This window comes from Phocoena sinus, chromosome 8, assembly GCF_008692025.1.
Source record: "Phocoena sinus isolate mPhoSin1 chromosome 8, mPhoSin1.pri, whole genome shotgun sequence".
NCBI lineage: Eukaryota > Metazoa > Chordata > Mammalia > Artiodactyla > Phocoenidae > Phocoena > Phocoena sinus.
The window spans coordinates 10,779,074-10,851,162 of NC_045770.1; the positions used below are offsets into that span (position 1 = coordinate 10,779,074).

Sequence of the window (72,089 nt, forward strand, 5' to 3'; positions counted from 1 at the left end):
GGACCTTGTTGTTTATCCATCCTGTGTGTAACAGTTTGCTTCTGCTAACCCCAAACTCCCTGTCCATCTCTTCCCCAACCCCCTCCCCCTTGGCAACCAACAAGTCTGTTCCCTGTGCCTGTGAGTCTGCCTCTGTTTCCTAGATAGGTTCATTTGTGTCACAATCCACTTATTTCACTAGGTATCTTTATTCACTTAAAGTGAAGAATCAGATTGTGATTGTGTTGTAAATAAGTCAGCTCTTTCCTTCACTTTCATGGAAAAACTGTGGATGCTGAAAAAGAATGGAAAGAAATAAAAATTTGGCTAGTCTCTTATGAACTCAGCCATTAGAGTAAGTAGAGCTAACTCTGAGGGGAAAAAAAGAAGAAAATGGAAAAGGTGTTTTTAGAACTTTTAATTGAAGCCCCCCAGTGTCCCCCTTCTCTGTTTCTTTCTACTGCCTTTACCCCACCCCTGTCCCACAGTCAGAATCCAGGGCACAGGCCAGCTCAGAAGCTGAAAGGAGAATAAGAGGCAGGCTCTGGATTATCCTTCCCCAGTAATCTTGAAAGATGGAGGCCAAAAGACTCTGCCTGGAGGAACTCCTCTTTACATTTCTAAAACTGCATCAGGGAAACTTCTAAATTGCATCAACGATCCTAAAATCTTTATAAGTAAAGAATTTTCTACATTTACAAAACTTAATCTTGTTGGGATCTTTTGCGGTAGAACATTATGAGGAGAGGTAAACATCCCCTATATTCTGCTGTATTGGGCATGCTCTTTGAAACGCTGGAGGGACTGTTTGCCAGAAAGTCTTGGCAGTTTTCAAAGATGGCTGGCCAAGTCATAAGAGAATGAGGAGAAGAAGAGGTTTATGTAGAACTGAGTCCAGCATTGTGTGTAAAACACAGGTTTCAGTGTAAAGAAATCTGTTGCCTAAAAACCTTGGGAAATATATCATCCTGACTTGTCTTTACTACATAGATACCGCACACAAGTAGCCTGTTCTTTAAAAAAAATTTTTTTTAGAAGATAAGAAGATAACGATGGTCCTAAAGAAACAAATCTCTTTATTTTAATTTTCCTTTCCTTTTCCTTTTACATTTAAGAGTTAAGACAACATTTCAGCAGAGAAATGTGGAGAAGGGTAAAGGGAAATCAATAAAGTTATTCTGTGACTTTTCCAGGAGGGAGGTGTGTTAATTGAGAATGGCTTGCTTGGCTATATATCAAGTCCAAGGAGAGCAGGAGTTGATTTTGAAACAGATTTCCAAGCTAGACTGAAAAAAAAAAAAAAAAAAAAAAAAAAAAAAAATATATATACACACACACACACACATAAATATGTATATATGCATATGTATGTATATATGTATATATACACATGTACATACATATATACATACACAGATACATAATTCTATAAGAATGGTGTATTGTGTGTGTTAATACTATCATATATATTTTAATATATATTTAAAATGTGTGTGTAAGTATGCACACATTTAAAATATATATGTGTTTGTGTGTATATGTATATATACACACACACATTTAAAAAGTAGATAAGGGTAGTTTCTTTAGATAACTAGTAATACCAGACAAAAAATTCTTCTCATGATGTTTTATATACATTGATTTGGGTCATTTTACACTTTATAAGTTTCTCTTATAAGTCTTTTGACTCCTAAGGAAGGCAGTTGGTTACAAGATCCTAAAATGAGAGAAAAAGGAATGTAAACCAGATTTCCTAACCCCAGGCCAGTGGAAGTGTCTGTGACCACAAGAAATCTTCTGAAGAGTATCTCTATCACTTGTGTGGTCACTCTCTGTAGTGACCACATTACAGAAATTTTTAGCAGGTGTGATTTTAGCATGAAAGTCAAGGTGGCCAGGAGACAGTTCTGCTGGGCTGGGGCGCCATGTTCTCATGTTTTATCAGAAGCAGTGGTGGTTTCTTCATGGACAACGTAATTGGGTGGAGACAGGTTACCTGGGAGTCAGGTGTGACTTCACCTTCACAGTGCGTTCTTGAGTGAGTTATGCATCCTTTCTGAACTTCAGTTTCTTTGACTATGAAATGGAATGGATACTGATTCTTGCCCCTTTCCAACAACATGCTTTCTTATTGCCCAAGAATCTTGTCAAAATTTATTTGTTCCACTCAATGATCAGGAGATTTTGGAGACAAGTCAATGGGCATCCCCTTCTCTCGACCCAGTCTAGTATGGTGAATCCCCCCATACTGAGACTCTTAACATTTTTCTTCTCTTGTTTTGTATATTCAGACTTTAAATTGTTTTTAACATCAGCTAAGATATTCCCTTTCTTTTCTAAATCCAAATCCCATGTATATCATAACCATTAAGACAATATTCTTGTAAGGTAATAGAATCTAGACAGATAGAGGGACTAGGCAATTCTAGAATTTCCCTGGAGGGAACTTCAGAATTCATCTAATCCAATCCTCTCATTTTATAGTTGTGGGAGCTAATGATCTGAGAGGTGAAATGTCTTGTCCGAGGTGACTGTGACAAAGGTAAGCAGAGAACTCATGTGTCTTTAACTTTCAATTCTGTATTCTTTCCATTGGTTCAACTGTCTCAGGACCACTATAACCAGAAATAGAACCTGAAGTTCAAGAAAGCAGACCAGACAAGGGTGTGTAAGTCTTTGATTTTCCCCAGGGCCAGATTCCAACTCTGTGTGCACATCTTGGCCAGCAGGGCTTTAATATTCTCACGGAGGATGGAGGATTCATGGTTGCCGGAGCCTCTTCTTTGCCTCTTCTTGCCCCATAAGACCCAGCCCAGAAACTGGATCCAATTGAACTCCCGCCTTTCCGTGTTTATTATGGACGTGGTCGCATGTACACCTTGTCCTATAGTTCTTAAACTTTCCCTTCTAGCTGACCTTCCTCATTTTATATACAGCACTTACTGAGAGTTTGCCTTGTGACAGTCATGGTACAGTGGGATAGATACCCACAGCATGCACCACGATCACGGTGCAACAGGTCCTGAGTAAGCCCTTCTCACAGTGCTGGGGGCCACTGGGGAAAGAGAGACTGAAGTCATCCAAAAGAGTCAAGGAAGACAGCAGAGGGGGTGTTAATTCTCCTTTCTCATCAGCACAGAAAAGTTCATTCTCTGCAGTAGTATTTTCCAGACTAATCTCTCCCTTGTTTTCAATAGAAGAGGAGGAATATGTGGGATTTTTCCCCCACCTTCAGGTCCACTCAGGTCTTACCTTGCTTGTTCTCTGTGAATTGTCTGAACAGAGCTGTTTCCTATTTCCTGATCCTTCAATCATTTCTTACTGCACAGTCAAAAATAGTCATCAGGGCTCCGAGATTTTATATATATATATATATATATATATATATATATATATATATATATATATAGAGAGAGAGAGAGAGAGAGAGAGAGAGAGAGAGAGAGAGAGAGAGATGGTATATGGTTGGAGGGAAGATACTGTTCACCAAGTATGTCTTCCCCTACTTTAGTTTTCTGATCTGTTTTCTCTGTTTACTTTGCTTTTAAAAAGACATTGACAACTAGCTACCTAGACGTTTCTGAGAAACATCCAAAGCATTATTAACATTTTAAATAGCATCTAAACACCAGCCAGATTTTTTGTTTAATTTTTGAAATTCTTTTTCTCCTTCCTTACCTTAGAACGTTTTTCTCTTTTCCATACATTTTAAGATATGGATTTTGAGTCACTAAGCTCATGGCAGGAGAGGAAAATCATCAACTAGAGGTTGCTTGTCTTGTATCACCAGTTGATAGGTCTGTGTTATATGACGTTATGGCCCTAGACTACATTAAATTCCCAGAAACGTACAGAATGAGCGGTAATTTGTAAAGCACCTATTACATGGCAGGCAGAGTTCTAAGCATAGCAGAAACAAAATCAGCACATGTGCAGGTAAATCCCTTGCAGAGCCGGGCATATAGACCCCAAGGCCCATAAACTGAACAGTCCAGCAGTCTTGGGGTAGATAGTCAAAATATCACAGTGAATCTTTAAAGACCTAGGAAGGCCGAAAGAATTTACTCAAACTCCCCTAGTTTGGGAATGCAGGTTGGCCTCAAATTGTAGTTGGTTTGCTCTGGGCCAGCCTGCGTTGGAACGCACCATCCAACATTCCTGGAGGGCGAAGCATCAGACCGCAGAAGGCGAGCCGGCTCCCTCTGACTTCGTTCTCTGTGGTCCTCATGTCATTGCTCATTGTAGCATGGAGAGACTCCTTGAGAAGTGTTGGACGTGCCAAGTTTAAAATCTCTGAGGTAGCAGTTTCCACCCTTAAATTATTCCTCGGCTTCTTCCCAGAGCACTTCCCTATTCATCGCTCTCTGTTTTCTTCTCAGCAGAAATTCTGATACTGCCGCTGCCCCTCAGTCCCCAAAACGTGTTTCAAAGTGTTTCTGTATTCTTTTAGTTTTACTAATTCTGCACGCTCAGTGCTTTTGAAACTCATCTATTTTACAAATGCTCAAGTAGACATAATCGTATCTTTTGGAAGCCCTTCCCGACTGCGCTGTCGTTAGTTAATAATGGGGGAAACCAAGGTGCACAGGGCATGATAATTCTTAACAATACCTTGGATTTACACAAACTCACTCTGACTGAACTTGCGGTGGTTCATTCTCAACAGCTGGGTTGAGAGGCCTAGATTCTATTCTTGGTGCTCTGAGCACCTTCTTGGGGAAATGTACTGAGCCACGAATGGCCTTGGTTCCCAACTATGAAAGGGGAATAATGACATGAGGATATTTGCTTTCCCCTCTCCTTGTCCTAAATCTTTAGAACTTAAACAGCTTTAAAAGATCCGAAAAGTCTGAACGTGAAGGAGGAGTGTGTCTTAACTTTATGACTATTAATGGAAAGGTGAGGGCCAGTATTAGGAACTTGACTGGAAACCTTGAAATCTGAATCATAGTTCAATCTCTTCCTGATGATGGGTCATTGCCCTGGATGGATACCTCTCTCCTTCATAGGGAGAAAGTACTGTATAGTACGAAATAGTATACTAGAAAGTGCTCAGAGATCCAGAATACAATAAAAGGGGCCCAGTCTTCTAAAGAGTATGACTTTGGTCAGCAAAGATGCCTCTAAGAACCATGGCATCCATAGGACCGAATGTGAGATAAGAACTCTTGGCTTCCAAAGCTTTACCCTTCTCCCACCTCTCTCCTTTCCCTCACAACCTCCAGGCTTTGTAGCAGTTTCAAAAAAATATGCAAACTCAAGACCAAGTCCCTAGCCTGTATCCTTGGTTGCATATCATCTCTAGACTCTCAGCCTAGCAATCTCAATCTTCCAAAGTCTCAGCGGGTGGAAATATGCCTCTTTTCTTGCCAGCCTAAACCTAATGACTGAATAGCAGGAAGCCTAGACCAAAATAGAACTTGGCTCTTAGATGACACACATAAGCCAAGAATAATGATCTTTATAATGTTGGGTTCAGTTCTCTTGGTGCACAGGTAATAGGGATCTCACCTTTTAGAAGGGTCTTGATCCTCTCCCTCTCTCTCTTTCTCAGTTTATCCACTATTAACAGGCATGAAAGATTTTTCTCTTTTATTTTTCTAGACCCTAAGGACTATTGAAACGTACTTCCTACAAATTGGGAGAGTCGGGCCACAAGGCAATGGACAGTAGCTTACCTTTCAGAGAACTTCACAAACCACGTGGGTCCATCAGATAAACTCCCTTCTGTGGAGTTAAGCTAGAAACCTGGAAAAGTCCTCTGAAACTCACCTGATGAGGCATAAGGAGACAAAAGAATTATTTTATATATTTATATCAAACAATGTTGGTAAATATATATACTGAAGGATTATCTCACCATTGATTTTCCCTAATATCCTAAAAGGCTAAAGGAAAGCAAAAAAAAAAAATTTTTTTTCACTGAGCCCAAATCCAACTATTTAGCTTGACATTACTCAGTCTGAGACCCTTGGAGCTGGTGTGGGTTTAAGGTATAAAATCTGCCAGATGACTCCTTTTGAGACCACGTGAACTACAGATTGCCTGTACCAGATACTGCTCCCTACCAGTTCAAAGTGTCATTGCTTTAGGAAAAGGGCATTGCTAACCAAACAGTGCATAACTAAGCTTCCTCTTCCTCACCTTCCTAGGAGGAACAGTAAGGAGTGTTTTTGTCAATTGACGAGGGACTCTTGCCAACAGAAGTTAGATAGTTCACATCTAAAGCACATTTAGAGTTTATGGGCTGGAGTACACAAACTCCATCCGGCTCTCCCGTGAGAGGTGCCTCCAGCCCCCAAGGATGCATCTTTAGAAACTGTGTTCTGGGTTAATATAATGGAAATTACCCCAGCCTAGTGAAGATTGTAACTGAATCAGTGGTGCCTAAACCCTGAGCATGCATGGATGCCTGTCGAAGGACAGATTGAACGCCATCCTATTCCCCTTGCCCTCTATTCAGAGACAGGGATTCCTCACAGATGGAGACCAGCAGAGAAGCTAGCCTGCCTGGGATACCACTTATACATACTTAAATGTTCTCTCCTTAGGCAAAAGAAGGAATTGTCGAATCTTTTTTGTCAGAAGACACATTATGCAAAACCCTGGAGCCTTTAGGTCCAATGGTCATGAACCACTTCGAGCTTCTCAACCTCTTTTTCTGAAATGAGGGCATCTGAACTGGGTTGCCAGTCTCAGATCTAGACTCACCCACACCCTCTGAAGTGTAAGAGATGTCTCTCTGCACGTAGCTCAGAAGAGTCCTTTACGACCATGTCATCCAGGATGCTTTATCAGTTGATGCTACCTCCTAATCCCCAGAGCAGTGAGATTTCAGGCAAAGTACATCTGGCTTCCAACAGCACACCTTTGGAACTTTTAGAATAGATGAAACAGACCAATTTGCTCTTTTTCGGAAACACAAACATGAGTATAGCTGGGACCTCTGCCAGAGTATCGTCATGGACAATAAGGCTGCAATTCACCATTTATTAAACGCTACTTTTCTGTAGCATTTTACTAAGCATTATTCCCAGGGTTATTCAGACATGAATCCCCCCCTCCAAAAGTTACAACCAAAATCACATTTACGTGAGTGTGGAAGTTTACTCAAAAACTGGCGAGCTCCTGCTGTGTGCCAGGTGCTGTATACTGGGAATACAAATGTGACCATGTCACAGCCCCTGTCTTCATTCACCTTCGAGTTCGGAGGTGGAGATAGCATAGTATTTAGGCAGTGCCAATACCACAGCATCTTCTTCTCTCCTCTAGCTAAGGAAACCACACTGCCCAGCACAGGGCCTGACATATAGTCAAGTCAATAAATATTTATTGAATAAAATGAACTGAATGAAAAAGAATGAATAAATGCTAAGATAAAGTGTAGGGTGCTATGCAAACTACATAGAAGGAGAAACTAGGCTAGTTTGAGAGGGTTACCTGCAGAAAGTGTCACCTACTCTGAGACAGGCAATAAAAGAGTGTACTGATGCAAAGGAAAAGATCATGCTTATGGAGTTAGACCTGGGTTCAAATCCTAGGGGCAATTCCGAACCTTACCCTTTGCATCTGTAAAACACTGGTGATGGCTTTCAAGGCCGTTTTGAGGATTAAATGAGATACTAGTTACCCGTGAGTGTCTGGCCCATCGAAGAACCCCAATAACAGCTTAGAGGGGTCACAGAGCACAGAATTGCAACAGTAAAGCAAAAGTATCTAAGTAGTAAGGTTAAGAGCACAAGTATTTTGAGGGTCAGAGAGCAATACTAAGCTTAAAATCATGGTGGAAGCAAGGGAGAGGTGCTACCTCTTTTAGCCTCCCAGCCCACGCAAGGGTGGAGGGGGCAGGTGACTTGTAGAGGTTTGTCTTCCTCCTCAGAGCCATCCCAGAAGGCTTTCATGTTCAGCTTTTAGCTACAGGACCAGGTATCACCTTCCTGTCGCTGTTCACAGTATGGTAAATACCCTTGCAGGTAAATCACATGGTCTTAGGAGATTGTGATGTGTGGAAGCAATTTGTGTGTGTGTGCACACACATGCATACATACATAAAACTATAATTTTTACCTTATGTTCTCATAATAATTAGCTTCTGTTGCTTTTATCCTCAATATCACAAATATACCAGACTCCCTTCCTCTGTTCTTCCCTCCACCCATGTCCATCAGACCCTTTCCGCTACATTCATGTAGTTAGATCAGTTAACACACACGCACACACACACACACACACACACACACACACACACACACACCCTATTCTCTACTGGCTTCAGCTCTTTTTAGGTGACCTTTTGGGAAGTGCCCTGAGATGCGTTGGCTTGCTGGCTATGTTAATGTGGTTGGGGAAAGACTGGGTTGGGGGAGATGCCAGCAGCCGACTTGTGGTTTGAGTTTTCAGTCCAAGACATGAGATAGGACTGAATTTTAATATGACAAAAAAAAAAGTCCGACAAGAGAGTGAGAGAGGCCAAAGAAAGGAAATGGTGGTGGCCAGAGATGAAAGAAACTCTAAGACATAAAAAGATTTTAGACCTAGAAATTTGGGGAGGGGAGAAGTAGAAGTGTTTAAAATGATGATGGGGGAGGGGAGGCAGTTGATTGGGCCTTTGAAACCATGCCAGGAACCAAGAGCCAGGGGCAGTGGCAGAGGAGAAGGCCAGGTAGGACAATTAAAGTGGAAATCTGGCTCCCTACAGGGCAGCATGGAGCAGGGCTACAGAATTTGCTGCAGTGGGAGGTGGGGCCAGTCTGGCACAGTCTGTGGGTTTGAAAGGAGCTGGGCGGGTTGGAGAATGCCAGTCGGCCTTTGTAGTTCTGAGCTCAGGGAGGGGGTGACAAATGCTGGGCTTCAGGTCAGAAGCCTGGCTTGGGTGGCTTCTGGAGAAATTTCCCCTCCGCTCCCAAACTCTTCAAATGAGCTCATCACACCACTGGCTTCCAATCACAGCATAAACACGTGTCCTGGAGGCCATCCTCCAAGCAGAGATTTCAGCAGTGGTACCTGTTGGCCGACTAATGGGGCCCTTTCCCTCTCCTATTCTCTAAAGACCGTAAACTGGGCTGAAGACAATATCCTTGCATATTTCCCATCACCCTCCCAACGTGCCTCACATCTCCCAGACTCCTAGGGTTAATCCCCAAGACAACCTTGCTTTGAAAGAAAAAATGTGGTGAGCCTACTTGAAGATTTGGATCCCAGAGGCCTCTTGTCTGTCCTGCCTCAGCCAGACACCGGGCTCAAGGAGATGGACGTTTACAGAGAAAGAAGCAGTAAGTTCTTGTTGTTTGTTTTCAAGGCTTGATTGCTCTCCAGATTTAGGGTCCCTGAAAGCAATGGGTTTTTCTTTTTTTCTTTTCCTTTCCTCTTCATTTGTTTTTCTTCCTTTCTCTGCAGAAATTAATAACATCCTATCCTGCAGACGATTCATAAAAGCAGTTGCATTAGAAAGCGCTTCTTCATTGCTGTTTGTAGCTCGGGTTAAAGATACCTAAAGTTGGTCTGTGTGTGCCTGTTCTCAGCACTCTAATATTTGGAACTATATCTGCATTTGTGAAAATAATCTGCACTGCTGGTTCTTCTCCAGAATAAATACTACATAACCGGCTGATTGATTGTAATTGTGATGAATTTGTCCCAGGACTGGCATGGACGTCTTCTTTGGGGATTTTTGTGCCTCTTTGCTGCTCATCAAAAGGGACGGCTAGACAGAATTTGGAGCGAGGGTGTGGTCCGGCTGATTCAGCTTCCTTCCCGGCCCATCTCTGAGTCCTGCCTTCTGCCCCTCCCCTCCCAGCCTGGCTCCTCCGATCCAAATGAAATGGCAGGGACTTCCCTGGTGGTCCAGTGGTGAAGACTTCGCCTTCCAATGCGGGGGGGTGTGGGTTCGAGCCCTGGTCAGGGAGCTCAGGTCCCACATGCCTCCGGCCAAAAAACCAAAATATAAAACAAATGAAATGACATCTACCTTTCTTTTCTCTTACCGCCTGTGTTCCACTCGGTCAGGTCGGAGACCACTCCCCATTATCAAACTCATCACGTTTGTGATCTCAGCATATTTTCAATCCAGTTGAAATCTACTCCCTCAGCTTCTCCCATCCTGGGATTATTCATCAACATAGTAAGAGCGATAATAAGAAGTTCCTAAGCACATTGCATCTCTGAGAGTCTTACAGATGTTATCTAATTAATCTTCACAACACCCTATACAGGAGCAGTAAATATTATTAACCGTAACAGTATACACATACACGCACACACACACACACACACTCAATGTGCTAAGAACAGCAAAATAGTTCACTTATTTATCATGGCTCACTTGATATAGTAACTGGTATTTTTGAAACACCCATCATAGATACAATAATTAGAAATGTGCTTTTGTTAACAAAACCACTACCCACTTCTAGCATACCCTTGGGTACTAAATAATTACCCACTTTGTGTGGTTATCTAGCTCACTAATTACCCACAGAAATTGGGGTCAGGTGTTAACTGCTTGAAATAAGTATCCTCCAAAGACATGGCTGAGTTGTATAGAGAAAATGATGTGTTCATAGCAAAACTTTTATAAGTTACATATTTGTATATCTTGATAACCTGAGTGAATACAAACAGGGACAGATTAGCTCAGCGCGTGAAAATCATGCTGAACCATTGTTGCAAATATCTAGAGGTTTCAGAGAATCTCAGGAAATGTCATTCTCCGTCTATTTTTCCTTCTTGAAGATGAGTACAACCATGATTCCCATAATCTGGACTTCATATACAAGGACACTGAGACAATTGATGATTCTCCTCAGGAACGATTCATCTTGGCGTTACAGGGAGGCACCCAGTGAGTCAAAGATTTTTTTTTTGACAGCTCCACCCTTTATGATTATTCTAGCATGTTTCTTTTTCTCCATCAGTCTAGTGCAAACACCCTTTTAGCCAAATCTGAAAAAGATTCTAACCCAGTCTCCAACCCCTGCCAACCATCTCTTTCTCCTTCCCAATAATGAGAAAGAGAAAAAAAAAGGTATTAAAGGAAACCCAACACCATGATTGTAGGTCTTTCTCTTTTTGCCTCAATTTGTTCTCCTTTCCTCTCTCCTCCTCTCCTCCCTCTCCCTTGTTCTTCTCTCTGCGTCTCCTTCTCGTTTGTGCTTTTTCTTCTCCTTTTCCTTGGCATCCAGCCGTGCTTCTGCAGGTCTCACAGTCAGAGACAAAGCACAATATCTGAGTTGAGCACAAAGAAACTACCTTTTAAAAACATCGACTTGGAAGAAACCTGCATGCTCAGCTACCTCCCTCCCTTCCTTGCTCTTTACAGAGCCCAGCATTATATTTAACACAGCACTGCCTGTTGTCTGCATGATTCTAGCCACGAAAATTGGGTGAAGATGGCAGTATACCCACTGTGTGTACAGATAGGTAGAGACCCTCATTTTCGAGAGCTACCTGCTTTACAAAATCCTCCTGTAGCCGAGCTTCTAAGATGTGTACCCACAGAAATGGTAGGATATGCTCCCTTGGTCAATTCAGGATGTATTTCATTTTCTTTCTTGTGCCACTTTTTTTTTTCTTTTTTTTGTCATCTGAATGATTACTTATCATGATCAAGGGACTTTAGGCTGGTCAATGAAGTGTGCACAGAACTGATGGACGTTCGAGGAGAGATGCTTCAGGGATAAGGAAAAATGTCTGCAGTAGAAGCGAAGGGTTAGGATGAGCTACAGTCACTGATAAGTTCATTTCCAAATCCAAGGGAATGTAAGTGGTAAATTAGTACACATGGCAAACGGAGTCAATGCGTAAAACCCAGCCATTGAAAAGAAAGAGATTTTTAGCATTGTAGTCATCACATGCCTTAATAGAGTGTCTGCATACTTTAAATATAGATTTGAATCACTGCTCTTTTATCCCTCTAAATGCCGATTTCAAAGAAGTCTTTGGGCATTGTTGACTTTCTGTCCATAAAGAAAACCCACCCAGCTTCCCCAAGTACATCACCTGCACTCACGCATGCATGCGTGTTTTAAATGCCCAGGGGATGTGGAACAATTAGGCAGAGATCTGCACTGTGGTCTCTCGTTTTCACTCCACCCCACCCACCCCCTTTTTTCTTCCCTTTTAGAAAATGTGATACCTGATCTCTGGGTCTAGCAGGGCTGAGGATTTTTTTTTGTATTTGTATAACACAGTGTCTGGCCTTCCCCCTGACCTGCTGGTGTATTTTTGGTCTCATTAGTAGTCAGGCAGAAGCCTTAGTGCATCCGGTGCTGGGAGTCAGGGATGAGACACACGACAGCAGAGAGAAGGAGCGGGCGAGAGGATATTAGAAGAGAGGCTTGCCTCCAAGATATGGAAGGAAGTGAGAAATGACAGGACGACGGCAAGCTTTGTATGGAGGAGCCTGGCAGGGCGGGGGAGCCGTGAGGAGCGCGAAGTGGGTTCTCAGAAGCCCTAGAAGAGCTAAAGGTGATTAGAGGGGGATATTGATTCCTTACTCTGCCAGAGATTTAAGCAGGCATGCGAGGAATCTGCACCATGGTTGGCAAAAGGAGACCCATTGCCTCCTGTAACCAGACACTCGGGCTTTCCAGGAGCCCAGGGAGAGAACCGAGAAGAAAGGGGGCAGTGTGGTCTAGGAAAATTCAACTTGTCGCTGATTTGTGCCTGATGCTTGCTGTCCGTCAGCAGCCTCCCTTACAATCTTTTTTTCCTCTCTCTCCCTTTTTTTCTTGCCTTCTCCTTCTTCACTGAAGCCTAGGGGAGCCAGTAAAGATTAAATGTGCTTTCTCAAAGGCAGACACTTCATGCTGCTATGTCGAAAGGGCCATTATTATTATGTTTTTAACAGTAAAAGAAAAAGGGAGAGAGGTTGAGAGAGAGGGAGAGAGAGAGAGAGAGAGAGAGAGAGAGAGAGAGAGAGAGAGAGAGAGAGAGAGAGAGACTCTAGGTAGGAGGATGACGGACTAGCTTTTCTGAGAGGAAAAGGAAAAGGGAAGGGAGAGAAAAAGGAGAGACCCTGAACTGAACAGAGGATTGTGCCCGCGAAGAACCTACAGAGGTGAGAAAAAAAAGTTGTCTTGAAGATGGGGTGGAGGGGGGGTGGGATGTTGAATAACCCTGTACAGAGGGAAAAGAGACATAATATAGCTGTCTTGCTCCTATGATTCTATTTTGCAAGGTGGGGGGAGGGGGCAGAGGGGGGTAGATCCTGGAACTTTAATGGTTTTTAGTTGCATATGGAAATATATACAAAATATTTAGCATTTTTCCTAAGTGCCCGAGGCCCCCTCCAGTGCCTTCCTTCGCAGGGGCTGCTTTGTCATTCTCTTTGACTAGCCATCCATCCACCTTGCTCAGGCTGGAATAAAAGAAGAAAAAGAAGGAGGAAAGGAAAGGAAACAGAAGGCAAGAAAAAAAGGGGAAGAAAAAATTTTTAAAGAGTCATCTTCCCACCCACTTCCCCTCCCTTTCGTTTCATTTTTGGAGGCGGCACTAGGAGCCATCTCCGCAGAGGAAAGCCCAGCTTCCAGGCAGACGCGGGGAAGCGACGATCTATCAGGTACAGAGCCCGTAGCTGTCTGCGAAGATGGAGGGGAATTGTGCTTCGGATTCCTCCGAAATATTGGCAAACGGCTTCAAAGGATCCGCGGCGGGAGTGGGGCGGGGGAGATGCGCCTCCCCGGCTCGCGCCCACCCCTTCCCACTCGCCTCGACCAAGTGACAGCCTGGTGCTGGCTCGGGGTGATTTGGCCTTGGCTTCAGCCAAGCAGCTGATGCACAGGAGGCCCTTCGCAGGACTGGCAAAATGCACACGCTAAAGAAAGAAGGAGGAAATTTTGAAAAGCAGCCCTGGGGAGGGTTCTCATTCTTCGAAAAACATTTTTTTTTTTAAATTTTTAACCGAATATTCTCAAAATTTGATCAGCCCCATTCCCTCCCTCCACTCCCACCGAATCGCCCTCTTTGCCCCCCTCTCTCGTCAAAGCATAAACTACAGAGTTACAGTCTCTAGATTTGGTGTATCGCTTCCTGCCCCCGCCTCCCCCTCCCTGCCCAGCTCTCAGTCCTCTATTGAAACACCTCGCCCAGGCAAGCGCCCTGCAGCTCACATTTCCCCCCCTGGCCCGGACGGTGCTACTGGAGGCTGCAGCCCGACTCCACTTCCAATGGGTGAGTTTCAAGCGCTCTTCGTATGTATACTTTCCAAGCCTCCAAATCCTACTGCTTGGTCTCCTTCTCGAAACCTGATTTGGATGGTTTTGCATGCGGCATGCTCGCCCAGGGGGGAAGAGATGCCTCGGATTTTCTGTACCGTCATTGGTGCTAGTTGTAAATTAAAGCTTTGACGTTTAATCTTGACTGTAGACCGTGGTTTGAAAAACGTGGGCATTTCTGAGTCTATTCATATTGTTTTCCATTTTAGTAAACTCTTTTGCCCAAAGCTTCAAAGAGTTTTCTCTGATAGACTGGCGATTGTATGTTCAGGTATGTATATGCGCCCACAGACGCTGCGTACGTTTGTATGTATCTACTATACTTACGTGGAATCCAAATTTTGTGAAGGAAGGCAGTTTAGAGAGCGAGGGAATATCCTGCCACCTGTTTGTTGTCTTTTAGTCGTGAACCTCGAACAGAAATCGCTTGTCATTCCTGTTTTGCTTTGTTTTGTCTCAAGAAAGAACAATTTAGCGCGCTCCTCTCAATCCCTGAGACCCTAACTTGTGATGTTTACCGTTTCAATCCACGGGTTAGGCTCTTGGGAGCTGCGAGCCGTGCCTTTGCATCCTGGAAATTTGGTGGAACTTTTTTTTCTCTGAAGCAAAAACAAAAGAAAAGAAAGTTTGTCTGAAGTGCTTGAGTGCACCTCTGAGGTTTTCATTGTTAGGTGGGATCAGGTGACCAGAAAAGTGGCAGCTCCTGGATTTCTGTTAAAGTAGGTATATATTGTGTGATAATGGCGTGTTGGCTGCGACGTGTACGCATGTTTATTATTGATGCCCGAGGCTTGTGGAACTCACCTACCCTGGTCTATTCCTTGAGAGCAACACGCAGTACTATCCGAGCGTAACAAGAACAGCTCAGTACCTGGTGGTTGACCTCAGAACATATCAGCTGAAGTCCCAGCATGCCCCATGCCTCCAACTTTTCAACTCAACAGTTAATCTTAAAATTGTGCCCAATTAAAATGGGCATGTGGGTAGAGTATATATTCAATGCCCACATATGTGTATCATATATGGCTGGACAGTGAACACACAGACACAAATAGGGACGAGCCAGTAGTGTGAGCTAAAATATCAGTAGGCTAAAAATTCCACTCTTGCTAGACTCACAAGAAGGATGGAATTTATGGTGTTAACAAAGATTAAATTTGTATTACTTGGCAAGACTTTAAAAAATAAAATAAAAGGAGAGGTTATAGCTTCCTTGCCTGACATCTATTTTAAAATGTTATACACAATGAGTTTAAAAGTAATAAGGATTGGAAATGTATTTTCTAAACATGTAAAAGGAAAGAAGTAAAAGGAAACATATATATTTTTAAACATATAAAAGGAAACAGCGCACGCACACAATTATCGTATCACGTAGAAGTTATCAATACCTATTTTTTATTTAAAAATTGGAAAAGATTGATCAGGATTTATATAATCCAACGAAGTTATTTATAACGCCAAACTGTACAGTTAAAATAATCTTCTCTTAAGGTAATGGTTAGTATTACCTAGTTTGCAGTTTTCTAAAAAATGTAACTTTTGATACCACAAGAATCTCGGTGATTTAGATCTATCTCATAGTTAGAGAAGAGAAACAGTAACTTACCTTTTCTTTGTTGTGAAAAATTCCAGTATACAATTTCATCTAAACCACTTTAGTCTTCTTGAGCCAACATTTATCTTCTATTTTTGGAAAACACCTAAGTCAACCCTGACTTCAAATGCTTTCTTCTTTTAAAGACTTTATGTCGGTTATAACCTTGTTTTATATGTTGCCGAAGGTTAAGGAAACTGTTCTTTTCCTGCTTTTCTTTTTTTAAGTGTTTATTGCCATTTTAGTCATTGACTCCAAATCGTAGTCAAGAAACCATTTTGTATCAGAAAACTGAATTGAGAAAATGAATTGTGCAACAATTGCATTGTGCTTTTTGTCGAAACGTCCTAGTAGTTGTAATGTTTAAATATTACTTTCAAGCCTTTGATAGCCTGAATATGCGTCAGAGAAAAGAGCTATTTGATTTTCAAGTTATCTTTTGGTTTCTATACAATGGATTAATGATTTTCCCCCATCTTAGCTGATGTGCATGCATAGGCATTTGGAAATTATGCAAAGGCATATATTTAACTTATGGATATATAATTACCACTTGATTCATATCAAGTATTTGCCAAACATTTGGTGCTTTTTGAGGTCAAAATATAGCTGCATCTTATTCTATGAAACTGTATGCAGGGATCAATAAAAGCATGCTGGATGTAATTCTTCTGTGATTTTTAAATGATAACAGCATAGTAATTTAATACAAGTGATACAGTTTATATTGCAAGGCACTCTTTCGGTTTTTTTTACATGTTTTCACCTGGATTGCTCATGTCCTAAGCTTGCTATCATAGGATTGATCATACAGGCATTTAGGAGTGCGTAACGACACACGAGATTTTATATTTCAGCAGGGAAGTGCTTCAGTATAAGGGCAGATTTCTCAACACCCCTTCTTCCTCACCAAGCCCATCAGTGAAGTTCAGTGAAATGAATAACATAATTGGTGGTTGGTTCAATCACTACCAGTCTAGACTAGCCCAGACGCATCAATTAGAGGGGGCTGTCTTTTAAAGGGAGAGTGCCACCGAAACAAGCAGGGCATTATTGATACTGATCTTTAAAAGTGCAAATCCAGCTTGGCAGATAAAAAAAAAAAATAAGGCAGGGAAATTGGCGGGGGGGGGGGGGGGGTGCATTGCGGGAAGAAAAGAGAAAGAAGTGAACTGGAGCTTTCGGACACAGAAGGACAGGAAGCTTGAGAGAAAAGGAGAGGGGTCAGGAGTGAAATGCAATGCAGCACTTCCTTGCAGCACACAGTCACAATTCAGTTCACAGGGCACACTGGTTCACGGTATTTTTAACTAGATTCCCCCCCGCCCCACCTTTTTTTTTCATTCCTTTTTTGCCTCTGTTTCCAAAGGAGTGCCAGCTTAAAACCCATGCAGTTGGAAATTTAACAGCTCTAGGAAGCTCTAGAGAGAATAAAGCCGAGAGTAAGATGAACCAGCCAAAACTCCTTTTGCAACATTTTTCCCCAAAAGAAAAACACAGAAGATGTTTATTTTTCAAGTCTCTAATTCAACCTTAAAAAAAAAAAAAATCAACTGTACAAGTGAACAGGACTCATTTTAAACCCAGCACCTGGGAACTAATTTTATGGGCAAGACACCTTTAGGTAAACAGCGTATAGTCTTCTGTTGAATACAGTAAAATTATGAAGAATGTAACAAAAGGCTTTAGTAATTTGGTGGTTGGTTTTTCCTTTTTTCTTTTTTTTCTTTTTGGATGTATAAAGCACAGATGATTTAGAAAGTGTTAGGAGCACATCAAGCCCCAGGGAAAGAAAATGTTTGATTGGTATTAATTAAAACACTGCTAATATATTCTAATAAAATCAAATTTAACATTCTAAACTAATCCGCTTGGTATGTCAAAGGAAAAGAAAAGTATTATCTTATTTGCATCTCTGCAATCCAAATGCATTTGCTCATTCAGCAGAATTAATTTTTATCACCAGTCTGTTTAATCTCCTCACAGATTTAGCCAAACTTATTCTTTCAAACTAAAAAGGATCAGGGTAGGGAATCCATAAAGGTATTCGGAGGACTAGTGACTGTATTTAGTACCGGCTTTATTTTATGATTTTTTTTTTTTCTCTTCATTCGCTGTAATGGGGTGTGGAGGAAAACGGTGAGTCTGCAGCGAGAATGATGAATGGTTAATTCTCCCTCTTTCTCTCCTACCTACCGAGTTATTTAGGAATTCCAGTTGCCAAATTATGTGAGTGGCGTTTATTTACAGGAGTGATGTTGGTCTGTTGATTAATACCTCACTTATTTCTAATTTCAGAATCCTATTTTTTACAAATTCCTAATGAAAAAAAGGATCTTAAACCAGAGACCAATTTGCCTTTTCTCAATTATTTTCAACTGTAGGCCTCCTAAGAGAAAGTGGGAGGTGAATGTAAAATTTTTGTCACTAAGAACTGAGTTCTTTGTTTCCTTTTTAAGTCAAAATTTCTACAGAAAAATTCATACTTTTATGAAACGGCGAGTTTTACGCTCTTTACTGTTAAACTCTCACAATGGATAAAAGTGTCCCAAAATGACATCATAGCCAAAATGTTTCTCCTCTCGTTAGTCTCCCATGACTATGATATCATATGTAAATATGTTCCTCACACACGAAATGAATGGGCCATAAATATCAAGGACCACATTTGTATATTTAAAAAAAAAAAAAAAAAAAAAAAACAAAAAACGAGGAATTCTGCACACTCTCAAGGAGATGTAAAACCACTGACTCAACCACTGATGATACTGCCTCTTGCTCCACTGCCTTTTCCAGTTCTTGGATGTAAAAGAGCAATCGCAGTTCGGTTTCACATGTATTGTTCTATAATCCAGGCAATAAATGCTAATTAGTAATGCTCAAGGATCCGACCATTCAGAGTAATTATCATAATTTACTTCTTCCTTGTTAAAGACATTCCTTGCTGATTAAAAAAAAAAAAAATAAGTCGTTGTTTTACCACTGCACTGCAGTGGAAATACACTGGAGAGGTGTTCAAGGTATAGGAATATCGCTCTGACTGCATTTGAAGTCACCGACATGTGCCTCTTAGCTTATTCCAAATGGAATTGCAACTTGATTTTGAAAAAGAAATTCATGTAAATGCACAAAGTTTTGCATGTGCACCAGGAATGTATGATTGTATTTTACAAACCCCAAGGCTCCTCCTTCCCCGCCCACCCCCTTTTCTAAAACCACTTACTGAGCAGAACAAAGGAAACTGCTAACTATAGAGGCATCATTAAATATGAACAGCAACAGCGTGATAAAGTATGTGATATGACAACATATTTCATTGCACAAAAGTGCGGATAATTAAATAATTCAATAGTAACCCTGGTTAATTAGCAGAAAGTTCCTTAAGGAGGAATCAAGAAAATGGATCCAATCAACTTGAACAATATGCTCCATTCTCCAAGATCACAAATATGTATTTGGTTATTTGATGATTGACTGACTGATACAGAAAGATGAGGACAAAAGCCTATTCTTCAAAACGGAGCTTTGACCTGGTGTCGTCTTTAGGACAAATTAGTCATATGTTTTAACAGAGCAGAATTGAATGTAGGGCAGTCTCTGTTTTCAGTCCAAGGTATAATCTGCCATTCTCTTGCACACTTCTCTTTTAGCAGTTGATCTAAAAAATCATCAATCCCTTAGCTTTTCATGTCATTGCCTCAGAATATGTATGGAGCCTTCCCCACATTTTCTAATGAGGCTCTTGTTTAAGTATTTTTCTTATTGCTTGAAGCAAATAAGGATCCTCTGCACAGAAGGAACAGAATAAATAACCATATGCTGAACATTATCTTTGGCGGACCCCTCCCCTCTTGCTTTATCCATCAAGGTAATATTCCCAATGTTCATTGTTCATCGGTCCTTTAAGGAAGAGCTTCAGCTTTTACATGAGGGCTGTAAGCACATTAGAGGAATAATTCCCTTTGGATACTATACAGAAGGAGCCACCTGCAAAATGTTGATGCTGTTATTGAAATCTCAAGTGGAATCAGCTTTCAAAAAATTAGATATTAGATACATCCGATATAATTTGCAATGTGTAATTACACTAATGTGCATATAGTTGTGTGTTGCTTTACACGTCGCCTACTTGAGATTTCCGCCCCCCCCCCCCCCCCTTGGGCATTTCTCCTCATTTGAAATGGCTCCTGAGTGGAATGTTTTTAAAGTCAGCTTTTATTTTTTTTAACTCCTTGTTAATTAATATAAGAAGCAAAGAACTCTGTGTTCTCATGCAAGAATGAATGTGTCTGACCTAGATGTTGGAAACTAAGGATTACTAAAAGGGTTATCATTGTGGATACTTGCATTATGCGTAAAATATTTGCTGCTCTTTACTGATTTAGTCCTCATCTCGACTTTGGCAACTTGAAGTAATGGAGAATGTTAGAACAGTAAATCGTATTCATAAGATATCTATTTCCTTTATTAGAATAATGAGATAAAATGCCAGGGAAATGGCCTTAGGCAGAGATAACAATCTTAAGTTAATCAAAGTAATCAAAATCATAACAATAACAAACAACTTCTTTTCTGTTTTTCCTCCACTTTTCGTGGCACAGGATGAATAACTGAAACTCTGCCTCAGGTCATTTATGCACTCGTATCACTTTCCCTTTTGGTGTCTCAATATGGTGTCTCCTGGACTGGAGACCCCACCACACCAAGGAGCTGACCCTGAAGATCTAGCCATTAAGGCACGATCCAGGCAGAGCAACAGCGAGGGGATTGGTCAGCCTGGCACTTGGCACTTGCTGTGTGCTCAGTGGGTGGAGATGCTTCTGATATTAATTTGGAGAATCATCCCCATCAGATCACAGAGGGACCTCAAGCAAGGCAATGCCAGGGTCCCAATTCATGCTTATACGTTCAGGAGACAAAGAGGATTCCAAGGGAGGCTCATGTTAAGATGATACAAGATATAACTCATTCCAATTAAGTAGTCACAGGCCCCAAAGAAAGCTGATTTGTTAAACTTTTGACTCATAATAGACACCTGGAGTATGGTGCTTTGCATGTTTATACTATTTATTCCTCAAAATTCATTTTGCTGACGGGGTCCAGAGACATTATGCATGGGCTATATCTATGCAACACCAAAGCAATACGTTGATTTACTTTTCATCTGCTGATGTATGCAAGAGCTTTGCATTATTAGCTACCCAAAGGAGTCACACAAGAATTTTGTGACACGTCCTTCCTTGTTGCAATGGCATTTTAGTTGATGCACAAATGAGTCTCTTACACATGTATCAAAAGCTTAGCACCCCACCCTCCCATTCTATGTTCACAAAATAATAAATTCTAAAATCTGTAAGATGTATATTTAATTACTCATCCAGGATCAGTTTTGCATGCTTGATCAGAACAGAAAAATATCTATTAACAATATTTAACAGTAGGGTATTTTACCGGTTTTCGGAAACATATATATATATTATACCTGCCATCTAGAAAGAGAACCAACATTTTCAATGTGTCCAAAGCGTTTAGTGCAGAAAGAGGGGTGTGTGGTAGTAAATCCCTTTTGATGTACCTAACTCATTATGCATCTTCATTGTGCTAGCATAATGAAGAAGCTGACAGTAAAGGCTTTAGTTAATTTCAGGTCCACCTGCAAAGTATACTGCATTCATAACAACTTTTGTAGAATGAAAGAAACATTAATACAGCTCTTCCCAAATATCGTTGCCTGTAAAATAAGTGGGTTGGATTAGTTGGTCTCTAAACTCTTCTCCAGCAGGGAATTTTTGAAGCGATTCTTATAGAGTTATAGGAACAATTTCAGGACCCTTGAATCCGCAGTCTGTTTGCACCAACAGCTGCCCTTTAAAGTTATATTTGATCCCACCTCCAGGCGCTGTACTTGCTAACATATTTTGCCTTGATGCTAAAACAGTGAAGACTGAAGTTTCAGGAAGGGCAGGGACAGAAAAGAGGAACAGGCGAAGAATGAGAGAAGCTACACAGTGGGAGAAGGAATTTCTTGATCTGAGATCTAAGCCCACTTCCTTCAACATTAACATAGAAGAAACCCAGAGGAGCACCTGCCTTTCTATTTTAAGACCATATTCTTTAGTCCTTCTGCCTTCATTAATTGCTTGCAGTATCCTTTGGTTTTTTTCCATTGGGTTGACATCTTTGAGTTTCAGTTTCCCCTCTCTACTTGATGCATTTATATCATGTTAATATCCCCTTCAAAAGCCTACAGTTGTTACACCTTTCCCAAATTAAACCTCAGCGTGTTCAAAACCTCCTGAAAATTGCCCCGCCCATTTTCTCAAACCACGCATAACCTCTTCTTGAATTAAGGGAGCCCGCTCTTCCAGGCTTCCAGGTCTTTGAATACGCTCTCACCCAAGCTTTTCCTCTCTGCATGCTCTGCCTCTCCACCTCTTCTACATTTCAGAAACCTTTCTTTTCTTTCTCGCTTTCTCTTCCTCCCTCCTCCTTCATCCTTTCTCTGTCTCTCCCCTCCCTTTCTCCCTTCCTTCCTTCTCTCCCTCTTTCTTTTTCTCCTTTCCTTCCTCCCTCTCTCCCTCCCTCTCTTCCTCTTTCCCTCCCTCCCTTTTGTGGTTCCTTTCATTCTTTCTTTTGGGGGGCACCATGTGTCATTCTCTGAGCCAGGCACTAGAAATACAAAGACACATACAAGGAATTGACATCGACTCCTAACCATTCTAGTGACTCCGTCCACTCCTACATTGCTAAGCACTGATGTGCCCTTACTTATTTTATTTTGCACGTAGTCTTTAGATTTAGTTGAATGTGTCCTTAATGTCCTGTGTTCTTTTGTTGTTTTCCTCCGTGTCCTATTTCAGTAAGTTGCCTGTTGGATAAGCCTGACGTTATTCTTACGGAGCGCACTCTCCCAGAGCGAGGATCGTGGTGCTCTCACACACTCTCAAGCAATCCTGTTGCTTGACTGATTCCTGAACGCGATGAACAATGAGCCAGCTCCGTTTTTCCGATGATGCAGCATTTCGCTCATAGTTAGAAGTAGCATGGCTCTCAAAGTATCCTAACATTCCTCTATTTGTATTAAAGAGTCAATGTGATAACCTTCTGTGATGTGTTCTGTTATTTTTTTAGTCGTGTTGATGTCCTTTCAGCTGGTCCTATAGTCCCCCCTCCTCAGGAATGTCTCCCCAGTGAAAGGACACAGACCACAGAGACTGCTGTCCTGATGGACGCTCAAGCCGACTGTGAAGTTGAAACAAAGAAAGCCATCACCTGAAGACACCTCTCCTGCCAAGTGACACACCCACATGCTGCAGCTTCAGCCAATAGAATCTCAGAACAAGAACAAGGCAAGCTTTTCAAGAAACAGAAACACTTAAGAATGACGTCTGGATTTCGAAGGAGCCAAGGACTTTTCCCTTCGTCATGTGTATTCCTGTTTGTATTTAAATTCTGTGTGACATTCATTTTCAAAAAAACTTTTTTTCTGGTATGAATGAATATGCTTATTAATGCACCAATTTTTAAAATAGAAAGTCGTTCATGCCAGAAGTAAACTGAGTGTTAGCCACACACCGAGTTTGACCTTCAGAGTGACTTAAGGAATATAAAGTTCTTTTGAAATAACGAAATAGTGGGAGGCAATCCAAAGGATAAAATAATGGTGAGAACTCAGACCGTGGCATAGAAATACAAGATCCCGCTGACGCCAACCAACCAACCAACCATTCTTTTTATCAGGCAAGCTAGGTTCTGTGAGATGTGGTCAGTGCCTCTAAAGAGTTTAAATCTAGTGAGGCAGGGGCACATAAACTTTTGAAAAGATAAGTAACAAATCAGGTCAACTGATAAGAGCAAAACCAAAACAAAGCCAAAGATATAAACAAGGAGCTCAGGGGTCACCTTAAGCTGGGCAAACTGGTCTGTTTAGGGAAGAAAGTTCCCAAAGGAGGAAAATACAAGATGAATCTTAAAGGCTGTTAAAGATTTAGATAAGTGGAAAGGAAGGAGAAGATAGAGGGCTTTAGGTGGATACAATATTGTGAGAAAAGTCAGAGAGGAAAGCACCTACGCGGTGGTTTTAGGGAATTATAAATATACATGTCTTCGGCACTGCATCCCAGACTTTCAGTGCCAATATATAGATATATATACGGTGAAGACTTTGCACACACACACTTCCCCCCCTTCCTCCCTAGGGGTAGCCTAGAATTATAATCATATTTCTTCCATTAAAGCAACTGATAGGAAGATTTGTGATTTTTCTCTTAGCCTAGTAACAATGGATATTGATGGAGCTCTCATTACATGTTAAGCATTTTCTATGTTAACTCTCTTAAGCCTCACAACAACCTTGCCAAATAGATGTTGGTTTTTATTCCCATTTTACACAAAGAAAACTGACTTTTAATGAGGTTAAGTAACTTGCCAAACTGCCGCATACAGAGTTCACAATCAGAATTGCGATCGCAGAGCTCATGATCCAACGCGCTAAGTCACAGTGTTGCTACCAAGGTTGTAATATTACCGCTTCTATATTCCTCGATATTTTTCTGTGGTAAATAAATAGCTATTTCTTTTAATTAGCTTCTCAAATTTTTCAGTTTTCTGGTTAAACTCGCATGATGGAATGCATTTTCATGAAAGAAATAGAAAAAAATTGGGGCAATAGAGTCTATCAGCATTTTAGACCTTTTTTTGGGAGGGGGCCAGACTCTGATGAAACTGTTCACTTCGGTCAGCATGAAATCTCAACTACTTGAGAATAAAAATAGGAGGTGGGCAGAGCTTAAAGGTCCTTTTCTACAGATGTGATAAATCCATAAAGTTAGAGTGACTTACGGAAGATCACACGTTGAAGTGTAGCAGACCTCGGTCCGGAAACCATGCCGCCCTCAGAGGCTCTTGAACTTCTCCACCCTGTCTAAATGAAGTGTGAGCTTGAATTTGATCAGTGAAAACATTCTATCTGGGTGATCAGGGAGCATTGTACCTAGTAGATTGCTTCAATTTTGCACCTCTTTGGCTTCTCACCTCAATGTGAAAATTAGCTAGCTACAAACTGACATCTTTAGTTCCAGAAACTGTCAATGGTCCATCCACAAAGAACACACAATGGCCCAAGTTACGTGTGCAACGTCTTCAGTGATATTCTTAAGTTATTTGGCATTCTTAGTTCACCTAAACAAACCAGATCTTCTAATGAGCATTTTCTTAACCAGCTTTATGGACAGTATATATTTGTAAGAGCTTCTGCATGAATATTTAAACACGACTGTTTCAATAGTCCTTATGTTTTTTGAAAATATCAATGGTTATTTGCTATTTTAATTGTTACTAACTCAAGAATACTTCAGCCATAAAAAACTGGAACTGAGGAAACCTCACTCTTCTTTACCAGCCCCTTTGCCCTCGGTTGGCATTTAGTAATGATTAATAAAGTGGTCAGGGGCTTCCCTGGTGGTGCAGTGGTTGAGAGTCCGCCTGCCGATGCAGGGGACGCGGGTTCGTGCCTGGGTCCGGGAAGATTCCACATGCCGCGGAGCGGCTGGGCCCGTGAGCCATGGCTGCTGAGCCTGCGCGTCCGGAGCCTCTGCTCCGCAACGGGAGAGGCCACAAAAGTGAGAGGCCCGCGTACTGCAAAAAAAAAAAAAAAAAAGTGATCAGCTGGAGAACACAGAAGTTCAAAACGTAATTTTGTCTTGAAGGAATCAGTTAATCTGTGACTACTTAAGGGCGAGCATCTAGATGTCTGCAAGGACCTGAATATTTGACTGCTGTAAACTTGCGCTTAGATATCTGGCATTGTCACACTTAGACCTCCTGGTGGCTCAGGTCGTCCTGTTTTCAAAATGATGGTCATTGGCCGTATCTCACACAGTTCTCATTAAGTGAACTCATAAATAAACAGGTTTTTTTTTAAAGTGTAGCCAAGCACAAAATGTGACTTTGTTGACATTTTATGAGACTTTGTCATATGTCCCCTGAACCCCCAATAAAAGCAGTGATGCATCAACTGTGAACTCGTGTTGATTTCTTGGAAGAGTATGCTCTCATAATTTGGGTGTTTTCACTAGTGTGTATCAAAGCTAGTTTCAGGATCTATGAGGAGCAAATGATCTGATATGGCGGGAAAATTTCAATTTAGAGGCAATTTCTAAACGATCCCATGTTGCCTTTAATAAACAGCACTATCATTTACTCAAGTCAGAAACCAAGGTGTGATCCTTGTCTTTCCTCTTTCCACCTGTCATGGCCAATCAGGTAAATCTTTTTGGTTTTTCCTTCTTTCTGTCTTTAAATGTGTCTACTTCTCCCCATCCTCCAGCTATGTAAGACAACGCTCATATCACCTGGACTCCTGCCTCATGCCTCCAGTTTCTCCCTTCCACACTGCTAAGTAGCACCCAGGGAAATCTGTCTAAAGCACAAGTATGATCATGTCATTCCACAGTTTCAAACTTTTCACTGGCTTCCCATTGCCCTTTAAATAGCATTACATCTAAAACCCTTCCTATCCTGTTTCCTGGCCCCAACATTCCTCTCCGGACTCATCAAGTGTCCCTGCTTTTGCAGGTTCTCACCGTACATCTTTGCCATTTCTTATCTTCTGAGTTTTCTCACACACCTACTCCTGCTTGGTACTCTACCACCCCTTCCAGACTCCATCTGTTGTCCTTCATGTCTCATCCTAGAGGGCATTTCCTCTTGGAAGTGTTCACCCCAACCATCCGCTACCCCTAAGACTAGCTTCTTCACCTGGGTGCTTTCATAGCACTCTGTGCGTACTTCATCTTAGTGCTTATCACCCAGATGATGAGAATTGATTTGACAGTCTCCTCCATTTGAATATGAGATTCTAGAGCTGCCTTGTACTGTAGCGTAACCACTCACCATATATGACTACTACAATTCAAATTAATATTGAGTAAAATTTTAAATTCAGTTTCTCAGGTGCACTGGCTACATCTCAAGTGCTCAGTAGCTACCTGTGTCTAGTGGCCACCGTGTTGAATGGCACAGATATGGAACAATTCCATCCTTGAGAAAGTTCTGTTAGATAGTACTGTTCTAAAAGACAAGTACTGTGTTTTGTTTGTCATTTTATCTCCTAAAATTGCAGCCTTTCTTATCTCGAGTTTGTCATCTGAACCACAGAGCAAAACAATTATTTCAGTGACTGTTTTTTCAATTTTCCCAACGATGATATATAACTAAAATTGTATGCATAGGAAGGAAATTACTTAATTACATGTAAAGATACCCAGGTTTAATTAAGAATTAAGGTTTAATTCTAGCATAAAGTCCTCATTGAGAAAGTCTACAATAGCTTACCACAGTGTTTGGCACAATGTGAGTACTTCCTAAACATCAGCTGAATGAATGAATGACATCTGGATACTCAGATATCTTGTTTATTCTCACCTAGATGTGTGGGGTCATGTAGCAGATATGTCTTTAGATTCCCAGGAGCTTCTTCTCTAGAGGATATGGAGATAGATGATTTCCTTACATCCATCCCAAGGATAATTGAATTGTCACTGCAATGGGTTGCCCATTATTTTACTTGCCTTCCTTGTTTTCACTGGCAAACAAAAGTAGAGAATTGAGATCTTATTCAGTAAATAAGAGCAAAGTGAAAATGATCAAAGTAGATACCAGATTTGATAAACCCTATTTTTTTAGGGGTTGGCCAAAGTTCACTGAAAATGTTAATGATTTCCTGAGCACCTACTATATTTTTGGTAGACACTTCGTTAGGTCCTGAAGATATAGGAGGGAATCAAGATGCACACAGTTCTTGAGTTCATAGTGAAACAACGTTAATGTCGTTATTTCAGGTCCTCTCCCTGCATTGTGCCCAAAGCAGGAGTTTTCAACCTTGACAGCACATTGCTACCACCACGTGGGCTTAAAAACATAGTGATAACCTGGGTCTTTCCTCAGAAGACTTCGATTTAATTGGTGGGGGGTGTAGCCTGGGAATTGGGATTTTTTATAAAGCTCCCTGGGTGATTGTAAGATGCAGCCTAAGTTGGAAACTTAACCTATGGGAACATAATCTTCGAGTGAGTGCAAAACTCATGAGCTTTTGGTATTGATGATGGATCGCATATTGGGGACAAAAAGAGAACCTTTAAATCATCTGTCTCACATCCTCATTTTACTCTTTATTCCTCAGAATATAAACTCATACTGAAGAGTCAATGAGCTGTCCAGGTCAAAGGGCCAGTTCATGACTCAGATAAGACTTGACCCCAGCTTTCTGACTCTAACATGACCTTTTTGCTACTCTAAGCTGCCTCCCGGAAATGGAAGATACAATTATCTTCAAGAGACAACCAGCATCCACCACAGTCATAATATTTTAAAGCAATAATTGAATTTGGACCAATTTTAATCCCATGTACTCAAAATTTTCTGCTAATCCAATGTGAGCACTATAGATTCATTTTGTTCGAGTGCAAATTCTTTTTTGAAAAATATACATTATATACATATATATGTGAATACTTATATATGTAATGTGTGTGTGTGTGTGTGTGTGTGTGTGTGTGTGTCTGTGTGTATAATGAGGTAGAGTTCAGTTTCCCAGGAGCCCTCACCACATTCTTACAGATTCAAAAATCAATATACGTATGTTAAACTCCACACATAGCTAGGAAGGACATTTTGCTTTTAAACTTGAACTACTCAAGAGCAGAAATGGTAGTGGGAGGAGAAATAAGAGTGCATTGTGCTCCCACATTCTCTGTCCCCACCCACCCTATTACGTGACATCCCATTCACTTTAACATTTTACATACAGGTAAACGTTGCCAGTCTGTCCCCATGAAAAAAGTTGACTTTGAAAAATAACTACTATTAAAGAAAAAGTTACTTCTTTCAGCTAACCCCCACCCCCATTTTTAGATTCTTCTCATAGATCAAGAGAATTCAGGAGCCGTACGTTATCTAGTCCATTCTTCTTTGTCCATATAAGATCATGTAGTGAAAAGGTGCCTTTCCATTTTTGAAGGCATCAAAATAAAACTAATGTCCATATACTTCCTTCGAGACATGTTTCAGTGTTTGAGAGCCTACACAGTTGGGAAATTCTGTTTTATTTTGATCCCAAATCCCTCACGCTGTAGTTTAATCCCATTTTCTCTTGTTCCCTGTGGAGAGAAAGAACAGCTGGTCTCCATTCTCTCTAAACCCAATCCCTTCAAGTCCTTAAAGACACCTACCTCCCAGCCTTCTCTTTCCTGGAATAAATAATAACAGTCCCCATCAGGAAAATATCTCTCTTGGATCGTACATATTCACTTCCAGCCGTGTCACATATCACGTATCACGTATTCTTGCTCATCGCATAACGTTCATAAGTAAAACAAGCCAAGGCCAAGAGCAAAAGCAAGCAAATGCATCATTGTTTTCATGAATGAAGTTTCAGATCCAGTAATAGATGCTGAATACATAGTTGTGAATGGTAACCTTCCAATAATTATGTGCCAAAATTATCATAATTTCTTTTAGAAAGTATTGGCAATCTGTTGCTTTTGGAGAGGGGAATTAAAAATTCAGTGATTAGGTTTCAATTTCCTTTATGCAAGTTCTCCCCATGCCCTGCAATGGAATATTCCATTCAGCATTCCACAGCAGGAGCCACCATTGCTTTGACAAAAATAGATACAGTATTGGAACATTCAGTCAATGGAGTAAAATCCAATTGTCTGAACATTCTTTTCGGCTTTATCATTTACATTTTAATAAATCCCAGAATATGTCAAGCTGTATCGAGTTGTACCAAGTGTAGCTAATAGCATGCAGTTACCAGATGCAGAGGAAATCATTCAGGCAAATCCTGCAATGCATCACATTTGGTTTGTATATATTTTTAGGTTTCTACATTTTAAACAGGGGTACTCTTAAAAAATGGCTATTTCGCAAAACCTTTGCTATTATCAACATTCTGTTAGTATATTCAGTTTTCATAAAGGAAGCGGTGGGGAGGGGGTGCTGTATTTAATTGATCTAGGAATGCTGACATCTGCTCACCCCAAGGATGACACCATATAGCTAGTAAAATGTGGAATGTTAAATTGTCCTCTTATGCCTATTTCTTTGCCAGTTTATTGTCTCTCCATTCAGGAGGCTTAGATGGTCACATTTTAAAGTCATTTGACATTCCATGATGCCAAGATTCCAGGCAAATCAGTCCTGAAAAAGACTGTGTGTGTGTGTGTGTGTGTGTGTGTGTGTATTATTAACCTATTTGCATAACTTACCTCCTGCATAGATTGACCACTTACTGTTGTAACATTTGAGAGATTTGTTGTCCTGGTTTGACAGAGCCCACTGAATTTTCACAGTGTGACAGAGATGTAATGATGGAGTGAGTCTCAGCATGTTGGGGGTCCCTAAGTGGTAGGTATGTGCCGGGAGAGGAAGATTTTTCAAGGACAAGACTATTCAGTTTAGTCTCTACTAGTATAAATCAAACAGAACATGAGGCATAAACTTAGCTCTGCTTATATCCTTTATACCTAATTACCAAATTATTTGTTAGCCCATAAGAAAATTCTCACTTTAGACTTCTCCCCAAAGACCAGGGTTATTTCTTGACATCAGGTATGTCTGATTAGTGTTAAACTTGTAAATAGACTGAAGGACTAAAAAGGATCATTTGGTTTTTGCTCTTGCTTAGAGCAGTGTGAATGTTTACCATGGAGTTTGTGGGTAGCATACCACTATCACTACGTAGGGTCAAGTACTGTGCTAAGGAAAGTGATGTCATAGCTTATAGTAGTGGGATGGAGAAAACCGAAATGCTCTGGCATTGTAGTGCACAAGTGAGGTCATCAGCATTTCTTGATTCCTAGAGTTTTCTCTTACTCTGCCCATAGTATGATAACTGGTAGATTTAATGGAAAAGTATGACCTAGCCCATAGTAGAATGATCACAATATCTTGAAGACCTCTAGAGAAGGACCCTTTACAACTTCCCCATTCGCTTAGAATATGATCAAACACTTGCTCTTATAAAGTCCTGCCATGATTACAGAATAATTCTTTATAGTTTTGATGGCACTCAATGAACTTGAATTAATCAACTAATAATCTCAATCAACATCAGGGAGAATTTTAGGAGGAATGTCAGATGGTGAAGATCCAAAGACATAGTTGAAAGTTTAATTTTTGTGAATCAATCGTTCTGTGTTCTAGATCTAACACTACTGATAATTATTTCCTTTAAAATTTCTGGAGTTGAGTTAGTTCTTCTGTAAAATGAGGAACATGGTAGTCAATGTGTTGTTACTTCACAAAGATATGGAAATAACGATAAAATGTTTCAGGAAGCCTCTTACTGCTTTTAATATTTTCTCCTTTTCTTTAACTTTGGACATTTCAGTTTAATGTGTCTTGGTGTGATTATCTTTAGGTTCATCTTATTTGGAACTCTCTGTGCTTCCTGAATCTGGATGTCTGTTTACTTCTCTAGTTTAGGGAAGCTTTCAGCCATTATTTCTTCAACAAGATTTCTCTCCCTTTCTCTCTCTCTTCTCCTTCTGGGATTCCAGTAATGCAAATATTACTTCATTTTGTGTTGTCCCATAAACCCCTTAAGCTATCTTCACTTTCTAACTTGTTGCTTTCTTTTTGCTGTTATGATTGGGTGAGTTCCGCTGCCTTGTCTTCTAGTTGATTGATCCTTTATTGTGATGTGTCTAGTCTGGTTTTGCACTCCTCTAGTATATTTTTCAGTTTAGTTATTGCCTCTTCCAGCTCTGTGACCTCTATTTGGTACTCTTTTCTATTTTCCACGTCTCTCTTGAAGTTCTCACTGTCTTCATCCACTTTTCTCCCCAGTGTGATAAGCATTTTTATGACCATTACTTATAATTCTTTATCAGGTAAATTACTTATCTCCATTTTATTAATTTTTCCTGAGGTTTTATCATGTTCTTTCATTTGGAACATATTCCTCTGTTTCTTCGTTTTTCTTGGCATTCTGTGTTCATCTCTATACAGATGAAACAACCACCTCTCCCAGTCTTGGAGGAGTGGCCTTGTGTGGGAGATGAACCTTGTTGTTCAACCCTGCCCCAGTTCTATCGTCTCTCAAATCCTTGTGCTTGTCCAAGCAGCCTATTATACTTTTAATAGTTCGCAGTAGTTGAAGATGTGCCAAGACCTGTCAGTGTCCCTAAGGGGAGGATCTCGGCACCCAGACCTGGCTGGAAGCCAAACCCTCATACATCAGCTTTTAAAAGTATGCAAATATATACAGTCCTGTCAGACCACAAGTGTAATTCCTACGGACCAGTGCTTTGGTGGTGTCTCCTGGGTGACAGTCACAAAAATTGGGGCTACAGACAAGTTTACAGGTGTATCTTGGTGATACTATGGGTTTGGTTCCAGACCACTCACAATAAAGGGGGTCACGTGATTTTTTTTTTTTTGGTTTCTCAGAGCATATAAAAGTTGTGTTTGCACTATGCTGTAGTCTATTAAGTGTTCCATAGCATTATGTCTAAAAAAAAATACACACACACACACACACACACACACACACACACATATATATATATATATATATATATCTCTACCTTAATTAAAAGATGATGCTGTTGGGAAAATGGCACTGATAAACTTGCTCAGCTCAGCATTGCCACAAACCTTCACTTTGTAAAAAAACATAGTATCTGTGAAGTGCAATAAAACAAGCTATGCCTGTGTAAGCTCTTTTCTGGGAGACACAAGTGAGCTAGACCAAGGCAGAGAGGGAGAGCACCAAGATGATGTCCTCAGCCTGTGTTCCTTGAGATCCTTGAGAACAGCTTTGTGTCCATCAGAAATGTGCCAAACATGAAGTCTGCCCCTCAGGCGAAAGCTCAAGGACAAGCAAAGAGGCCTCCTTCACAGAAAGACTTGGGGGTGCACCTCAGTCTGCTGTCTTCACAGTGCCCTGGGCATGGCAGCCTGCCAAGAACCATCTCTCCAATTGCCACAGTCCTGTGAGACCCAGGAACGCAAGTCCCACTGGCCACCAGAGCCTGGTGATCAAGATTACATATCATTGCCTTAACTACCCAAGTAAATAAGAGCAGGGAAGCAGATGTTATAAAAAATTAATATAGTTTTACAGAATGCACTTTCATTATTTTTTTATTTTTCCCCAAAATCTATTTTATTGAAGCATAGTTGATTTACAGTGTTGTGTTAATTTCTACTATATAGCAAAGTGATTCAGTTATATATGTATATCCATTCTTTTTCATATTCTTTTCTATTATGGTTTAATCACAGGATATTGAATATAGTTCTCTGTGCTATACAGTAGGACCTTGTTGTTTATCCACCCTATATATAATAGTTAGCAGCTGCTAACCCCAAACTCCCAATCCATCCCCCCTACCCCCTTGGCAACCACAAGTCTCTTCTCTATGTCTGTGAGTCTGTTTCTGTTTCATAGAAACAGAGCCACATATAAGTGATATCATATGGTATTTGTCTTTCTCTTTTTGACTTACTTCACTTAATATGATAATCTCTAGGTCAACCCATGTTGCTGCAAATGGCATTATTTCAACAGAATGCACTTTTGATGTTTGCTTCAGCCAACTTTCCTTTTGGAGTCTAAATCCACAGACTTTCAATGGCAACGAAGCCATAAAGGCCATCTAGTTTATCTTTTGTCTGAATTTTCCCTGCTAGCCTATAATGGACCACTTCACTAATCATCAAGTCCATCTTTGGACAACTCAGATAGTTTAAAAACTTTTCTCTCATATCCAATCATAAGAGGCACTTCCATCGTTCCTGCTTTTACCCTTGGATCATACAGTGTCTCATCTCTTCTACGTATCAGTCCTACAGGTATTTAAAAGAAGAAACCATGTTCCTTTCAGAGTCTGCTTTTCCCTAGGCTACACACACCTAGCGCCTCCAAGCACTCCTCCCACGGCATTATTTCAAATACCTCGATTATTCTTGTTAGTCTCCACACTTGAATTTGTCTATCTGCCTTTTTTAATGTGCTACTCAGAATTGAATGCAATTTTCTAGATGTGGACTGACAAATGGAGGGCAGAAGGTGATGATCACTTTGAAAAATGCTTCCTAAGTACTGGATTTCTATGTATAAAACCTCATATTAATCTTCTTGGCAACCAATTAGCAGTGTTGACCCATATCGTCTTGCTATCTATTAAAATACTTAAGTCTATTTTGTACGTGCTACTGTCAAACACCATTTCCTTCATCTTTAGATTCAGCCCATTATCCTGTCTCCCAATATCTTTTTTGATCCTAATTAAGATATCTGATATATTAAATATTTCAGAATCATCTTATTCACATATTTGACTCAAACTTTCCCAAAAGAGATCATAAAGCCTTGTCAAGTGACTTGTTGAAGTTAGAATCCCGAATGTCATTCACTAAAACTATCCATCTAATAACTGTCAAAGAAAGAGGTGAAGTTAATCTGGAATTTTTGTTGTTGTCATTTGGTTCAGTTTAGTCTCATACTTATATTAGTTTTTTTCTTATTAATGACTCATGCTGGGGACCAGCCATCTAGATGAATGATAGATGGGAAGGGAAAGTTCATTTGGGATCAATAGTTTGCTTTAGGTAATCAAAAGAAGGAACATTTCATTTGTGAAGAATTGAGATCACTACTGCATATGTTGATGTTTTAAATAACTGGATTTTCCTCTTTCCTGTTCTCTTTGGGTTGGTAAACAACGCTCCTTGAAAGAGGAGATCTAGGGTAAAGGGAGTTGGAAAACTTTTGCCCACAGTGTATAAGGATATTAATATGTCCATACATCTTTGCACTTATCTACGCTACATAATAAAGTAAAAGTAAATATGATTAAAGAAAACAAACAAAACCTTTGGTTCTTCACTGTAGTAATAATTCTTCGTAGAGGAGAGGGACTTATATAAGGGGAGTATGGTCTGGCATCTATTCGAGGGGTTTAGTTACCAACGTGCCAGAAGATACTCATAATAAGGTATTTCAACTCAATTCAAATTGTTAAAATGAATTGAAATTCACGATAAAACAGCTTCACAATCTGGCCCCAGAGGACAGAATTTATAGCAAGGCTCCAGTGTACTGTGCTATCTGATGGTAATGTTATCCAGAAACGTTGAAAGTCCTCTTTTTATTCTTTCTCTTTTTCCTCCTGTGCTGAGACTTGGCAATTGTTTCTCTGTACCTCATTTTCTCTTGCTCTTTCCTTCCTTTCTTCCTTCTTTCCTCCCTTCCTCCCTTCCCTCCTTCCTTCCTTCCTTCTTACTCCCTTCTGTATTTCCTCCCTCCCTTCCTCCCTCCCTTCCTCCTCTCCCTCTTTCTTTCCTTGCTTTTGTGTTGGTATTCCTTCTCTCTGTCTCTCTCTCCTTTTATTTTACTGATTTTCTTTTCACTAAATATGAACCACTTAAGAGCCATTGCTTGAGTTTGGTGTCTGCACACGGCTTTCTCACGCCGCTACTGTCCTCTCAAGACTTCATCTTTGAATAAACCAATGTGAAAATTTTATCTGAGGATAAAACCACATGTAGTTATCAGGGTTCTGAACGCTCCTTGAAAGGAAAAGAAAAGAAAAAAAAAGAAAAGAAAGGCGCCCTCCCTGGATCGTTTCTGTGCTTTTTCCCCAAGTTACTTCCTCACTTTCTTCTATAGCTCTCTGATTTCTTGGACAGGGGTTAAGACTCAACATTTAAGGACACACTCATCCTTTTTTTTTTTTCTAACACGACCCATTTTCATTATTCTCCTTGTGACCACCACACCTATTCTCTGAATGGTTCTTAAACTGCAACATGCAACAGAATCGTCTTGGAGAACTGTTAAACCATAGACTGCTGTGTCCCATCCCCAGAGTTTCTGATTCAACAGGTCTGGGGGTAGAGACCTAGGATTTGCACTTCTATCAAGTTCCCAGGTGATACTGCTACTATTGGTCCTGGGACCACACTTTGAGAACGACTACTCTAATTCCAAACCTGTTTCATTCTCCTTCAGTCATTTCTTCAATGGAATAAATAATACTACTTCCTTTCATCTTCCTTAGTAACATGCAATTCCAGAACTTTTAATCGTCAGGGTGGCTCTTCTTTAAACTATTTCCAAATCCATATTTTGCTGGAGGGCTAGAACTGAATACAAGACTGTAGCTAATTTTGACATAATAAAAATAACAACCCCTTATATTTCTATGATGCGTATCTCCCAAAGGGTTAGAGCAGTACTTTCTTATCTATTATCTTGTTTGTCTGCCCAATATCCATGTTATAATATCTCATTTTGGTAAGAGAGATTGTTGTAGGAAGAGATACTGGGCAATTACCACAAAGATATGCAGGAAAAGACTTGAACTCAGCATTCCAGACTCCTAGTTCGCAGCTCTGTTTGAATTCTTGAAGGATTTATTTAATTTCTAAAACCCAGAGTCCAGTTCATCTCATTGATATAAGGTGAACTGCTCTGATCTATTAATGTACTGTCAAAAAAATTAGAAAGTTACTTAATTTTGAGTAGAAGCTGTCATTGGCTGTTCAGATTCAAAATAATAAGCCTAATTTAAAGAATTCCACTCCAAAAATGTGAAAATTTAAAACTCTTTTACTTGGAACTTTATTTCTATGATCACAAATAATGGCTTTTAACTGTGATCCCACCTTTGGTTTTCAGTTCACTAAATATATTAATTTTGGTGCAGTTTGTTCCCCAGTTTGTCCTGCCATAGAAAACTAGCCTTCTACCTGGTTCTACAAATTGGTTTCGACATTGTTTGATTCTTTACAATCTTACTGTTTTACATGATAATTAGAAATTTCGACATTTGTCATTTACCTGGCTTTATGTACTCCATGTTTCCAAAAACCCAAGGGAGAAAGAGAGATTAGAGGGAAAGCAGTTTCTCAACATATCAATGTTATTATTTATATATATTATCTCAGAGGTTTTTTTTAGCTCCCATGTCCCATGATCCTCTCTCTGCTTTTCTTATATCCTGTTCTGTCCTCTCCTTATGACAAAGAAAATGAAGTCTGACAGCTTATGAAACAATAAAGCTGGATTAGATGGGTTTTTAAGGGTCCTATTGTTTGTCCCTAAACCATTGTTGCAAAAGCAAAAGACTCCACCTGTTCAACCGACATACAAATTGCCATCAGCCAGGTATTAGAAGGAATCTCATTTACTACCACCAAGGAAATAAATAACACCAATGGACTGAGTGTCTTTCATCCAAATTAGACTAACCAAATCAATTCAGATCATTAGAATACATTATATCCAATTATATATAAATCTGCCTTGTAAATATCCACTTACCTGCTTGCCCAGAGCAATGTAATGTCTATGCTAAACCAACAGTTAAAAAAATTATAGAATCGACTGGCAAAATATTTTAATGGGTTGTTACGTACTTTGTACTTAATTCATTCAATAAACATTAATTGAGGACCTACTACATCCTGGGAATACAACGATGAATAATACATGATCTTCGTCCTCAAAGTGCTCACCTCATAAGGGGAAAAAGACATGTGAGGAAATGATTGCCCTTCTCTGGCTCTAAACTGCATTCAATCCCAGGAAAATTAACGGTGTGAGTTTCTGCCTGATTTATGCATGGGGAAAAAAAGATGAAGAGACTGGTGAAAATATCTAGAGAAAACTCAGTGATGAGAATTTGCATAAAGGTTCAGGTTCAACGCCTTCCAATGACCTTCTCTAAGTAAATGCAGGTTTTAGGTTAAGCGAAACATAAAGAGGAAGGTGGGCGTGTGCAGGAGTGGTGAACGCTGTATGCTAAAATCAAGTAGAAATGACTTGGATTATCTAGAATGCTGTGATTCCATTCCGCCTGTTCCTGTGGATAATTAAGTACATTAAAAACATTTTCAGGGAATCACTAGCAATTGGTAAACAGGTTCATTCTTCAAATTATGTCTCTATCCCTAAGATAGTCCATTTACTTAGGTAATAATACGTTCTTTCCTTTATATATCAAGAGGGTTTGACTGACCCAACTTTAGCTGAAAGATGCACATGGATCCACCTACACTTTCTTTAAACAATGGTCTCATCACCTTTAAACAATGACCCTTGCTAGCTGGACCTAGGCTGGACTGAAATCACAGCACTAGTGAAGATGGACAAGTGTTTGTGGAGTGGAAACTAAAGCTGGTTTATTTAGGGATTGAACTTGTAACCTCATGAGTATGAAGTCCAAACCAGCTGATTGTAGAGCGCTGTATGGAGCGAGATTATCTTCTTGGTTTTAATTTTTTAGTATCTTTTAAAAGGCACAACCCCAGCACAACACATTGAGATGAAATGCTGATTTGGAGACCCTCAAGGTGGGTAACCGAGGCCTTCCTCAGACCTTTAAGAGGAAGGAGGTTCTGCAGTCTGTAGGTGTCAAGAGCATTACATGCTCAACCAAGGGACCCTGGAAAGGAAATGATAACACTCTTAGAAGTAGTGCTGAGAAAAATTTTAGAAGTGGCTTTTGAACCCTAAAAGAGAGTTATACCAAAAAAAAAATCACTTTTTTCCAAAGTCACTCATTTGTGCCTTTTTAAGCATAGCATGTTTCCATTTTCAGCCTACTCATCATCTTGCATTCTCCAAGATTTTCTGCAATGATTATAGTCCTCTTATTACCTAATAACCATGAGTAATTCACCTTATGAACTGATTTTTTTGTTGTTGTTTATAAAGTTCTGTTATCAAGAACTTTAAAAGTTTTGTTATCGGGCTCTGAAAACTGGCATTTCTTGTGTCGGTGACCAGTTTGGGATCCAGGCATTGCTGAGCTTTGATTGGCCAATTTGCTTATGGTCTGACTGCCCGTCAGTAATGCCCATTCACAAAAGCTTGGGGTGAGGTCATCATGCTTGCAGAGAGGAAGTTTTGCATGCTTTTTATTTTGTATGTAGCTTATAATCACTTTTTTCTTGCATCTGGCAAAATATGTGCCTGTGTGAATTCCATGAACACTGAAGAGCAAACACACTAAGTAAGTTCACGTTTTTATTTTGACTGTGTGACTATTGCAGGTGTCCTCTCTATGAAAACAGTGACTTTGTGTTAGGCCAGGCGTTGTGTTTTGGGAGCCAGTAGAGGCACTTGTACAATCAAGACCCTGGCTGAACGCGTCGTGAAGCTGGATGGAACTTTCTCCAGTGCCTGTGCCCAGTTCCTGCCTCTGTCACCTGTCTCCTCCCTTTATGGTCCCAGGCTCAGCTTTCTGTGCCTAATAGAAAATAACTGATAGATTAGTGCTTCTTTAAGGTATTATTTAATAAGGTGGGTTCCTCCTATGGGTATTAGTAAAGGAGCCTTGAACACTGAAAGAACTTAACATCTCAGAGAAGAATTCTCCCATCACAGCCTTTTCTGACGCCATGGCAGACTTGCAGGGCGAAGAGGGGAACCCAGGATAAATCACTTTTATTCACGTTTCTCAATACCACTTGCCTGGGCAAAACCGTGAAACAGACAAAGCTTATCTTTTGTACCCACAGCTTCTCTTTTCCACACTCTTTGCTTGCAGGACTCTGAATAGTCAATTTTTTCCACCTGCCTTCAGATCCAAAGCCACTGAAGTTTAAATGGTGATGCCCCAGGAACGGGGTGTCTCTCTCCCATTAAGCATCTCCATCATTGTTGTGTCAGCAGAACTAGAAAAGCTCATTTGGTCCACACGGGGCGGGGCGGGGTATGGAAAACATGCTACCTTTTTGGCACATCCATGACGTCTCCATTCTGTATCCTAAAAAGTTCACTGTGGATATTGAATAGTGAATGCAGTGTCTCAGAGTGCTTGATGTATCTTCTCCCTCTGCTCTTTCAGTTCTTGAGAATTTTGACCACTGGCATGGACCTTAGAAGTCATCTATCTGCCTTCTCCCACTTTTCCAAATGTAACCTTTAGCCATCCCATTTCTTTTCGTAAGTTCAACTGGGAGCATGTTGACAAATAGATAACCAGCCAGAGGCACAGAGAGACGGACTCCAGCCTCTCACATTTAAACCCATGTAACCCCTACTCTGCTTTGCTTTGCGTGCATCCAAAAGGGTGATAACATTACATCGGTCCAGGACCCAGGCAGAAGCATGCATGTTCTCATAAAGGGCCAAGCATGCATGTTCTCATAAAGGGCCAAGTTACCTCGGTCCAGGACCTAGGCAGAAGTATGCATGTTCTCATAAAGGGCCAAGTTACATTGGTCCAGGACCTAGGCAGAAGCATGCAAGTTCTCATAAAGGGCCAAGTTAGGATTGCCCTTAGTCAAAATTCTTTCCTTATATTTTAAATGGAAAAAGTTTAACTGCACACGAGATGTTTTTAGGTTAAATGTTTATAGGATTTATTTGAGACATCCAGGATGCAGAGTGATGGTATACTCATCATTTCCTGCTTTTTGCCTTGTGTTTATTTCTCTGTTTATTCAGGTTTATTATTTGTTCATTGAGCTATGTTTCCCCCTCTCAGCCTTATCTCTCTCCTCCTTTATCATGTTCTCTGGACCATTCTTCTTACTGTCTGCCTACTTTGTTTTCAACACACACTCAAAATTATTAGCACAGATGCTGGACCACTTGTCATCCTCATACAGTCCTAGAAACATCTGATTGCAGGGTAGAAATGCCTTAAATGGCCATTCTATTCAATCCGCTGCTGTCAAGTCAGTACTCCGCCCATGACCAAGTGCTATCATCATTCAAATCTGAATAGAAACATCGATTCCTCAAGGAAGCCTCCCCTGACCTCCCCGCAATTAGATCCTGTTCCTTTGTTTGTGTTCTCATAACTTGCTGTAATGTTTTTCTTTACATCATTCATGGTTTATAATTACGTATTTAGGCAATGATTTGATAACTGTATGACCCTTCCTTAGGACTGTGTGCTCCAGAGGGGAGAGATGTGTATGTTTCACTCACCACTGCATCCCTCCCTCTTTGTTCAATGCCTAGCTCATAATGGGAATTGATACATGTTAATTCATAGTTATTATTATTACAAATATCAAGGTCTATGATCAGCCTTGTTTTTATTATAAAACAAAACCTGGCTAGAGGTAAGGGATTTCTAGATTTACCTACATTTTCCTTCACTCATTCATTCATGTATCCATTCGTTTAATACAGCTGTCAAACAAAGAATGACAAATATATATCGCTTAACTATCAATACTATGTTTAAGCCCCTTTTCAAGCAAAGGGGAGAAAAGGCAGATACAAAATGACTCAATACAAAGCAGAGACTGCTAGGTGCGCAGGCGAGCTAGAGAACACGTACGGCTTGGAGGACTGAGGGAGGCTTCACGGAGGAAGTTGCCTTTGCAGAGGCTGGAAGGTTCTCAATAACTTGGACAAGTAGAGATGGAAGGGACTGTGTTCTAGATGGAGAGAAGGGTGAGACCAAAAGTCTGTGTCTCTATCCTTTGAATGCCCTGTGCAGGGAGAGGAAACAGCCAATGTGTCAGTGACCTTGACAGTGGAGACTGAAGGAAGGTCCTGGAAGAACTTGGACGTTCATCATAGGAGTTGAGATTTTTTATTCTCAGGCCAGTGCTGAGTGATTGGAGGCCAGTGAGCATGGTGATCTCATGCACATGGTGTGTTTGGAAGATTAATTTGGCATCACTGTGTCTCGGGGTTAAGTTGGCTGTCGTGCTGATCCTGGCAACTCTCATCCCTGATGCTCGTGTTCCTGTCCCTGTGTCTTAGTCCCCGAGGGCCTGGACTCTAACCACTGCCGCCCTGGCCTGGGATCAGCGGCTGAATACTCCTGATATCGGTTGCCTACAGTTTGAAACTCTGCTTATCACTTGTGTGGTCTCAGTGGACACACTTCATCTTGGTCTCTTAATAAATGTGTCTCACGACACATCTTTTGAGTGAGATCTCAAGTAATCTTCTTACTTTCATTTTTGGATGGTGGTACGGAGACTTGTAAGTGGCAGAACTGACTTCTAACTCTAGGATTTCTGATCCCAGGTCTAGACCTCTTTTCTGTCGTAAGTTCACAGTCTCTCTTAACTAATACAAAGAATGAGTGAGTACAAATCAAAGCACAATGCTTAAAATGTATTAAGTAGTTTCTATGCGCAGGCTTGCTGCTAAGCGCTTTTGTATGTATTGAATCATTGAATGACCACAAAAAATTTTGTGAAGTAGGTGCTGTTGTTCCTTTTACAAACATTTAAGTAACCATGATAAGAAAATTATCATTATCAAACTTAAGTAACGTGCCTGGTCAGGAAGCTACTAAGCAGAATAGTCTGGACGGAAACCTGGACAGTCTGACTCCCGAGCCCGTATTTCACTGCTATGCTGCTGTCTCCTAAGTTAAGCGACGTATATACGTGAAAGCACCTACTCATTGTCCCACAGACAGTAGGTGCTCAGCGGATATTGCCTGAATGTCAGTTCACTCTTTGATCTCAGCTGATGCTGTGTGCATCTCGCTTGTCCTGTGCCACAGACCAGTTCTGTGGTCTGGGAGTTGGTCTCCGGATGCTCAGCCACAGGTGGTCCTCCTGAGATGAATTGTTCTACTGCTGTGTGTTTATGTTTGGTCCCTCATCTGCTGCCAACCCCAGGAGTCTGTCTTCACTTTCCAACCTGGTCTTTCCAACCCAATGCAACCTCCCCTCTTCTAGTGAATTCTAGATGGCATTCGTTCTTCTATACTTGCAATAGACATGGTCTGTGGAATAGGTCCACACAACTTCTTTCTGGGGAATAATCCTTTTAGGAACCTACGGTTTCCTCTGCAAGCATTGATGACCTTCCAAAGATTATCAGGAAAGACCTTTTGGAATGACAAGCGGTTCACTTAAAAATGCAACAAAAGGTATTGAATTAAAAAGGTATATCGCGTGCTACTCTGTAATGCCAGAAACTGTGCCTTTTCACACACGTCTTATTTATTAGTCTCAACAACTACTTGAAGAACTGTCATCTCATCTTACAGATAAGAAATCAGGTTTAGACATGTAAAGATGCCGTGGCCAGATGAGTGGTAGATCTCCAGTATGAACATAGGTGTGTAAGAGCTCACAATCCAGCAAGGAAAACAGATGACTGTATAAATAACAACAGCAAGCATGATAAATGCTGTGATGGAGAAAATGTAACCAATGTGTCCTTTCTTTGTATTCCGTAATGGCACAATGTGCAAGCCTTAAATTAAAATATATGTGTATACACACACACACACACACACACACACACACACACACACACATATCCCATTTAGTAAAACAATTTTTCCCTTCCCTCAAATCTTTATTCCTCATCTTTTAAAATTACTAAGGAGTTTATTTGAACAACTGAGGGTCCGAGTGGTGTGTAAAGCACTATGACGTTGACTGTTAGAAAATTTTAAAACATGAAAAAGTATGGTCTCAGGACAGTAGAAGCTTAGACAGAACTGGCCATAGCAGTGGACAGTGTAAATGCTAGAAAATTCTAGGCAAAGCTCATAAAGAGGGTCAGTTTCAATACACTAAGTTCCGTTTGCATGAGTGGTCAGGGAAAGCCGGCCAGCTCCAGCCAGTGCTTTGGCGATGGCAGAGCCGCAGTCTGCGCGCCGTGAGAGAACTTTGTGCCCTGGTCTTGTTTACAGTTTGTCTGAGGCTTCTTGAGATCAGCCTAGCCAGATGGACTCTTCCTCTCAAATATCAGACCTGATCTTTTTAAATAAAACAGTACAAAGCACATTAAAAGCTTTGATCCAACTGTTTACTTTGCATTTGTGTGTGTTGGGGGAAATGGGGACAAAGGAAGGATTTATTAGGCCTTACTGTGGGTGGCCGGTGAAACCACCGGGCATGTTCGAGAAGGATCGGGAGGGCTCCGAGCTGGCATATTGGATCCGTGTCAGCACCTGGACACCCCGATGTTCCTGCTGAATTCTGTGGCCTCGCCCTGTGAGCCTCCTACCCTCCTACATTTCAATCTTCTCATCCACAGTAGGGGCCGGGTTCCTGAGATAGGAGCCCTTGCAGCTTAGCTGGTCAGTCCATCCATCCCTCATCTGCTTCAGGGCAGGTCAGAGTCAGACACCTTCTTTAGGATTCTCCTGGAAAAGAAGTTTCTCAACATCCCTGGGTGACCCCACCTTCCTTTTCCGTAAATGTGTCATACTTTCAAAGCATCTCACGTAAATTAACTTATTTGGTCTACATCCTCCTGAAACAGGTGGTTATGTATTCTCTGTCTCTCTCTGTCTCTCTCTCTCTCTCACACACACACACACACACACACACACACACACACACACACACACAATACAGATGTTTTTCCTACACAGACTAGAAAACTCTGTTGATTACAGGAAGGAGGAATCTTTTACTCCCGTTATATACCAGAAACTCTCAACAGATGATGTCATTAATCTTCTCGAAAGTCCCATGAAGTAGGTACATTTGCCCATTTTAGAGATGAAAAATCCTGAAGCTCAGAGAAGTTAAAAACTTTCTGGCTCATTCCTTATAGATATTGGTACTTATTTTCATATCACCAAAGGGTGGAGCTAAGATTCAAACTTGAGTCCGTGGAGTCCAAGGCCGGTTTGTCTGTTCTCATCCTGTGGGCTGGTCTCTCGTTGCTCAGTGTTCTTTGGCTCCACAAATACCCAATGAAGAGGGGCGATTGCTCTCAGAAAGTTCTCCCTTATGTCTGTTTTCTTTTATATGTGCATTCATAGGGACAGAGAACATCTAAAAAAAAAAGCTGCCCCAAAGGATTTTTGAGATCAGTAGATGAAAGGAAATTACATGGGCAAAATAAGACAGTGTTCCGAATAGGGATTCAGGAACCTTCTGCTGTTTAGAAATGAGAAGATTGCAAAAGAACTGCAGCTTTCTTTTAGCTCAACAGAAGAGCAACTGTGATTACTTAGTAAGTACGGTGGATTACATGGAATCCATTTACGGTGGAAGTATATGGAATCCCCAAGTGTGAAGACAGAATTGTCCCCTTATTTCTCAGCTCTGGTCACCTTTCTGCCCTTACTCCCCCCACCAATTCAGTCCCCAGTTAAAACTGTTGCGCATAAGCTCTGGGTCTCTGGATAGTTCAGGGATGGGCACTAGAGAGGAAAGGAATTTAGAAATTCCAGTACAAACACAGTACAGAAAGCTTCATCAGTTGCCGTGTCTAGTGAAATTAAAGCCGCTTTGTAAAAACGCAGTTATTCCAAGGTTTCAAAAACAAGTGAGGCATTTGGAAAAATAAAGATAAAGCTTGATGGTTACATGTTTATCAAATAGAATTTTGAAATATCTCGTCGGTGTGTGTGTGTCTGTGTGTGTGTGAGTGTGTGTATAAAAGAGACAGAGAGACTAGTACTGTAAGTTTAATTGCTTGTAATCTAACTTGCCTTTTTGTTCCTTTCTTCTTTTCTTTTTTTTTTTTGTATCAGTTAATCTGTTGGTTACATTTTCAGCTTTTCTTTGCTTCTGGTTTCATTTTCAGATGAAAAAAAATGCTAGGCACACAGTGCTGCTGTCTGGTTGCCATGGCGACCACAGCCCATTATCCTGCCTTGTCATTCATCACGAAAGAATTGCACTTGACAGAGGGAGAGGAAAATGCCTGCAGTCTGCAGCATAGGAGGAAAAAAAGGTTTTCTTTTCTTCTACGTCTGTAAAAGGTCTTTAATGCCCATTTAGTTACATGTTTTATTTAGCATTATTTATTACTTGTAAAGACAATCATTGATACCTGTAAAAATACATCCCCTCCCCCCAAAGTATGTAACTTGCAATTTGTTCGTTTGCCTTGCTTTCCCATTTCAAATGCACACCTAGCGTTGCACCTCCATGCCCCACCACCACAAACACTGCTTCCACTGCAGTAACAGAAACAGCCCAAAGATTATATTTTCCACAGAAGATGATCACTGTAAAAGTAGCTAAACGAACCACTTCTTCTTCCTGAAATTGTTTTATAGTCAACAGTTCTCTTGTCCTGCTATTCCTAAAACTAATTAGTGGGATACATAATTCATCAATAATTGAATATAACTTTTGATTAAATGACTTCTCCAAGTTGCAATGCCTATGAAATACAGTGTTAGCAAAATAACGCAAAAGTACGACGATCTTTCCATTAGATAATCGAATATAAGGTCATGATTGCTCTTTACAAATTTGGACCCATCCCAAATCCATTGTTCTTCAAAGGCAGGAAGATGTAATTACTTGTTATTTAACTATTCTGCATCATGGCCATTGGAATTGCCTAAATTATTTCCAAAAATAAAGGGTCTAATAAATTTCGTATATGTAAATACTTAGCCTTATTTATTATTTTTTTAAGTCTGATATTTTCCACCTCATTATTTAACTCTTAAAATATCTGTAGCCAGTGGGCCATTTTCAACAACTTTGCTAATTTCTTTGCTCTTCTTGAATTGTTTGACTTTCTTGTTAAGGTGGAGAAACAGGCAGTATTTTAAGTTGAGAACTAGTGAGCTTGGTTTCTGAATATTTTCTTGCTCTTTTGTCTCAGTGATGAGAGAGAAACTGGACAATAATGACACTTCATCTCAAGTTGGTAAAATACCAGGATCTGGCATAACTGATGTTTGTTTCAAATAAGCCATCCCACCTTGAGAATAAATGGGCAACTAGGGTGAGGAATAATGAACTTCTGAAGTTCAAGTTCTGGTCTGTCTGAAGACAACATCCCTACTATAGGTCAAACTTCACCAGCACCCACGGAGACACTGAAGTCACACTTCTACCTGTAAGTGAAACAGGGAGTTGGTTAATTATCTGGTAATTATTTGGTTTTTAGTTGGTTAATTATCTGGTCAGTTTTGGTTTTAGTGATAGTTCAGATTCTAACCCTCCCACCACTTCATTATCTGGATAATTTTGGCAAGAGGAGGTTTGGGGGCGGAGAGGGATAATTCTAAAAGAATGAAATAATTACAGCTGTCAGGAAATCTGTCCTGGATTTTAAATATTGCTCCATAATAATTCAAATCTCTTGATTCTCATCACATTGCAGATAAATTCCATTAATGCATACTTGCCGGGATCCTTTATATATCCTGGCTGTGTAAAAATGTAGAAACCATGGAATGTTTTTCTTTAATCTTGACATTTGGGAGAGCAAAAGGAAACAGCAGAAAGGAGAAAAGACATATTGAGTTTAGAATTGTGACTTTTTCCTATTGGTTCTAACTTTTACTTTAATATTGCAGTAACACCACTCTTCATTTCCTGTTAAACTTCAAGCCTACCTTTTGATTTTCAAATGTCCCCTAGGCTAATATTTTCACTGAAGAATGAAATGAACAGGCAGAAACAATTAAGCGAGCAGATACAGTGAAAAGGAGCGCCACACTGCACTTTCACAGAAATGGACGTGTATGAAGGAATTCTGCTTGGAATTTGATCCTATAGCAGCAGAGCTTTTGCTTCTTGTCATTTTTCTTTTGCCCACCCCCAATGCACACCACTTCCCCTTTATGGGGGAAAAAAAAAAGATCTAGGCACACAAAGGAACTCCTAAATACTCACAGGCATGGGAAATATTTTCTCTGCCTGTTACTAGTACAGGATAATCTCCAAGAAAAAAAAAAAAAATTCATCCAGATATTCTAAACTGCAAACGTCTTCCCAAGCCTGTTAAATGTTTACATATGTCTTTATGAAATTTGTAATATGGATTGTTTATACACTCTTGATTAAGGGCATGGACATCATTAAAAAGGATCGAGTCAGTTTAAAGATGGAAAATCATAAAATCAGATAAAATTGTAACCTACAAGAAAAAGTGTGTACTTTTTAAAAAAAGCTTAATAATCTACAACTCTGTATAAAAAAGAGATAAATCAAGAGCCAAAAGTGAGCTGTTAAAGGGCCTTCTAAGTTCTATCAGGAATTAACAAGGAAGTAATTAACTCTCCCCCAAACAAATCTGCCATCACATGTTTATAGCATTTTTACCACTCTCTGAAAGTTATATCTTCTTTTTTAGCACCAAACTGAGAGATTTTACATGGCAGGAGCTTGGCATGCCTGTTTCTGGATTTACTTCGTTAAAACAGCACTAAGTCGTAGGCTGTAATACATAAGACACTGGGTACGATATAGCAAGGTAAGGGGGCTGACAGCGAGGTATCGTTGTATATAGTTTAGAAGATTCCATGTTATTATCTGACATAAAGACCTGCACGACAGGTTCAAGGTTGGTTCCCACTGAAATCCAAACTTTATTTCTAAGGGGGTATGCCATGGGAAACTGCCTTGTGAAGGGATCAGAACGCCCAAAACAGGCACAGTTTAAACCTTGTGACTCTCCTTTGTAAGGCAGAACAATACCTCAGTCATGGATCTGGAAGATGGAGGGTACCCATAAGATTATACTGAGCGGAAGGCCTGGTTTTGTTTTTTATTGAATCCATCCCTTAGTATTTTCCCAATAAAACACTTCTCATAAACCAGGGACTTTGTATTTTTGTTGTTGTTATGGGGATTTAAAAAAAAATACCAGTATAATAGTTTTACTCTGCAGTAGTGAAGATTTAAAGACAGCTGCTAGTAAACATAAAACCGGCTATATAATGGCATTACAATGGATTTTTTATTTGAGATTCCAGGATGGGGTAAATTTGTTACCCTAACAAATGGCTGGTTACGTGGAAATTGACTTCACATAATAGGGAACATTTCCCTGGAAAAGAAGGCAATTTATATTGGTTAAAACACCAAGCAACGACACACTTCCTCTTCTTTGTTACTTATAAAAAAAAAACAAAAACAAAAACAAAAAAACGACAACGACAACAACAAAAACAAAAAAACTCCACCTGTGTAGTGTCTAGACAAGAGAACGCTCCAGTAAACCATTCTTCTTGTAGGTGCCATGGTACTAGTCCTGGAGCAATTACAAAATCACAGATGAATTTTCAGGTATCTGCGGAAGTCCTAAGTGGAATAGGACATTTTTAAAAAAAATCTTATCTACAGTGATCTGTCACCAGCGTCATCTGAACTAAGCAAACTGAGATCACCTGATCTTCCTTGTCTTTGTAACACAAGGAAAGGTAAATCTAAAATATTCATGGGTGTATTTACATGTTTTACAATACCATATTATTTTTCGGATTACAGTGTTATATTTGTTAAATGTCAAAATGACCTTACAAGAAAAATAAGGGCAGTGGTGGCTGTCGAGAAAGTGTAATTAGAGATATAAAAGAATTTATTGAGATGGATATCACTAAATCTTGAAACTAGTCACCACTACAATTCGGGATTCTCTTTTTCTGGAGTGTCATAGCAGCCTCTGCCAAAGATATGTCCACCTGTGAATTTGCATAAAACGTTTTGCAGAAATAACTAAGCTAAGGGTCTCAACAGGAGATCATCCTGGATACATGTGGGCTGTAAGTCTGATGACGGGCTTCCTTGTAAGAGAAAAGAAGGAGAGATAACACAAAGAGACACCCAGAGGGAAAGGTCGTGAGTAGACAGAGGCAGAGGTTAAAGTGATGAGTCTACAAGGTAAGGAATGCCCAGGATTGCCAGCAGCCAGTAGAAGCTAGGAGATAGACAAGAAATGAATTCTCTGTCAGAGCCTCCAGAAGGAGCCGGCCCACGTTCTGGACTTCCAGCTTCCACAACCATGAGAGAATACGTTTCTGTTGTTCTAAGTCATTCAGCTTGTGCTGATTTGTTACAGTAGCTCTAGGAAACTGATACAAGTTAATGCAAAACAAAACAAAACGGACTCAACAATTAAGGCAGTAAGGGGACATATGTTAGCACACAGGATACAAGGGAGAATAGAACCACCAAGCTGGCAGGAGGTCGAGTGTGCAACTGAACCCTGGTTGTTTTGGAACAACCAAAACTCAGGGTCCAAATTTTGCCAGAATTCTCCATCCTCCTCCTCTGCATCATTGTCTCGCATTGACAACTGGCTTTCTTCACTTGTCCAGAAACATTGCCGCTAACATCTCCTGAATTTTCCATTTTATGGTTTCAGTCACCTCAGACAGACTGATTCCCTTTCATATTTCCAAATCCTGTGGAAGGATTCCACTTTCTTAATTTGGGTCATGCCTACCCCTGAACTAATCAGCCAAGGCTAAGCTTAGGCTAAGCTTATCAAATATGGCAGTTGCTGAGGAGACCATAGGAACAGGTGGAGGTGCTGGCACCCAAGTGTCCATCACATGGGATCTTTTCTTGTCTATCTGTGATGCCGTAGCCATTTTCCTTAAGGACCATGGTGTGGTGTTGGCAAAGACATTTGTTCTGTGGGTGAGATCTGGAGGTGAATCCAGGCTAGAGCGTGGTGTCAGCAATTCACCGGACCTTTCTGAGCTTCTTAATCTGCTTTTGAAAAATGAGGGTAGATTCACTGTACATATAGAAGGATCTCAATCGTGTGTGTTAATGATGATAACAGGAGTAGAGAAATTGAATTGTCCTGAAAGACAGACAAAGTCAATCACTTCATTTCTGTAGCTGAGATTTCGGAAGTTAAGTTGGTAAGAAAACCAGGGCGAGAATTTAGGTTACTAAACTACCAGATGAGTGCTCCTTTGTTATTTTATAGGATCTGTCCCCATCCCTGTGGATATAAAATAAGGTCTCATCTGAAAGGTGTCATTCAACTAAGTCAAAAGCATCTCTCTTAGAACAGACACTGATATTAGGCTTTAGATTAGATAATAACACTGAGGTAAGGAGGTCAAAAAGGAAGGTGCAAAGAAGTGGGTTGGGAGCTAAGATGTGAGGGACCCAGCCTTGGTGCTTGCAAAATTGTGCCTGCCCTGGAGCCTATAGAATGTAATTATTTGGAGACAGCTTTCAGAAAAGAGAGAAATAAGCCCTGGTAGGATCAGAACCCTCTAATTTTAAAGCCATATCGTTTATATCCCTCTACCCTCTGTTTATTTTCCTTTTGCCATCCCTTGTCATATAATGAAAACATTTTGAAAGGGCCTACTTGCCTCAGTTTTGCAATGAGGAAATCAAGAGAAAGGTTCTGCCTTCTTTGGGCCAAGGCTGGACCAGAATAAGGACAGCTATCAATATACCTAGTGACTGTAGGTCAGCTCATTTTTTAAGCTTATAACAACTTAATGCTCATGTCTATGTTTTAAAGTTTTTATAATATCAACTACATTTTCAGGTTGCTCTGGACCAGAGAGTTCTACTCCATTTTCTTCAGGATACTATAGTCATAACCAATGAGACCTATACACGCTGCTCCATATGTGGGTACCAGTCTACATTCACACACACACACACACACACACACACACACACACACACACACACACACACTTATAATATGCAGCATTCACAGAAAAGAGCATGCTTTTTCAAGGCCCTATTCTGTAAGAAATACTGCTTAAAATAACTACTCTGAGCATGAGTCTTACCTGCCTTTGTTAGTAAATAGTAAAGTTTTACATAGCTATTGTAGGAATATTTCAAAATTTTCTTGGTAGGTTCCAGTTTTTTTTTTATTAGTGATTGTTCAGCAGTTAGTTGTAATTTTGTGTGTGTGTGCTCATGAAAGGAGATGAACTCAAGATCCTTCTACTCCACCATCTTGTCCTGGATTTCTCAAAGTTTTCTTTAACCTAAAACTTTATGAATACAGTGAAAGGATTACTTGAAAATGGTAGAACATACACCTTGGTATGAAAACCATACGTAGTTAATACACAGTTAGTTTAGGTATTATTGTATATCCAATAAGTTATGGATAATTCAATCTGTGAATATGATCATTAAATTCCAGCGCCCTCTCACTAAGTATTGATGAAACAAACAAACCAAGAAGTTCCATCACGCCTGATCCAGTGTGGAACCTAGTCCATTGTTGCCAGTCATCCTCTTCCCCACTGTCCCTTGCTGTCCTTGCCCCCTGACAGTCTGTGCTGAAATGGCTCCCTTGTCAGAACATTTCAGGTAAGTTTCAGTCCCTGGGTCTGCAATTTCTCCATGCTCAGATTTTGTAGCTATAAGGTCACAATTATTTTATTTCTAATAATATACTTTCTTCTAGTGGCCTTTGTGAAATGTTTGCCATTTTGATTTTGCTTCTCTGTGTGTAGCTTCTCTGTGAATAGCTTCTCTATGTATGTGTGCAGCTCTGATGCTTGTCTCTGCGTGTTTCTGCAGTGCTCTGCAGCAGAAGGAGGGGGTCTTACATATTCAGTCAGTCATCCATCCAATCAGCTCATTTGGTGAGTATTTATTGAGTCCCTACTCTGTTCCAGGTGATGCTCTAGGTGCTTGGGATATATGAGCACACAAAACAGACAAAACTAATTGGCCTTCATTGTGCTTATATTTTATTGGGTAAAATAACCCAAACCCCTCCCCCCAATAAGCATAATAAATAAGCTATAGGGAAAGAATAGAATAAGCGTAATCAGAAATGACAACAGAAACAGAGGCACAGGCTGCAATTTTAACTAGGATGCAAAAAGGGGGTCTCATTGACACAACTTTTGAGCAAAGACAATAGGTACAAGAAGGAGTTAAATATGTGAATACATGGAATACGAGTATTCCAGGTGGATGGAACAGCCATTGCAAAGGCACAAAGGAGAGTAAGTACTTGGCTGGTGGTGGTAAGCATAGCAATGCCCCCAGAGGTACTAAGAGGTCCATATCCTAATACATGGAACCAATGAATATGTCACCTAACATGGCAAAAGGGACTTTGCAGATATGATTAAATTAAGGATCTTGAGATGGGGAGGTTATCCAAGTGGATCCAGTATAATCACAAGTGTCCTTATACGTGAAAGGGGGAGGTAGGACAATCAGTCAGAGAAGGAAATGATAGAAAGCAGAGGCTGAAGTGATGTGATTGCTGGTTTTGAAGATGGAAAGATGTCATGAGCCAAGAAACACAGGAAGCATATATAAGGTAGAAAAGGTTAGGAAATGGATTGTCCACTAGAGTTTCTAGAAGGAGCGCAGCCATGCCAACACCTTGATTTTAGTGCCTTGAGACCCATTTTAGACTTCTGACCTTTAGAAATGTAAGATAATAAAGGTGTGTTATTTTAAGCCACTAATTTTGTGTTAGTTTGTTCATTAGGAATAAGAGAGTAATAAACTAGTTCAAGAAATGGTACATTCATTCATTTATTCAGATGATTTTCAGATAATAGTATTTTGTGCGTCTAATACATGCCAAGCGCTGAATGAGGAATGGAGATTCAGGGTTAAAACACACAGCTCTTACCCTGAAAACTATGACCTCGAAGCAAGGATAGATAATTCCTACAAAATGTGGCAAAAACTGTGATAAAGCTAGGCACACAAGGCTTTGAGAACACACATGAGAGACATTTAATCAGACCGAGGAGGGAACAGTAGCCAGGAAGACTTCCTGCAGGAAGTGGTATTTTAACTAAAGTTTAAACAACTAGTAGAATTTAACCTGGCAAAGATGGGGGAAGGGGACATTACAGATGTAAGTAATTTTGAGTTCAGAAAGCCACAAGAGTACCTGTCACATTCAGGGGACTGTGGGTAGTTTGCTATTTACCGAGAGGTAAAATGGAATGCACAAGAAGCCTAAGACCAACATGCTCCTAATATGTAGACTTTAAACAAACATAAGTGTGTTAATTCTAATTTAATGTTATTTTTTACTGAAGTATCATTTACCTAACAGGAAATGGACAGATTTTAGATGTACAGTTTGATAAGATTTGACCATTGAATTCACTTGTATGAGCCATACCCCAACAAGATACAGTCAGTTCTGCTACAGTGCTAAATTATGCATTCCTAAAAATCATTGCCATGCAAAATCATGCAAGAAACATCACATCATAAGTCTTATGCAAAAAATGGGACTAGGGTAAAACATTCAAACACTTTGTCAGTGACACGTAAAAATAAATAGAAAAATAAATACCGTATGCTAACACATGTATGTGGAATCTAAAAAAAAAAGGTTCTGAAGAACCTAGGGACAGGACAGGAATAAAGAAGCAGATATAGAGAATGGACTTGAGGACATGGGGAGAGGGAAGGGTAAGCTGGGATGAAGTGAGAGAGTGGCATGGACTTATATATACTACCAAATGTAAAATAGATAGCTAGTGGGAAGCAGCCGCATAGCACAGGGAGATCAGCACCTGGAGGGGTGGGATAGGGACGGTGGGAGGGAGACACAAGAGGGAGGAGATATGGGGATGTATGTATATGTATAGCTGATTCACTTTGTTGTACAGCAGAAACTAACACACCATTGTAAAGCAGTTATACTCCAATAAAGATGTTAAAAATAAAATAAATAAGAGCCTAATAAAAATATTAGTACAGTTTTACATATGTTTGGTGATTAAGGAGTTCATAAAGAAGTTATTATAAGAAGGTCATATAATAAATATGGCACTTTACTTTGAAAAAGACCTAAAATCTGCTTATGGAAGTGGACATCAGAAGGGTTGCAATTTGTGAGTTATTATGAAGTGAAGGAAAGAGGGCTACCTGAAATGAGACAGAAATATGTAACACCAGACATGGATCGTTGTGACTCAGAATACACGAGATAAACTGAGGCAGCTCGTAGATGTTTGAGGTGTGTTCCTTCGTGTGAGATTTGTGTTTTCCTAAGCAGCTCAGTTTAGCTGGGTGCAGTTTTTTGCATTCACCTAGTGTTTCTTGCAGACAGCATCACACATAAGCAAATGAAAAGTCCACGTCACACTCAAATTTTTCCCTAATGTATCAGTTGCACGGGAACAAATTCACATTTCGAAACAAGTGTTATGGTAGAACTAACTGTGTAGAACATATCCATCACTGCCAAAAGATCCCTCGTACTTCTGCCCAATCAAATGCCAACTCCCACTCCCAGAGACAATCTGTGTTCTCATTTCTATCACCATAGATTAGTTTTGCCCCTTCTAGGACTTGGTATAGGTGGAATCATGCAATCTGTACTACTTGGGGCCTGGCTTCTTTCACTCAGATGTCTCTGAGGTGCATTCATGTTGTTGCATTCATCAGTAGTTCATTTCTTTTATGGCTGAGTAGACACACCTTAGATGGATACACAATAATTTGTTTATCCATTTTCCAGTGGCACTCATTATGGTTGTTACCAGCTTTGGGCTATCAGGTATAAAGCTGCTATGAACATTTTGTACATATCTGTTTGTGTACATATGTTTTCCTTTCTCTTGGGTGACTATCCAGAAGTGAAATTGCTGGGTCCTAGGGTATGTCTATGTTTAATTTTGTGAAAAGTGTTCAAACTAATTTCAAAAGTAGCCGTACCATTTTACACTTCTATCAACAATGTATAAAAGTTTTAGTTGCTCCAAATCCTCACATTTGATATGGTTGGTCTTTTAATCATTCTACCAGATGCATAGTGGTTCTCATTGTGACAAATCTGCATTTCCCTGATGCAAATTTCCCTAATGATATGGAGCACTTTTTCAAGTGCTAACTGACCAGTCATATAGTCTTCTTTGTGTAATGCCTTACACTCAATTTATTGGTTGTATTATTGTTATTGAGTTGAAGTTATTTATATATTCTGGAAACAAGTCTTTTGTCATATATATGACATGTATATGATATGTATGACAAATAGGTAGATAGATAGAAAGGTAGATACAGATAGATATTTTAATTGATGATCAACTTAACAATTTTCTTTTTTATATTTAGTACTTTCTGGTTTGTATCTAAGAAGTATTTATTTATCCCCAAATCATTAATGGATTCATTCTTCAATGTTTTCTTCTAGAATATTAGAGTTGTAGAGTTCTAAAAAACCTAGGCTTTTAGGTTTAGGTCTATAATCAATCTCAAATTAATTTTTTTGTATGGTATGAAGTAGAGGTTTCTTTCCCCATATAGATAGCCAGCATTCTAGAGCTATTTGTTAAAAATAATTTTCTTTCTCACTAAATTACTTTAGCACACTTGTTCAAATATTAATAGATCATATAAGTTTGAGTCTATTTTCTAAAATTAGTTCTGTTCCATTAATCTATTTGTTAATATTTATACCAATATCACACTGTCTTAATTTCTATAGCTTCATAATAGGTATTAAAATCAAGTACTGTGAGTCCTACAGCTGTGTTATACTCTTCAAAATTATTATGGCTATTCTAAGTCCTTGCATTTCCAAATACATTTTAAATCAACATATCAATTTCTATTTTTTAAAAGCCTGCTGGATTCTAAAAATTGAGATTGTGTGATCTATAGGTCAACTTAAGAACAGACACCTTAACAACATTGAGCCTTTTAATCCATGAACATGGTATATCTCTTCATTTACCTAGTCTTCCTTTTTTTTTTTTTTTGCGGTACGCGGGCCTCTCACTGCTGTGGCCTCTCCCATCGCGGAGCACAGGCTCTGGACACGCAGGCTCAGCAGCCATGGCTCATGGGCCCAGCCGCTCCGCGGCATGTGGGATCTTCCCAGACTGGGGCACAAACCCGTGTCCCCTGCATCGGCAGGTGGACTCTCAACCACTGTGCCACCAGGGAAGCCCTACCTAATCTTCTTTAATCTATCTCAACAATATTTTGAAATTTCTAATGCATAACTCTTGAAATGTTTGTTATATTATTCCCAAACATTTCATGTTTTTTTTTTTCATGTTTTTGATGATACTGTAAGTGGTATGTTGATACTGTAAGTGGTATGTTTATAGTTCACTTTTTTTTTTGCAAATATGTAGAAATACAATTGATATTTGTGTATAGAAATTAAATTTAACGATAATACTAAATTCATTTATTAGCTCTAGTAGGTTTTTTTGTTGTTTTGGGGTTTTTTTTGGGGGGGGTAGATTCCTTAGGATCATCTACAATTCAAGATAGGTTTGCTTTTTCTTTTCAGTCTAAATGCCTTTTATTTCTTTATACTGTATTATTGCACTGACTAGAACATCTAGTACAATAATGAACAAGAGTGAGGAGGATAGACATCCTTGTTTGTTTCCTATCTAAGGGGAAAGCATTCAGTATTTTACAATTAAGTAAATATGATGCTTCCTGTATTTTTAAAGTAAATGACCTTTATGAGGTTGAAGAAATTTCTTTCCATTTCTAATTTTCTAGTAGTTACTCCTCCTCCTCCTCCTCCTATTATTATTATCATTACCATTACATTATTAGGCATTGAATTTAATTAAATGCTTTTTCTTCAACTAATAAGATAAATAACTTTTATTTATCCCATCAATATGTTGAATTACATCAATTTTATTTTGAAAGATAAAACACCTTTGCATTTCTGGGATAACCCCGTTAGTTCATGATGTATTTGCCTCTTTATGTATTGCTGGATGGGGGTTGTTAGCATTTTCTTAAGGAATTTTGTATCTATGCTAATGAGAGGTATTGATCTGTAATTTTCTTTTCTTGTAATGTATTAAGTGGTTTTGGTTTCAGGGTAATACTGGTCTTATAAAAGGAATTGAGGACTGTTCCCTCCTTGTACATTCTTGTAAGAGTTTGTGTACAATTTGTATTATTTCTTTCTTAATTATTTAATGGAATTCACCAGTGACGTCATCCAAGTCTGGAGTTTTCTTTGTGGAGGATATTTATATTATGAATCAACTTCTTAATGGATATTGAGCTAGTCTGATTTTTTTATTTCTTCTTATGTTAGCTTTAGTAATTTGTATTTTCAAGGGATTTGTCCTTTTAATGTAAATTTTCAAATTTATTCTCATAAAGTTGTTCATAATATTCACTTATCAAGTTTTTAAGTTTGAATGATCTGTATTAATATCTCTTCCTTTGTTTGTAATATTGATAATTTGTATTTTCTCTTTCTTCTTGATTAGTGTAGGTAGGAGCTTATCAATTTTATTGATCTTTTTAAAAATCCAATTTGTGATTTTATTATTTTTTTCTTCATTATTTACCAGTTTTCTAGTTAATTGACTTCTGCTCTTATCCTTATTATTTCCTAGTGTATTCTTGCTTTGGGCTTATTGTTTTGGATTTTTCTAACTTCTTTAGGTGAAATCTTAGGTTACAACTTTTAAACCATTTTTATCATCTAACATAAGCATTTAAAACTGGAATTTTCTTTCTAAGCAGTGCTTTGACTTCATCCTACAAATTTGACGTGTTGTGTTTTTACTTTCATTTAGTTAAAAATGTTTTCAGATTTTCTCTTAATTTTGTCTTAGACCTGTGGTTTAATAAGTATTTTGATTGACTTCTAAATACTGGAGGATTTTCCAAATGCCTTTTTGTTACTGATTTCTAATTTAATCCTAAGAACCTACTCTAAATGATTTATATTATTTTAAATTTGTTTAGACTTGTCTTATGGCTCAGCAAAGGGTTTATCTTGGCAATGTTTTGTGATCACTTGAAAAGAATGTGAAGTTTCCAACTGTTGGGAGGAGTGTTTTTTTTTTTTGGGAGGAGTGTTTTATACATATAAATCAGGTTGTGTTGGTCATTAGAACGGTTCAAATCTTCTGTATGCTTATTGATTTTCTGTCTAGTTTTTCTATCAATTGTTGAGATAAGAGTGTTGAAATCTCCAGCTATAATTGTCAATTTGTCTGTTGCTTCCTCCTTTTCCATCCTGTTTTTCCTCATGAATTCTGATATTGTTATTAGATGCATACCCTTTTATGATTACTGTGTTTTCTTTATAATTTGATACTTACATCATCATTGTCTTTATTTCTGGTAAAACTACTTTTCCTGAAGTCAGCTTTGTCTAGTATTAATATACGCAGTTCATCATTCTTATGATTAGTGTTTTCGTGGTTTGTATTTTTTCCACATTTCTACTTTTAAGCTATCTGTGTCTTTATATTATATGTGAGTTTGTTGTAAATAGCACATATTGAGTCATGCTTTTTAACACAGTATGACAGTTTCACCTTTTAAATGAAATATTTAGTCCATTTACATTTAATGTATTTATTTAAATGGTTCGAGTTAAGATTGGTATCTTGCTATTTGTTTTCTATTTGTCCCATCTATAGTTTGTTCCTTTTTTCCTCTTTTCAAACTAATTTTGGATTGAGTGATTATTATTCCATTTTATATCTTCTGTTGGCTTATTATTTGTACCTCATTTTATTTATTTTTTAATGATTGTTCTGGGACTTATCATATGAATCCTTAACTTATAGTCTGCCTTGAATTAATATCAGCCCACCTCGTGTAAAACATAGGGACTTAAATTTTCCCCACTGTTGTTTTTTTTCTATTGCTGTCATGCATTTGACTTCTACACTGAGACTCTATCAATTTTTTCAACCTCTTCCTGTCTGTGTTTCAGCTTAGCTAATTTCTATTTTCCTGTATTCAAATTCACTGATATTTCCCTTTGCTGAATTAAGATCATCCAGTGAAATTTTTACTTCAGATTTTATTTTTTTTTAATTCTAGGTTTCCTCTTTGGTCTTTTTATGTTCTTTCATAAAATTTCCATTCTTTATTGTGTTTCTTTACTTGTTACCCCACTTTATCCATATTTTCATTTAAATCTTTGAACATATTTATAATACTTGTTTTAAAGTTCATGTCTGTTAATTCCATTATCTCTGTCATTTCTGTGTCTGTTTTTATTGGCTTATTCTTCCCCTGGTTATGGGTCACACTTTCCAGCTTCTCTATATGTAGGCATTTCTGAGTTGATGCTAAACATTATAGATTGTATATTGTTGATTGTTTGGTTTTTATTATCTTTCTTGAGTATTGAATTTTGCTCTGGATGGAAATTAAATCAAGGCAGCTTGATTCTTTTGGGTCTTGTTTTTAAACTTTGTTAGGGCAGGTCTAGGGTAACCTTTACTCTAGAGATAAATTTGCCCTTCTCCTAAGGCCTGGCCTTTCTGGGCTCTCTTCTAAGCACTGTGACTTCTCTGGGAGATCTCTACACTCTGGGGCTAGAACTTGAATGTCCCCCGACATTGTGCAAGTTCTAGCAATTGTTCTACTCACAGTTCCTCAGTAGTTTTTCTTTCCCTTGTGGTTGTCTTTGTTCAGTAGTTGTTCTGCACATGACCTCATGGTTTCTTATTTTGCACATGGGAAGCTTCGTGTTCAAACACTCAAGGGCTTCCAATATAGATTTCTGAAGCTCCTTCTCTGTACAGTTCCCTTTTAGCTGGTATCCTGACCCACAATTTCCAACACAGGAACTCTAAACTCTGTTCCCTTTCTCTTTAGCCAAGCAAGACCATTGTTTTCTGACTTCCCTTTCCCTGCACTAGAGTTCAGAAAATGCCTGTAAGCAGAAAGCCAGGGAAATCATGGAGCTCACCTAATTTAGCTTTTTCCACACAGTAATCATGGTTCTGTGTTGCCTGTTGTTCAGCAATTGAAAATGGTTATTTCATATATTTTCTCTAGGTTTATAATTCTATACCAATTACTCAGTTTTCACTAGTAAGCAAGTATTTTAATGCTAAATCATTTTGGTCGTCAAGTTCTTTGAAGAAAAGATATGAAAGTTTTTCTTCATAACAAGAAATACTACTTTAGTAATTACACTTTAGTAAATTTGTTTTATGTGTGTGTGTTTGTGTAAGTATAAGTGTGTGTCTTTATGTGTGTATGTGTATAATGGGATTTCAGCAATCATGAGGGGCAACAATCCTTTGGTTTTATGCATACAATCTTATCAATTTTCTTTTTCATATAAGTTTTGGTTAGCTTGGACCTTATTGAGGCCTATGGGAATTATACCTTTGAGAACCAGAATGAAAGCATGTTTTTCTATTTTCTTTAATACTAAACTATATCTCTTTTGGGAATGTTATTCATCTAAGGTAGAGAATAATTCTACTGGTGGGAGAATTAGTTAGAGTCATTTATACCCTAATAGACCTAACAGTCTTTACACGAACTGAAATGTAAAGTGGATTTGTTCTTTGCATTCATATTGTTGATTCAGAGAGAACATCATTCACAGTATCTGTGAGACACCAGGTGGGGTGCCCAGGTCAATGGAACAAAAATGGATTTATTTTATTCACGTGGATTCCTATTGTTCAGATAATAAAAATCCATATTCATTAACTTGTAAGCAACTGGAACCAGAAATATATCCATTATATTGAACCATATATTATCTGGTGCTTTTTAAACCTGATTTCTATAATACAGACATATTTGGCAATTTGTCTGGAGGGTTCTCCTAGTGTGAATAGTTCTTAGGCCTTGTAAATATTTAGCACCCAGTAATACCCTAGTAACCATGATCAAATTTGTAACCATGAGGTTGAAAATACATAGACTTCCTTGATAATGTAAATATGAATATTTATTGGGTGTCATTAATCTAGTTAGTCATTTAACAAACACATTTTGGGTACCAAATACTATGTTGGGTGCTAGAAAAACCATGATGAACTCTTCTAGGCACATGATAGAATATCTTTTAGAGAAAACCTATGTCTGTGTCGAGGTGTAAATATAAATGACCATTTTCATTATCTACATATTGGACAAATGAAGAATTTGAGAACCCATCTTCCCAATCTCCCATTCCAGAAACATGAAAGCTGTCACTTATCTCAAGGAAAAAAATCACCTGGCCAAAGAGAATTTTCTCTTTTCTTAAAGCAGAGTTGCACTGGTAGTCGTCACTGCATTTTATATCTGCTAACCTTTAAAAGCAGCCTCAGCTATGAGGAAACACTATGGTTCGGTTATTTTTTGAAGCCATAATGTCTTTGGCCTAAGTAATGGATGAAGGAGTTTGCTACCAGGAATCTTTTTTCTTAATGCTGCATGGACTCCATCTCAGTTTCTACATAGCGTCCAGAATTATTGTTAAGAGCTAAGTTAATTTTCCATTGTATAGCGATGTATCACATCACATACAATTGAAGATCCCTCTGGGTGATAGACTACAGGATGGTGTATATTTCTCATCAGATGAATCTGTTAATTAGTTAATGTTGGTAAGGCATTTTCAAAATTAAAGAAAGAAGTTAATTCATTTTTATCAGCTTTGGAGTCTCTTCATGGAGACTGAAAGTATAATACCTTGAATCATAGTCCTAGAGCTCATTGCAACTGGCACTTGAAGCTTGTATGAGAAGGGAATGCCAATCAATTTCTGTGATTCTCATCTAAAAATACATAAAGCCCAAGTTGTACTCTGGAGACTAACTGGCTTTATCAATAGCAAATGTCCTTCTGCACCTGAGATTAGCAAGAATTCAGACCTGGTTAGGCTGCTTTCGTATGTGCCCTGGATGACACTTTAACAGATGCCATATTACAGAAAAAAAATACAGATGTATATTTGGTTTTTAATACTTTATGGGAAATTGCATCTAGGTATTTCAAATATTACAGCTCTAGGTCCATTAAATATAACAACTATAGATGTAATATATACTGTATTTTTTTCTGCAGTAATTCATTGATATCTGGGGATGTGTATATATCATTAATAATGGATACATATATACACACAAATGTAAATGTATGCATTTTAAAATTCTGTTAAATATTAGTTTGCCCTTGAAGCCCAAATATCCAGGCTGTGTCATATCAACATGAAGAAAATACAATTAATTGGAAAGTAAAAATTTTTCGTAGTCAGTTCCATTTAGGCAATCTCGTTCAGCTGATTTTTTTTCATGAAACCGACCAATTGTTTTGATATAATAACATTTTGAAGAAATATGTTTGCTTGGAATTATTAAATAATTAACTTTCTATGTAACACATGCTAATTTCATATTTTTTTAAAAGCTTTGATGCTTAAAAGACAACTTGTTAAGTTATTCATCCAACTCCAGCATAAGACTGTATTTAAAATTGATGAAGGCAGAATGATACCACCGCACATCTTTAGTCTTAAAAGGATAGATAAGAGTGGAATTATTTCAGTTTAGTGTAAGGAAGAAAGTTTCTCAGGGACCCAGAGGGCTCCACAGAGACTCTCTCTGTAGGTAAAGTCTACCTAGAAATTTAAAAATAAAAATAATTGAAGGGATACTTTCTTTAGAGGATACTTTCTTAAGAATGATGGAGAATCTGTAAAAGAATACATATGTATAACTGAATCACTTTGCTGTACACCTGAAACTAACACAACATTGTAAATTAACTATACTTCAATTTAAAAATGGTTAGAGACTCCCCTTGTCGCTCAGTGGTTAAGAATCCACCTGCCAGTGCAGGGGACACGGGTTCAATCCCTGGTCCAGGAAGATCCCACATGCCACGGAGCAACTAAGCCCCTGTGTCACAACTACTGAGCCTGCGCTCTAGAGCCCGTGAGTCACAACTACCTAGCTCTCATGCCACAACTACTGAAGCCCGCATGCCTAGAGCCCATGCTCTGCAATAAGAGAAGCCAGCTCAATGAGAAGCCTGTACACCGCAGTGAAGAATAGCCCCTGCTTGCTGCAACTAGAGAAAGCCCGCGTGCAACAACGAAGACCCAACACAACCAAAAAAGAAAAAAGAAAAAAGCTTAAAAAATGAAGAATAATGGAGAAAAATAAAGTTGACTCCTATAAAATCAAAGGAAGAAGCAGGCCAACAAGTATATTAACAGAGAATTATTAATCAGATGTTGTTTGAAAACCACCTGAGAATAAGCATTGTGAACAAGAGATTCACACCAAAGTTATCCAAAAACATAAAAAGAGATACACTTCATGTGCTTAATTCGTATTTCCTTTTCTTTGTCCTACATTTTAGCATTTAAAAAATCAATGTATTTTGATTAATATACTCTAATTTTAAAGTATTAATATATTTTAATTTAAAAATAAATATTACATACTATAAATGATATATTAATTATGTAGCAGCTTCCATTCCCTTGGAAGCTATGAACAAGGCAAAGTGGTTTTTTTAGGGTTCTTTCACTTTAATCCTCAACCTGTGATGAATATGATCTAGGCATACTCATAATTTTTAATCAACAACAGGACCAAAAAGCTGCCCATAGACTTAGCCATTTAGTGAAGGCAGCAAAGCAGAGTAGTAAAGAGCTCTGCACCTAGGAAGACTTATTATGTGTTTTTGGGGTATTTTTTTGGGGGGGTGGTTTCAGAGGGAAATAGTTCTTTAACTCATTCATTATTTTGTTAAGTAACAATAGTAGTCCAGTATGATTTTTTTCTTCTGATTTTATTAATTTATTTTTATTAAATGAAAGATTCTTTTTTTATAAATTTATATTTATTTGTTTACTTATTTATGGCTGCGTTGGGTCTTTGTTGCTGCGCGCGGGCTTTCTCTAGTTGCGCTGAGTGGAGGGCTACTCTTCGTTGTGGTGCATGGGCTTCTCATTGCAGTGGCTTCTCTTGTTGCAGAGCACGGGCTCTAGGTGTGCGGGCTCAGTAGTTGTGGCTCATGGGCTCTAGAGCGCAGGCTCAGTAGTTGTGGCACAGGGGCTTAGTTGTTCCGTGGCATGTGGGATCTTCCCAGACCAGGGATCAAACCTGTGTCCCCTGCATTGGCAGGCAGATTCTTAACCACTGTGCCACCAGGGAAGAACCAGAACAAAAGATTCTTTAAATTCTATAGTACTTGAAAATTTTCAAAAATTTCACAAACATGATTTCATATAATCCCATAATAACTCTTTTTTCCCCACCCTTATCTTTCCCTTCCACCCTTCCCTCTCCCCACTGTTAACTGCTAGTTTGTTCTCTATGCCTGTGTGTCTGCTTCTTTTTTGTTTCATTCACTAGTTTGTTGTATATTTTTAGATTCCACATATAAGTGATGTCATACAGTATTTGTCTTTCTCTGTCTGACTTATGTCACTAAGCATAATGCCTGCCAAGTCCATCCGTGTTGCTGCAAATGGCAGCATTTCATTCTTTTTTATGGCTGAGTAATATTCTATTGTGTATATATACCACATCTTCTGTATCCATTCATCTGTTGATGGACACTTCGGTTGCTTTGCGTACCTTGGCAATTGTAAATAATGCTGCTGTGAACATTGGGGATGCATATATATACTTTTTCAAATTAGTGTTTTTGTTTTGTTCAGATATATACCTAGGAGTGGAATCGCTGGGTCATATAACAGTTCTGTTTTTAGTTTTTTGAGGAACCTCCCTACTGTTTTCCACAGTGGCTGCACCAATTTACATTCCCACCAACAGTACACGAGAGGAAGACCTTATTTTGAATTCTAGCTGCCACTCACTAACTGTGAGTCCTTGGCAACATTGCCAAACCTCTCAAACCTTAAAATTATCTCTGTAAAATGGAGACAATAAGAACCTACCTTTTGGGAGGTTGCAAGGATGGTGTCACAAATGCCTAGTGCACTTAGTTTATAGAAAGTATTCAATACACATGACCATTATTAAGATTGCCTCCAAAATAGGAAAAGATGGACAGAGATTTTGAACCATGGCATCAGAGCCCCCCACCAAAATATCTGCCTCTGTATTTGCAATCAAACATTTTTATTGATGCTCCTTATACACATATACAATCACCCACTGTGTTTTTGGTCTATATCCATAGCTTCCTCATACTGTTTTATTCCTTCATTCTTTCTTCATCTCTAAAAGAACTCCTTGTGTTTCCTTTTCTTTACCTCTTAAACATGTCATCAAAAGTTGTGATGAATCACAGCAGTCTGGCTTGAGAATTGGTCCACATAAAAATTCCAAATATAATCCAGCCCCGGATGATGTTGGTCGTGAATTATTCATACGGTCTAATGAGGAACACGAGAGGATTTGTAGTCAAATAACAACTTTTCTCCAAATGACATAAAGCACATCTGAAACAGATCACAATGATCTCACTTTGCCGGATGGGAAACCAATGCCCGGGAATGGGAAAGGACTGGGCCAAGTTGAACAAGCAACAGAGATTCCAACAGGACAATGCTTCTGTCGGGGCTCAGTACTAAGTAGGAAATCCCCACTCACTCCCTCTCCTACCCCTATTTGCTATAGGATAAATTGCATGACTTTTAAAGGAAACACATAGGTGAAAGAAAAATGCAACCGTATGAGAACACTTGGTTAACCTAGATGGTAACAATATACAAGCTCAACTAGAGTGATAACAGTAGAAGACAAATGTGTGCTAAAGCCAGTACCTGATCTGTGCTTCCTAACCTGGCAGACAAGGCCCTTTGTGATCTGGCCCCAGTCTACTTTGCCAGCTTGGCTTTCCCCACTCCCCATCTGGAAACTGAAACCCTACATAGCATCCATACTGAACTCTCTCCAAACACCCAGTATCTCATAGCTGCCTGACTTTGCACATCCTTACCCTCCACTCCTCTTTACTTCCTGACCTAAATTCTTCTTATCCTTGAGTCTTTGGCCTGAGCCTCAATGCCTCTGGGAAGACTTGCCAGTCCTCCTCCACCCCTCTTGGGGGTTAGATTCCCCTCCTCTGTGTTCTCAGGGTACCCTGCACATATTCCTGTCATGGTATCTCATACTGTATTAATATGACCTGCTTCCTGGTCTGTCTTCCTCACCAGACAGAGGACTCCTTTAGAGCAGGGACTGTCGCTTTGTATCTCAAGTGCCTGGCACCTACTAGGCTTTCAGTAAAAGCTTCTTAAGGGAATTAGTACTGTTTCTAGCTCTGTAAAATTCAAGAACTTCTAACTCGGTTTCTTTTTCTATCAGTAATAGATAACCATCTCCCCTCCACCCCCGTCTACCATATACTAAGGATATGGCCTAGCAGACTTGTATGGAATCACTATGACCTACTTAAATTAAAAAAGAATGAACCTGTGAAAGGATGTTCAGAGGTCATTTGATCCACTGCATCAGCACCAAAGTGAATTTTCTGGAAATTTGAAAATATTCCAGTAATGAAAAGCCACAAAAGGTAATAATCAGCATTAGAAATAAGGGAATGTTAACCTTCAAGTGGGCTCAAATGACACGTTCGGATAAGTTTGGTTTTCAAGAATCAAGAACAAAGCTTTCAACTTGTTACCCCTTCATGTTGAAACATGTAAGTGCGTAGAAAGTGATGTAATTCATATGCTTGTGATTCATTTACCATTCATTCATCAAAGCAAGAGTGTGCTTGATGCCTGTTCAAGCTTCCTTTTCTTGACAAGGATGTTTGTTTTTTTGCGAGGTAACTCACGTCCTAAAATTTGGGTACTTACAGGGAAATTCCAAGCCTGTCAAGTCAAAGGGGCTTGTAAATTGGTCCCACAGCTTTCTCCCAGTAAAAGTTAATAATCCTGCGGGTGGGGGGGGGCAGGGAGGGTTGGCGGTTGGTATTAGGAGAGTTATTGTGCTGTGGATGGAATGGGTCACTGACTAATTGACTAAATTTCCCAAGAGATTAGTGATCAAAATCAGAACTTCTAAGCTTTTCCCAATTTGCTGTACACCCTTAATTGGCTTCAGGTTTATGGCATGAGGCTAAAATGTTGTAAAACTGGACAAAGGCCTTTGAAAAGAAAAACACTCAACTAAAATGGTGATCGCTTTGAAAAGTGGTAAGAACGCATCAATTCAAATCATGAATTGCATTATTACCTATGTAAAAACCCCATACTCAACTTTCAGTGCTTTAAAATGCCTCTATACAAGGAAGGGCTGGCTGAGGTCCTTCTTTTTGTGTCTCCGTGTGATAGAGTGCAAGATTAAAAATGCTACAATCAAATCGTCAAATGAGAGCATCATTCAGAAGTTGGTGTCAGGTTACTAGCTATGCCTGAAACAAATCAAAGCAAAACAAGCAAACAGGGCTTCCCTGGTGGCGCAGTGGTTGGGAGTCCGCCTGCCGATGCGGGGGACACGGGTTCGTGCCCCGGTCCGGGAAGATCCCACATGCCGCGGAGCGGCTGGGCCCGTGAGCCATGGCCCCTGAGCCTGCGCGTCCGGAGCCCGTGCTCCGCAACGGGAGAGGCCACAACGGTGAGAGGCCCGCGTACCGCAAAAAAAAAAAAAAAAAACAAAAAAAAAACCAAGCAAACAAAAAATCCAGATAGCAGGATCTAGGATAAGGCTGATGCCTCCAAATAAATGTGATATCCAGAACTGAGGTCTGTTTCGTAGGGCTGACCAAGCCAGGAGAAGCAGAGGTCAGACGCATGGTGAGGAGAGGAGGCCCTGCGGTTCAGAATCTTGGGCTGAGCCAAGGGAAAATCGGTAGATTCAGATCAATTAGAATTGCTGGGTGGGACTCTAGAAACCTAAGGGCCCGTCTAATTCTGGAATCATCCCATTCATGCCTCATGGTGCTCCAACCTGTGTTTGAATGCTTCTGGACTTACAAAACCCTTTTCCTCAACTGGCCCATTGTACAGATGACTCTTCATTTTAGATGACTGCGCCTTATATTTAATCAATATTTATCTGTGTTACTTCCGCCTAGGGTTCCCTTTCGAGGCATACACAATACATTGAATCCTTTTATCCAACATTGTTCTGGGAGTTTTAGGACCTGGTTCTTGAGATCTCCTGGATGCTTTTCTCTAGATGAAAGCTTCTCAGATCCTTTTACTGTTCCTCATATCCCTTTACTTTCTTGGTTGTTTTCTTCCTCTAAAAATCTTTCTGCCTCTCTATTCCTTAAGTGTGTTAATTAGAATGAGTGGATGGAACTCTTCATGGTCAGACCTTGAAAAATCCATGATAGAGTCATCTTATCTTTAAAGTGAACAGTAGGTACATTTCCTTCCATGAGCTGTCTCTCTCCCTCCCTCCGTGGTCAACACGTGATTTTTCTTTGCTTATCACATCCAAGTGGCATGTCTGTAGGTATTTGTTTACTGGAAAATTCCATTTTCATTATATTCAACTTCTTACAGACTGTTGAGTGAAAGATCCTGCCTCAGACCACATTTAAATCTTACCTCAAGGGCAGGCCATACAATTCATGAACACATAAACCCCAAATGAAAATAAGGAAGAAAGGGACCCTCTGTACATCATTCAAAAGAAAAATGAAACATCAATTTTTTTATGTGAGTATAAGTGGAAGATGACAGGAAATCCAGGGCAGGATTAGCGAAGGGACAGAAAGCCTTACTGGTTTATTTTTCCACAAAGAAAGGCAGATTGGGTAGCAAAAGGTTATGTCTGGACCTTGGGTATATACCCACCCAAAATTAATCAAAAAGAGAATGTACGACTGAATCAATATGTTGTTGTTTTTATGGTTGTTTATTGAGCTTTATTTGTCTATGCAACAGAGAACAGTGCCTAGGTTCCATGGAAAACGTTTGCATGACATAAACTGTGGCAGAAGACAGATGGTCATCTGATCTTAATAACTGTGTTTAAACAGAGTTGAACTGCTATTAGTGATACCCTCCACAAAGATTTATTTGAGAAGCATGGTACAGGGACTTTCACCATCATGGAATATTTTTTCTTTCAATGTTTGTGATTGTCTACACAACACTGAAAACATCTGAATTTAAACTAAACCCTTCAGTCCATCATCTACATGGCTGGCACATGCAATGCCAAACAACTGAAAGCAAGAAAAGAAAAATGCAACTGACTGAATGCAACTTATTTAGAGATATATAGATTGCCAGATCTGAGTAATTATCCAAAGGTTGGTTCATATGGACATCTCACTGGGACAAAATATAAATCTAATTCAGATCACTCGGTCTGTTAAGACCCTACTGGTTCCTCACTGCTTTCAAGAGCACAATCTAAGGGCCCTGATAGGGCAGCCAGGTCACTCTGTTATTTGGTCCCACCCTATCATCCCAGCCTCATCTGTTGCTTCTTTTCACTAAGTGGATTCTATAATCCAACTACACAAATGATGCACCATTAAAAGTGCTTATGCTTTTTCAGGATTTCAGCATGTCTTTGTCCATAGGCCTTGTCCCTGACATGTTTTTCTTCTAATTTCTCTGACTGATAAACTTTCTATTCTCCCATCCATCTTTTAAGACCATGCTCAAGTATTAACTCCTTTAGGGATGCCTTTGCTGACTTCCCTATACTAAATAGTTGTTTTCTTCACTATGCTTCTATAGGGCACTTCAAGAGAATTGCTATTACACTTTGCATTGTCATTACTTGTCCACACATCTCTCTTTCTTATTGGACTACCAGCAGAGTAGGAGGCATGTCTCTTTAATCATTGACTTTCTTGTGCCTAGAATAATGGCAGACTCATAACTGGCACTCCACAGATGCTATTTGAATGAATGAATTCTGATTTAAACTCCTTTTCTTCAATAAGAGAATTTTTATCTGAATAGTATGGGATCCTTGTTCAACAATTCACTCCAGCTATATAGATGATAGCTAAAGGAATATATCTCAATCCAATATTGATTTGATTACATAAATTTAAATAATAATGTATTCAATCAACTTTAATTCATTGACTGCATATTTTGCATTTCATGTTTTTATGCAACGGCATAGAAGACACATTTTTTATAGTACTTAAATTCCTATTCACAAAATACATTTCAGGATATGTGTAGCTGTGATACATTCCTTATGAGGATGCCCGAACTCTCTTTAGGAATTTTCCAATCTCTCTAGAATGCACAATATTAAGAAAAAAAGAATACAGTGAATGTTAAATACCTAGTAACCTTCGCAGAAGCTATGTTAACAGCACAAAAAGCTATAAAAGGATTATAGAATGTCCTATTCACCTATTCAATTCTGGGAATTAAAGAATTTTAATCATGTCTTTTTTGCTTTATATTTCAGTATTTGGTAAGAAAACAAGTTCCCATGTTATTTTGTGTGTGTGTGTGTGTGTGTGTGTGTGTGTGTGTGTGTAATAACATATATTGTATATTTGTGTGTATATTTTACCACATATACATTTACATACATGTATATACGTATACATTTGTATTCCGTTAAACAGGAACACACAAAACCACAAGAGAAAATTACTTATCCCCCCAGCTTCACCCCCAGCCCCTTGAAACGTGCCAATATTTTTCATTTCTCTCCCAAAATTGTCAGTATAGAATTAGACGCTGTAGCATGAAGGGTAATACAGGAATACTTTCACCAGGCTTAAGGATATGAGATAATGAAACTTGCTCCCGGGATAAGCATATTTATTGGGTTTGTTATGTATCAAATGTAACAAAAGTAGAGGATCTGAAGAACACCCTGTGTGGTTCTTTTCACACCCTTTGATCACACAATTCCTCTTTAATTCAGATGCAGTAGAGCTTAAGTGGCTTCATTGATGTGTTAAGTGTGGAATGATTTTTGTATAAAATAAAAAAGGCTCCATTATGTGTCCAGAGAAGCCTGTGTGCGCTCATTTATTGAGACAGGAAGTCGGTTTCCCACACTGAGCAACAATTCTATGATGCTGCAGCATTGTGTCTGAAAGAAGAGTAAAGGAAACTTCATTTTCTACCTGGCAGAAATCGGCTTCAGGAGGAAGGGGCAGACAATGCGATTGGGCTTCCACTGAGTGAGAGGACTTGATTGATTTTCAGAAAATGCACCGTGCCACGTGCAGGGAGGCTGCCTGGAATACTTTTGTTAGGAAAACGTACATTTTGTAACGGGCGCCAGTTTTCTGAACCTTCCTTGAAGTGATGCATTTCAGTGAGCACTTGTCACCCCCCTCTTGAAGTCAGGCGGGGAAAGAGAAATGTTCTTTTGGATATTTTCCCTCCTGTGTCTGGGTTGATTTTGGTTTGTTTGTTTTTCTTTAAGTTGGTTGCCATTCGCTTTTTTAAAGTTTTTGTTCGTTCGTTTGTTTCGTTTTGTTGTTTTCTTAATAAGTATGGAGAATACTTCTGAGACTTTCCAAGGCGAAGTTAAAAATCTACCCATAGTTTAAATATTTAGGCATGGATATAGGTCCCATCTGCTAGGAGTGGACCTCAGTCTTGTCGTAAACCCATGGAATAAACCCTACACTGTGGTCACAGGATGAAGAGGAGCAAGGTTAGAATTCACCTCGGCTCTTATCCAAAACTCAGGCTTTTTTATGTTTTTTGCAGTACGCAGGCCTCTCACTGCTGTGGCCTCTCCCGTTGCGGAGCACAGGCTCCGGACGCGCAGGCTCAGCGGCCATGGCTCACGGGCCCAGCCGCTCCGCGGCATGTGGGATCTTCCCGGACCGGGGCACGAACCCGTGTGCCCTGCATCGGCAGGTGGACTCTCAACCACTGCGCCACCAGGGAAGCCCCAAAGCTCAGGCTTTTATCTCTGCACCATGCTGCCTTATACTCTGTGAGACAGCTAGAAGCTAGCCATCCTCCCCATGGCTCACGTGATCCCAGTGTCTACCCTCGTGGTGATTGTCTTAGTCACTTTCCGCTTCAGCCTAATTATGAACCAGTCTAAAGG

The 72,089-nt window shown here is 39.5% G+C and overlaps 1 long non-coding RNA gene across 2 annotated transcripts; it reads left to right on the forward strand.

Annotated features, from left to right (window-relative positions):
* Positions 1–12,918: 12,918 nt before the first annotated feature.
* On the forward strand, positions 12,919–25,814 carry LOC116757780. 2 transcript variants are annotated; one of them, XR_004351078.1, is made up of 3 exons: positions 12,919–13,039; positions 13,468–14,151; positions 22,653–25,814. It is a non-coding gene; the product is annotated as an uncharacterized LOC116757780 (long non-coding RNA). The 2 variants fall into 2 exon arrangements; XR_004351077.1 differs by lacking the exon at positions 12,919–13,039 and having other exon boundaries at positions 13,225–14,151.
* Positions 25,815–72,089: the final 46,275 nt, after the last annotated feature.